The sequence below is a fragment of the Prinia subflava genome (genome assembly GCF_021018805.1).
Source record: "Prinia subflava isolate CZ2003 ecotype Zambia chromosome W unlocalized genomic scaffold, Cam_Psub_1.2 scaffold_32_NEW, whole genome shotgun sequence".
NCBI classification, from domain to species: Eukaryota; Metazoa; Chordata; class Aves; order Passeriformes; family Cisticolidae; genus Prinia; species Prinia subflava.
In genome coordinates, this window is record NW_026960609.1 from 243,999 (window position 1) to 316,087 (window position 72,089).

A 72,089-nucleotide genomic window follows, 5' to 3' on the forward strand; every position below is an offset into this window, starting at 1 on the left:
GAAATCCAGCAGAGGTTAAAACTTTAATCACTAGGTAGAGCGTGTGTTGGAGTATAGAGTCATTGGGGCCACACACTAGCACATCATCCATGTAGTGAAGGATGATGGCTTCTTTTCTCTGTGCGCGTATTAGAGACAGTAATGAGGCTACATATTGTTGGCATATGAAAGGACTCGATTTGAGACCCTGGGGAAGGACCCTCCAGTGATAACGCTTCATTGGGGCCTGTCTATTAACAGTGGGAACTGAGAAAGCAAACCATGGGACATCTTCGTGGTGCAATGGAATTTGGAAGAAACAGTCCTTGATGTCTAAGACAGCCAATTTCCAATCTCGAGGGAGCATTGTTGGAGTGGGCATCCCTGGTTGGAGAGGTCCCATGTCTTCTACTATTTTATTAATTTCTCGTAGATCATGGAGCAACCTCCACTTGTCCTTTCCCAGTGTCTTTATTACAAAGACTGGGGAATTCCAGGGGCTTGTTGTCTCCACAATATGTCCCTGAGCCAATTGCTCTTCCACAAGTTTTTCCAGCGCCTTGAGTTTTTCTTTACTCAAAGGCCACTGTGCTACCCATCTGGGGGTGTTTTCCAACCACTTTAACTTTTGGGTAGGGCACTCCACAGTGGCTATTTGCAAAAATCCTGGGGTGTTTTAGGAATGACCAGTTGGACTCCCCACTGGGACATGGTGTCCCTCCCCCACAGTGGGGCCTTATAATCTGCTACGAAAGGACGGACATTCACCACCTTTCCGTCAGGTCCCTCAATGTGCACCATGTTTTTCGAAATCCTTGCCATTGTGATTCCTCCTATGCCCTGAAGTTTGCCAGCCACAGGTTGTAATTCCCAGTTCGAAGGCCACATGCTTTGCGGCACTACGGTTATGTCCGCGCCTGTGTCGAGTATCCCCGCCACTAGGAGGCGCTCTGACCCACAAGTAATGTTGCATGCCATAGAGGGTTTAGGTTCTCCCACCACTTCTGTCCAGTAGACCTCTGGTGATTTACTGTCTGCTGTGATCTCTGCTGGAACCGGAATGGCTTGGGCAAGAATTTGCCCCTCTACCAGATAAAAGGGTGGGTGCATACAGCGAGCCAACATGAGGCCTATTATTTTTCCCTTAATGGTCATGGGAGCTATCTCAATTTCCAAGGGTGTGTGTGCTGTGTCCCCAATAACAAAATACTCACTGTCCAATCCCATGTGGTAAACCGTCAGGTCCTGTGAGATGTTAGACAGGTCAGCTGTTATAACCATCCACTCAGTAGATCTGAAATGAAAACCTTTGGTAGTTACAAGTCTAAAACGGCCTAGTGGCTGCCCAACCTTGTTAGTTGAGCATTTAACATTTACATTTTTCTGCACCCCCACACCCTGTGACCTGCCCTCCCCCTTTTTCTTTAAGAGAGAGGCTTTTGCCAATGTGAGTCCCGCTATATTTATATCTTTGCGCGTTGTAGTATTAACAGCTGGCACGCGCTGTAAATTCAGTTTTTTTGTTTGTGGGATTTCTTCTGCTTCTGGGTCTGAGGGCAGGTTCTGGCGAAGTGTCCTGGTTTCCTGCAGCGGAGGCAGATGATACGCTGCAGCTGGTCTGGTGGCATTGGTTGCCTGCTTGGGTTTGGTCCCGCAGGAGCTGTATGCTGTGGGTGTGTAGGTCCAGGATTTCTTTCAGATGCGCAGAACATTTCTGCCCCTCTGGAACAAGCTTCTATCATCTGGGACAGAGTAGGCGGAGGTTCTAGGGGAAGGCTAAGAATAATTCTACAGCAGGTCTCATTAGCATTCCTTTGAGCCATCTCTTTGATCAGCTCTGCCTGCACCACGGGATCTGGTACTTGTTGTTCCACCTGTGTCCTCAGACAATCAACAAACTGCAAGAAATTCTCTGTAGCAAATTGTTTAACATTGACATAACTTCCTTTCCCTTCCATTGTTGGTAGCTGATAAGACATTTCCTCTGCTACATTGCTAATCCTAAGTAAAATTGGTTTGGATAACACTCGAGTTTCTTTCTCTGGGCAAGTCCAGGCACCTTCACCACAGAGATGTTCAAGTGTAATGTCATGTCCCTCAGTGTCTTTAGCTGTATTAGGGTTTTGCTGAATCTCCTGTAAAATTGTTCTTAAAGCTCTTTTCCACATATTGTCCCACAGATCATACTCTGAGGGAGATAACAGACATCTGAATAAGTCCTTGATATCACTGGGAACCATTTCATTAGAATCAAATGTGGCTCTAAACATACTATTAAAAATTGCACTGTTTCTGCCAAACTCACGCTGGACTTTACAGAGTTCTTTCTTATCTTGGTAGGAAAGTGGCTGGTATTGCCTGGATCCTTGCTTTCTACCAACATATGTAACAGGAGCAACAGAGAAAATGTGTTCATCTGCATTTGCCAAGGGTCTGGAAACTGCTGCTGGTCCATCAGTGTCTGGGGACACTGGGGTTACAGCGTTTGCAGTCCCTTGGGGGTTGGGAAGAGGAGGCATTCTCTCTCCGTGCTGGCTCGGCAGCCCAGGCTGTCCCCCTCCCCCCGCCGTGAGGCAATCACACCCCCCACCGTGGCTGCAAGGGGAGGGGGGGCCCGTCCCCCTCTCTGCTGCCACGGCAGCTGGGAGGGAGGCAGGGGGAGGGGGGGTCGGGCGGGGCTGCCAGAGGGCAGAAGGGATTGGTCTGGGGATTGGCACAGGGATAGGGGGTGGGGGCAGGGGGTAGGGGGGAGAAGGGGTTGTGGGAAGAAGGTCAGAGCACATGGGAGCCGCCATTATTATCGGCCACGTGGAGAGTGACCCCGAGGGGATCTGCAGCATGGCAGGAGCCCTGGGGCAGCACTGCACCCCCAAAGGAGTCTGTCGGAGAGAAACTTGCTGTGTTAAAAGGGTGCCGGGAGAATGGTAAGCCAGGATATAAAGGAGGGTCAGAGAGAGGATTACATGGGGGAAGTTCATGCTGCTGGCTAGGTTTGTTTAACTCTAGAAGATGCTTACGAGCTTGCAAAAATATGGGAATAAATAAAGAAGCAGCGTGATCATTATTCTGTACTTTTTCTGTAATAACATTACCCACGTGGTCCCAGAAAAAAACAGTATCGATCTGTAACAAATCAGCTTCTGTGAATTCATTTTCTAGCCAGCGAACAAATTTTTTCTGCAGCCTTTTGGAAATTTTAACACTGATTGAAAGATCTTGAAGCTGTTTTAATACACTCTTTTGATGAACAGATAGCTGAATGCCCATAATTTGATATTTCTGAAAGCTATTTGTTCAAATCCACCCTCCGGATGCTACAGACAGCTGTATAACTCCTGTTTTTCCTATATCCAGAGAAAACAGGCAGGGAAAACTCCGGGGCTGCGGTCGCGTATGTGCGCCGTTTCTCCAGCCCCGGTGGCACCGGGGGGGTTCTGCAGCCTTGCTTGTCTGATGGGGTACGTGCCCAGGCCGGGGTTTCTCCGAAAAATACGGCTCCCTGGGCGGAGCGGCTCCAGGGGGCCGTCAGACCGAGGCTGTCGGAAACAAAAGAAAAAAAATAAAAAAATATCCTAGCCGCTGGGTCCTAGAGTCCACCCGCTTACTATACTCCCAAAGGTAAAAATCACTCCCTCCCAGTTTGGAGGTTATTCCCGGGGTAACAGCCAAACGGAGGCATTTACTTGATCTGTGGGAGTATAGTGCTTAATCAGGAGCAACCAAAGGTCCTGCCTTAAGCTCACTCGTGACTGGGCGAAAAATCACAAGCTACAAGCTTATCCCTACCCACTTATAGCAACAGAATGTGGCCAAAGTGGCTAGGGTAGTTGAACATCTCAAAAAGCTTCTGATACCCCGTAACTGGGTCCCCAGCTCCGCATGGGTTTTGAGAAATTAGTCAAACCCACTTGAGCGCCAACTGATAAATAAATCCTCCTTTAATTCCCTTAAGGGTCTAAGCTAGCTCAGTCCTTCTCAGGCCTTGGAGGAATATATCAGGAGACAGGAAAAAGGATTCAAAAGAGGCTCTCACCCTTAGCTGCAGTAAGATGTTTATTTCCAGATGGTGTCCGGGGAAAGAGAGGGTGTCCCCAGAGGGACAGGGTATTTTCTCAGGACTTCTGAGGGTGGGGCAAGCTGGCACACAGCCAACGGGGGTCAGAAAGGGAAGGAAGGGTCAGTCTACATGACACGAGCTCTAGGGGTCCCTGAGGGGGGAGAAACCATTCCCACAGGGGAATGTAACAGAGTGTTATAGCTACTAACTGGGTGCTTCTCCACGCCCGGGTCTTCCCTCTCACTCCGTTCAGTGGGGGTACTTCTTTAAATTGCCAATGCCGGGGCCAATATGCTTGTGGGATGATTGAACAATCAGATCCTGTGTCCCCCCAAAACTGAAGCCCTATGACGTGGGGGTCCCGGCTGCCATAAACACGGCATGTTCCCCAAATCATCAGGGACTCCTTCCATATTTTCATGGCCAGGGCCACCCAGGGGTCCCGCTCTGGGGCGACTCCTGCTGGCCCTGTGGTGCAGGCGCTGCTTGCGGCGGCAGTGGGTACGAAGGCACCGCTGGCGGTATTGTAAAATTCTGTAAATGTGTGGCTGTCGAGGGTGGAAAACCGGCTATCCCCTGTGGGGCATGGGGTATGAGGGTTCCCCGCCCAACTGGGGGTTGGCATAGATGGGCCGCCTTGCCTTCGCAGTGGGAGGAGGCTGGGTGCGGCCCACACGCCCCCTCCCTTTCCTGTTTCCCTGAGGCCGGGACTTGCAGTCTTTGACAAGGTGCCCCTTCTTCCCACAGCCCCAGCAGGGCCCTCTCGCACGTGCTTGGAGCGGGGGCTGGGGACAGCTCACTGCGATGTGGCCTGCCTGGCCACATTTGAAGCATGCCATTTGTTGGGGGTTAGATTTGTTCTTTTTCTTCTCACAGAATTTTTTCCCATAAGTTTCCAAGAAGCCTTTATGACTACTTAGAACAAAAGGGAGTACTTGGAGGACATGGCAGCACAAGGCTACACCTATTGTTTTTGAGTCCCTGGGAGTGTCCCTCAGAGGGGAGAGATGATGAGCTTTGGGAAAGGCAAAAAGACAGCTGGGGGAGGGCAACTCGCTCTCAGCACCGAGGAGGACAGTCAGGCTGCCCCTCGCTGCAGGAAGAGTTCACGGCCATCACTCTGCCTCTGCCTCGTCCTGGGAAATCTATCGTCATCTGCTCCTGTACCCAGGAATCCTGAGCTTGCCTTCTCCAGCCCTCCCCCCACCGCCGCTGCTTCTTCGGAGCTTTGAGGTTCCCCTGCTACTCTGTAGCCCTGCACTGACCAGCCCTGCCGGGACACCCCTGCTGCTCCAGCTACCAGCGCAGAGCTCCCCATCTCTTCCACCGGCCTGGGACTTTCCACCCTTCCAGCTCAGCCTCTCGGAGTCCTGCAGGGGCGCCGAGATCAAACTGCCCCGGGCTTTCTGTGAAAGCCCTCAAGGTTCTTGGTTCTGTTTATTATTGATGCTGTAGTTGTTGTTTGTTTGTTGTTTTGTCATATATACTAGTAAAGAACTGTTATTCCTATCCCCATACCTCTCTCTGAAAGCTCCTTTAATTTTTTTTAAAAATTAGAATAGTTTGGAGGGAGGGGATTTGAATTCTCCACCTCTAGAGAGGTCCTGCCCCCTTCCTAGCAGATATCTGTCTTTCAAACCAAGACACCATTGCACTGGTTAGGGTGCGGACGGCTGCTTGGATGGGTGTCAGGTGTTCCTCTTTTACGACATGTTTAATCATGTCGGCGAGGCTGGCTCTGGCCGGCAAGGAACGCAGAATGTCCTTGGTGGTGGAATTGCCCTGCAATCAGCCACCACGGGGCCCCTTGCCTCTGGAGGCAGGGTAGATGAGTCTACTGCTGCCTGGAGGCGATCCACAAACTGTGTGAAACTTTCACTCTCCGCCTGTTTTATGCTGGACCATGGGGATGGCCTGGCCACCACTCAGGATGCGGCTCGAATGGCTTCCCTCGCGGCCTGGGTGGTGGCCCTGACTTCCTCAGCCAGCAGGTGTGCGGCTTGCTGCTGAGGGGTTATCATCTCATCATGTTTGCCCATCAACCTGGACAAGCTGGAGCCGTGCAGTGGCTGTCCTGCCCCAGAAGTTTGGGTCAGTAAGTTTGTGCAACTATCTTTCCATTCTTGTTTGAAAACAATCATACCCGCGCCGTCAAAAATCATGCGGCCTATTTGTTTAATATCAAAGGGGAGCAAATCATAATTGCCAAAAAGGCCATCCATGAGTGTTGAGACCATGGCTGAATTAATTCCTTTCTCTGAGATTGCTTTAACAATTGCCTGTACATCTTTGGGGTTTACCGGCTTGTATGTTCTCTGCTGGTTCCCTTCTGGCCCGGTAACTCTCACAGGGAAAGCTCGCACTGTGGCCGCGGGAGCCCACTCAGCACAAGCTATCTTTATCTTTCCCCAGTCAGTGAAGTGGGCTGGCTCGTATTGTGAACCCTTTTTGGAATGGCTCAAAGCTTTATTCGTTTTCGCTTTAAACCGCATCGGCTTTTCCCTTTCCGTTTCTGAGTCCCAGCCATCTTCCGTCAGCTCTCCTGAGCTGCTGGAGCTGCTGCTGCTGGACTCAGAGTCGGAAGCTGAATGCCAGCACGCTTCCGGGCTCCTGTGCTGTTTTGTGCGGCTCTGGCCCCGCCCCTCTGTTCGGGGGTGGTGCTGCTCCCGCTCCCTGGGCTTGCCCTGCCTCCTGGGGGGGGAGGTCTCTCCCTTAAATGGAAGCAGCATTGAGCGCGGCTCCCGACTGGGCATGCGCTCTCTGCTGCCCTCCCGCGCAGGCCCGTTTGAGAAAGCCCGCAACTCCGGACAGAGCGCGCATTCGCCTGCCGCTCTCGGGCGCATATGTGCCCGTGGAGAGCCGTGGTGCCGCTTTGGGCATGCTCTCTCTCCCTTCTTGCCGCGCGTATGGGTCAGCAAAAGTCCGCGACTCCTGCCCGAGCATGCACTCTTATCCCTCTTCCCCGTCTTTTTCTCGTGCATGCGCATCAGCAAACACCCGCCGCTCCAGGCTCTCCCCGCCGAGGGTATCTAGGCCCCACCCCTCCCTTCGGCCAGCGCCATTTTCAAAGCCGTATGGCGGGGTTGCTACCCGCTTGTCCTCCCTAGCCGCGTTTTCGGCATCCCTGGCTTCACCCGCCAGTTCCTCCCAAAAAACCCGTGCCTGGGCACCGAAACGCTGGCTGGCGGCGAAGAGATGGATGGGGAACTTGCAGATTTTCGGGAAGGTTCCGCGGGTGAGGGGAGACCTGACGGGTTTGGCGGGGGGGCCCGGGGGTTTTCTGAGGGCATCGGGGGGTTTGGGCTTGGGCTCAGGGAGCTGGGAAACACGCCTGGCTCCCATGGATCTCCACCCTCGGACAAATCGCGTTCAGACGCTGTTGGCGTTGTGGCTCCTATCCCCAGCTTGGGGGTAGATAGCAGACATATGCGTGCGGCGCTCCAGAATTCCTGTTCCTCAAGCGCCTTGTGTAGGGCTTGCTCGACCTTTCCCCATGCTTTGAGGCTTTTGCCGCTGCCCAAAGATTTTGTATCTTCAGCTAGTGCGGCCGTGCATCTCCCCCACACCTCCGAATGGAGGATTTCTACTGGGCGCTCAATCACCTCAAGCTCTAATAATCTTGTGACAGCAAGTTGAAAATCCTTGAGCTTGCACTTAATTCCCCACTGTTTGTAAATCATACTTACGACCTTCGCCATGGCCTCCATTGGCTGGTCCGACCGTGTCCCGTCCGCCAGAGTCGGTTTCTTTTCCCGCCCTGGCCGCTGCTTCTGTCCAGGTGAAAACCCCGATTCCCGAGGGTTTTTTCCTCCCAGGTTTCGGCACCAGAATGTTGCCTTCCGATAGAAGGCAAGGCAACCTGGGTTCCAGAAAACAGCACGGACACTTGGCCTCTGCCAAGTTACTTGGTCCACAGATGCCCTGGTTTAGGACAAATTAGGGGAAAAACTCCACAACTCCCTCCCCCACCACCGGGTTCGGGAGGAATTTCCTCAGAGGAAAAGTGGAAAAAACTTGTTTATTAAGAAACAACAAAAAAACACTCCCCAACACAAGAAAAACAGTCCGAGATGACAACAAATGTTTTCACCAGTCCAAGAGAGGGTGAGCAGTCTCTGCTGGGGAGGGTGCCAAAGCTTCTCTCAGGTGCAGACTCCGGGGGGGGGGGTCCCTTGACGTTCCCGAATCAGGGCCCGAAGCAGGTCCGATGTCTTCAGGGAAGGGGAGGAAGGAAAGAAGGGGAAAAACAAAAGCAGAAAAATGGCAAAAAGCAAGCAAAAAAGCAGAAAGCAAGAGAGCAAAGCCAGCAAAACGAGCCTAGCTATCAGCAAGCAAGCCAAAAGCAAGCAGCCGGGGGAGGGGCTCAGCTATAGACAAAACAAACTGAGAACATGGGAACAGAAACACACGATTTGGGATACAAAGCATGAAAATGTCCTGTCACCCCAGGACAACAGACACACTGGCATCAGTATGATGGATGGTCCAAAATGGCTTTTATTCTTTTACCTCATGGTGTTAAATAGTCAAAGGGGGCTTTACTACGTCAGAGGGGGGCGGAGGGTCCTTATCTTTCCGTGACATCCGAGATCTTCCGGGCGCCTGTCCTTATCTACCACAATTACTGCAGTAGAGTAGCAGAATAATGGAGCAAGCTCTATACCACTGCACATGCAGATTAAGTTTGGAGGTTTCTCTCTATAAGCCAGGTGTAGATAGATGCTCTTAGTAGTATTTTTCTATCTCTAAACAAAGGGAAAAAAACTAAAAGTATTAAAGCCTTTTTTATCAAATACACTGAAACTGAGAAGCTGCCAGGCTGCCATTTAAAGCACTTCAATACACAGGGCCTAGGGGACCTGCTGTGCATGATCACTTACTTGATGCAACATCTGGTGATGAAGTGCTTTAAGGAAATACAGATCCAGATGTCTTCTGGTGGTTTAAAAGCAGAGCTGGTCAGAAGTAAAGCTAAAAGGTGTGAATAACAGCTAGGATGCCCTGGAGACCTGCAGGATTGTAGAACCTCAGTAAAAATCTCTGCCAGCCCCCTGAGCTGTGGTGGAAATTCTGTGGAAGCAGAAGGTGTGTTTTACTTGGACAGCAGCTCTCCTAAGGCTCAAAAAGCCCATCCACTCCTTGAATATGAGAACCTTTGCCTGTTTCTATTAGAGCTGGAATACAAAGATAACACTGGAGAAGTACATTAATTGAACAAAAATCTATATGCCTTAGACACTGCATAGATGAGGATTATACATACAAGAACTGAAAGAATGGCACTTGTACTATTACTCATCTTCTCTGGAAGTAATTAAAGTTATCAGTAATTCAGATGGATTATAAATTTAATTCAAAAACTTTTTTCTTTACTCATAGTTTAATTCATTACAGCAACTACCGCTCTAGACATAACCATTTGCAAGGTTTATCTTGATTCATTTTCTCAGGAGGGACACCCAAGTTACTGAAGACTGAGCTGAACCAAGAACCACCCTGTCAACACTCCATCTTTGTGCCACAAAAATTGACTAGAAGTACGTGACAATGGTACCGTGCCTCTCTTGGCTTTTTCATCATGAACTCTGATGCCTGTTCTGTTTAGTTGGGCCAACATCAATAACAGGACACTCACCATCTCAGAATTGATGTCAGACAAAAAGAAACACTGCTCACGAGCACAGTTACTGCAGGAGATTCTAGATAGCCAAAAGGAGAGCTGTCTCATCAGAGTTGCTGAGACACTAAATAGTTGGTTTCAGTGTAAATGATTCTCTGCTGCCATAATGATGAGAACTAAAACAAGGCAGAGGCTTTAATCTCAAAGCACAGCTGCTCAGCAGTAGCTGATGGACCTGCTCTCCCTCCATAAAAGATACTTTAGCTTTAAGAAAGGTGGCTTGCAATCTTTAATTTATTTTAGTGCTTTGAAATGAGCATGGTCTTGCATCAATGCCTAAAACTGAGATGCTAAATCTTCAATACCTCTACTTGAAAAGTAATGTAAAAATCACAGCAGGCACAGACAGGAGAATTAATTTTGTGGTTTTATTATAAAAGTAAAATAAAAATAAGCATTTAAAAAGCATGCATTTTCAAAAAGGAACAGATATAAAAAAACCTATTTACAAGTAGGAAAATGCTAAACTTGAAAAAATTTTGGAATAAGAGTCACCAAAGTTTAATTACATTATTTAAATATACAATATTCTTTTAGGATTCTCTTTTTTTCTCTGCCTTGTCACTGTTGTGATTAAAGTAATGATTTTTCTTTGCCAGCTATTTTATAAGCTGCTTGCATGCAACTGTGCTGCAAAAATTATGAAGAGAGCAGCTAGGAACTGTATCCTCTGCTTGTGTGCTTATTAACCTCTTTAGCAAGTTTGTATTATGCATTAACAACTTATTTTTCATCTGTAAAAGAAAGTCCTCACAGAGCAGGAAAGCTCAGTCAGTCTTTCATAGCATCCAGTCCTGTGTATTAATGCAGCAGTGGAGCCCTGGTTATTCTAAATGGCTTCTAAATGAGTACAATTAAGTGTACTTGAGGAAGGAAGCAGTGGCTAGGAGTCACATGCTGCAGTTGCCCTTTGTTCGGGTTCAGGTGGGATTCTTCCAGTGCACTTTTGGTTGTGAGTTCCTTTCCTTCTGGCCAGGATGACACTGATGTAATTTGAAATGTCCCACTTGTTCCTGTAACTGCATATTGCTAATTGAAGATCACTAGTCAGCTATATAATTGCTTTGCCCTGAACTTTCATGTCCATAGCCCAGGGCCATTTTGCCAAGTGTTAGTGAGGGCTTGCTGTTCAGAGAGTCTAAGTGAAACTCAGCTTGCGGAAGGAGGTCTCCACACCACTGTCACACATGCTTTCAGTGTCTTGAAATCTGCTATTGTAGAGCTCACCTGAGGGATAGAGAAAAGGGAAATAATTTGTGTGGCTTGAGCAAAGTTGCTTTAAGAAAAGTCTAAGGAATATAAACCAACAGAGTTAAGCTCTTCTATAGGAAAATAACTAACATGAGGTAGTATAATAGCAAAAGCTGTGCTGAATGTTTCCAGGCCACCAAAACATGTGATCAGCTTGCAGTTGGAGCTTGGATGGGATGAGAAGCCTGGTGCTCTGCTGACACTAATGCTGGCACTGCACTGAGGTCAGGACTATGCCCAACTGTGGTGGTCACAGGGCAAAAGGTTCTCTGGTTTTCAAAGTAACACTGTGCAAGTGTACAGCTCCAGGATGAGGCTCCTAAAACTTATAATTCATATTACTTCAACTTACAGATTTCCTTTTGAGACAAACACTTGAAGAGCTTTCATCTAGTAAGTGACTCAAATAGGAACAAGGCAGTAGCATCTATCACCTGTGCAGGATCCACAGAAGGAGTGCCTGACTGCAAGAGCTGAAACTGAAGGTACGATGTGGGATCAGTGTGACTAAAAACAGTGGTGGTGTTGTAAGAGTTCAGTCTTGTTTTTCTAAACAAACATCTTAAACAATGTGATGCCCTCCATTCATGTTGCAGAGGAGCAGAACTCGTCTTACCCTTCAAGATGAATCTAAAGGGGCAATATGGGTACAAGCACATTTTTGGGTGGGTGTGAAGGTTTATTCCATGACTGACCAAATAGTTTTCTATAGAGAATAAACTGGCAATGTTGGACTGGAATGGAGTGACTGGTGTTTCTTTTTTCTTACAGGGTGTAAGTTTACACATTAGGCTACAGGCAGCACTACCAGTGTTTGAACAGGAAAAAACAAAGGTTTTTGTTCCTAAACCTGGCCAGGCAATGACTGAACAGCCCTGATGACAAACTTCTCACAACCTCTCTTTTTCTCTTAGTAGAGTTCCCTGCTCAAAACCACGGAAGGACCTCCATCACTGAAGATTCTCAGAACTCAACTGGATATAACATGGGCAACCTCATGTCATACTCCACTGGCCCTGCTCTGAGCAGGTAGTTGGCCAGCAGGACTGCTTGAGGTTACACAGGACATGTAACGTAAGCCATCCCCAGTTTCTTTGCCTACAGAACACTGGGCCATTTTGGAGTGCTACACATGATGGAAGGAGAAATTTAATACTGAAGTGTTACTGGGAAGTTTAAGAGCCCAAAACATTTTTGTTTATCAAGCTATGAGGGGGGAAAAAAGTCAAAAGCTAATGGCACTTGTACACACCTAGGAGATAATTGCCTATATTCCCAGTACATCCAAGGTATTACCATTAGCAAATGGCAGGTGTCTGGTTTTAGCAAAGGGCAGCAGTATAATGAATACTGTGATGCAGGCATGCTGATTCGTGGTCCATTTGTCCTCTTTCCTACGCCTAGCAGATATCTATGATGAGAGGGGTCACACTGCAGTAAAATATTTCTGAAACCAGTAAGCAGGTGAAGCAGTGTATGCAAGAAGGTGAGCAATTTATCAGCAGTCCTAGACAGAGTGGGGAGGGAGAACTGAAAAAAAGTCTTAAATAAAGCTCTTCATATTTTGCTGTCAATTTTACCTGTCTCTCCATTTGCAAAGGTGAGCGGTGATGATGGAAGAGCTTTTGCTGTACTGTCCTCCAGGGAAGATGGTCTGTGTGAGATGAATAGTGCTTCCTGAATTATTTTTATGGCTTCTGTGTGATCCATTTGTCTCAAAGCAGTGATCAGCTCTTGAACTGTACCACCAGACACCTGAAAGAGCAAACATCAAATACTCAGCATCATTCAGGCTGGCTAAAACTGCAGGGCTGCACTGTCTCACTGTGCAGGAGGACAAGGTTCTCTAGGTGTATTAATGTTCTTTATAACCTGTTACAGCACATTACCTATTAATTATCTAGCAGAGTCTTCGATGGGGAAGGGCTCAACCTGAAGGCATTACTAAGAATGCCAAGACCCAGTTTTTGTGCTAGGGTGAACCAGTTTTTAGTTGGATCAGGCAATTCCAATAGTTTGTAAAGCTGCATGTTGGAATTCTCAGTCAGCTCTCTCAAATGTCCTGGGGAACAGAGAAATATGTTAGTTTATTATTTATACAAATCATGCACCAGTTCATTTTTAAGCAGAAACAAAGCCAAACTGAAGACTACTTGAGAGTCCAATCCCAGCATTTACAAATGGATTGCTGCAATACTGCAAATGTACTCCTTGTCCTTGAGACATCTTAAGGGAATCATGCTCATTGTGTGCAAGGGAGTGGGTAGGCACCTCTTCTTGCTCACCAGCTCAGTTACAAGCTGTTGCAGGGCAATGTACTCTGCCACTACAGATTCAGTACTCAATTATTAGAGGGTGTAAGAGTCGGTCCGAAAATCCCTCATTTCTGCCTCACGACTGTCAGAGGCCGAGACCCTAACCCATGGACCCTGAGCCACAGCACAGGCCAAGTTTTCCCTGCAGCTGCTGTCACTGGACCAAGATGCCCTCCTCAGGGACCCATGCATGAAACAATGGGGATGGTTACGGTTTTCTGGCCATGTTTGCAAAGAGATGTTCCTGTACTGACCGTACTTGGTAAGACCTGAGCTGCACCGCTCCCCCTATTGTGAAAGAACACCTGCGATGCCCACGAAACTGACCCCCCTTTCTGGCATTTTGCCTCTCGCTTTGAAAAGAACTATAACAACTCCACCAGAAGAGCAGGCTTTCGAGGCCTCCCCTTTGGACGACGGCTCCATTGACCTACGTGCCACGGAGACTGCGAAGGTGGTCTGTTGGCATCGGCGTCACGAGGACTCCCGTCTGTCAGTTGGTAGCTATACCCTTTCTTTACCCCCCTTTCTCTCCCTCTCTCTCTCCCTCTCTTCGTTCCCCTTCTTTTCTATCGCATAACTGTGTGTATCAATAAAGATACAATTGATTTCACTTGAATTAAGTTATCACTGCCTCTTTTTGCACTCTGAAATCAAAACGAACCATCACGACCATCCTTTGGCTCGTGACAGAGGGATATTGTCAAGTCTTTACAGGTGTTACCTTGTGTGAGTAAGTCCTCCAAAACCTCTGCTGATTCGTAGGGTTGGCCATTTAATATGTCGTACACCTAAGAGAATACATTAAAGTCAGTATTTAGGAGTATTAAGTGTCCATTAAGTTTTAGCAGTGTTATATAAAACCCTAAATCTGTAGTGGTGTGTTAATGAGTTCTTTATATTTTCTAAGTTTTTCTAAGCTCTTTGTAAGATGGTTTGTTCCTTGTACCCCCTGTTTTGCCTTCCTGATAGTTGCCGCTGGAACTCCTCCAGTAACTGTTAGGTGTCAATCCTTTTCCCCCTCCTCCCTGGAGCCTGCCTGTCATCTCAGAGCCCTGCCTCAGAGCTAGACAGTTCTGTGAGGGGCTTCGAGTGATAGGCTAGGTTTGGGGAAAATCCCCACCCCTCCCTTCTGTGTGGTCCTCGTTTGTGTCAGTCACCTTCCTAGCCTCTCCTGTATTGAACCCAATTGGTTGTACCCTCCTCACCACCCTCTGTACTGCCCCCCAATAAAAGGGGGTCTGAAAAAGCCAAAATTGGCTCGGTCTGAGCAAGTCCTTGGCTGGTGGGGAGGCTCCGCCTGACCCCTCAAATAAACCCCCTTGGATTTACTCAGCCAGCTCCTCCCTTCATTCTCCGCCATCGTCTGCCCCTTGCCACCTGTGCCTTGAAGTCTCGTCGGAACCAAAAACCCACTGGATCGGCTTGGCTTGCACTGCTCGTCAGCCGTACCTGCTGCTTGCCGTGGTGCCTGAGCTAGCCTAGGTAGGTCGGGACCGCGTTCTGAGAGGCGCTGCGACAGCTTGACGTCCATTGTGGGGCCCCTGGAGACATCGGAGGACCCCATGGAGAGGACCGGTGGACCGGGGCGCAGCGAGTCCGGATCCGCGCTTCATCCCTTGACTGCAAGCTACGTCAGTTATAGCAGCCCACCGCACGGGGGGGGTGTGCTCCCGACGGCTGAGAGGGGCAGCTTCTTCAGCCCGGAAGAAGTCCCCCTCAGGAGGAGATTTCCCTGAGACTGAGCTTTCCCCTCATCGCCAGAGTTTTGGTGAGCTCCTCCTGTTCCCTCCAAGGGACAGGAGCCTCGATCCTTTTTTTCCCCGAACCGGAAGCACGGTGGTCTCTGAATTCAAGCCTCCAAGGCTGCGCAGCCCTGGGGTTGTGTGTGGTAGCCCCCTCCCTGGCTTATCCCTCTCTGGCGCTTTTAGTTGTTTTGGTGGTTTCTCATGGTTTTAATTTGCTCAGTTGCTTTTGGCGTGGCAGCCTCGCGGCGGGGGCGGGGTGCACGCATGGTGACAGCAGGCAGAGCGTGCGGCGGGAGCAGCAATTTGTGCATGGCGTGGCAGCCCGTCGGCTTTTTGGTGCGCAGAAGCCCGCCGGCTTTTCAGAGCAGCGACAGCCCCCGTGGCCGGCGCAGAGGCAGCCCGTGGCCGGCACGGCGGCGGTCCCTGCACGCAGCGACAGACCCCTCGGCTTTTCGGCGTGGCGGCCAGCCATTCAAAGTTCGTATGGCTGATAGTCTCCGACGGCCCGGCGATTTCACGGTCGGCTTTGTTACCAGCCAAAGTTCCCGTGGCTCCCCGGGGGTCAGAGGCACATGCGGCTCCCCCCGGTTTGAAGAGAGCATGCATTTGGTTTTAAGTTCAGTTTTCCTGATTTGTGCTCAGTCTAGTGAGTGTGTGCTGCAGCTTATCATCGGAGCCACAATGGGTGCTAAGCTCTCCGCAGCACAAAAGGGAGTTTTTTATGGTTTAATTGATGTTTTGCATGCTGCCCAAGTTAAGCCCCCTTAAGGGCGATTTGAAAAGGTTTGTCTGCTAGGTATTTCTCCATTTCCTCCAAACGTCCCCTGCTTCCATTCACTGCGCTCAGTTTTGGCACGCTGTGGAAGACAAAATGCTGGAATTGGGAGAGGCAGAGGGCGAATCACTTCCCAAAGTTGCTTATCTAGCCCTGCAGTTTAAAACTGCTGCTTTGAAAAGGAGAGGGATGGAGAAATCACCGAGTTGTGGGCGACCTCCCCGGGTTCCCCCTCTACTCAGTCCCAAACCCTCTCGGTGAAGCAAGGGAATTCTAAAGGGGAGTGACAGGCAGCCAGCCTGTCAGTTCAGGCTCCCTGTAGGTTCCCCAACCCCCGCACCCGAGCACTCTTGGACAGACTGCTCGGGACTTCTCGGATTACCCTGGCCAGGCAACCCGAGAACCTTGCCCACCCCCACCTTTCCCAGTTAGAAAGGCCAGAGTTCGTTTTAGTGTTGCAGAGGCTGAGCCATCTCAAAATGGTGCCCACTCCCTCAGGACACAAAATGGCCGCAACCACGTGGCCCGATCGTCCTCTGTGTCCTTCCCTTCTCCTTCCCGTAATCCCTTTCACTCATCCAACTCTTTTCTGTCCCCAAGTCCTCCTACTTCCCACAATGACTTTTCCCCGCCTTCTCCAAAAACCCCACCCACTCACCCTGCCCACCAACACGCCCCTAGGGTGTCATTGACTACTGCCCAAAACACGCCCCCTCACGGAAGGTGGCCATCTTGGAGCTCCGGTTTCCACACCCCTCCCATTGGTTCCCACGCTCTGCCCTCCCTGTTCCCATGATGGAAACCAGGAAGATGAGGGGCAAGAGCCTGAAACCCAGGACCCAGACCCAATTTCAACACTTGCCCCAGTCACATTTAAACGAGGCAGGGGTGGGCAAGCCCCTCATCCCAATTGGCACTCCTTCTCCCAATCTATTATCAAGGACCTCTGTAAAGCCCACAAAGAATATGGTAGGGAAAGTCCCTACTTTCAGGGACTTCTCGCTGCTGATCTCGCAGGTGTGGTGGCAGTCCCAGCTGACATCAGTTCTTCTCCTGCCTCATGACATCCACAGAGTATAAACTCTGGGAACGGGCATGGAGGCAGCTGCTCAAGGACGCCCTCCCCGATTTGCTCTTGAACCCAGACACAGCAGTGGATGAACAGGGCTATGCCCTGACCCTAGAACATCTTTGTGGTGAGGGATAATGGGTCACTGCCCCAGCGCAGGCTGCCGCCATTCCTGTCCCAGCCCTTGAAATTCTGAAACAATTAGCAGGCAAGGCTTTTTTCAGTCTGCAGCCACATGGTCCCCTTCCACCTTACACACAGATTTGACAAGGGCCATTGGAATCTTTCGTAGACTTTGTAGAGAGGTTCACACGAGCCATTGAAATCCAAATCAAAACAGAACATGTCAGGGAGGGAATACTAGAGGAGATTGCCTTTATTAATGCAAATGATGCCTGCCGTGACACAATCCTCAGTCTTCCTCTAGACCCCCCTCGGACCTTGAGGAGTATGTTACAGGTCTGCCAAATGAAGGTTCCTTTCATGGCCCCTCCACCAAGACAACATCTGAGACAAATGCCCCAGAATCATCCCCTGAAGGCTGCAGCTACTGAGGCCATCACCACAGATTCATCTTCTGGGCCTGCCAACGTTCCATTGCCTCGCCGGACATCCTTTCGGCGTCCTCCAGACAAACCCTGCATGCTACAAGGACAGTCTGGACACTGGATGCCCGACTGTCCACTTAAGAAGGAGTTCCAGGACTTTGAAAATAAAAAACAGGGGGGACAGGGGGAACCTGAGGGAGGGAAACCTGGGCCGAACCCAAGGGTTCAAAAAAACTAGATGAGGAGCGCGAGTCCACCCTGTGCCAGGACATAAATAGGGTGAACCGGGCAGGGAACAATGGGGAGGGGAGACAGTCAATTGACACAACAGTGCCTTCTCATGTAGAGGGAACCATGACACAGTCCACTTCTATCGACAATCTACTGGACATGACAAAACCCTTTGAATGCGATCTAGCCAGACCAATTCTAACGACAACCTCTTCCTCTGAACCTTACAGGTTGCAGTTGACAAAGCCTTTGCTCCTGAATGACGATGATTGGCATTTTCTCGCTGCTGACCCTAGCGACCTGGAGAACTGGCTTCAGATCGAAGGTGAGTTCTTCATCATCAGGGATTGCAAATACACTCCGCAGGCGATCAAGGTTATCCCGGGAAAACTCAGAACTAATCCCAGAGGCCTTGTTCTCTGGCTGCGTTGCTCCCACCTGCCAACGTTCCTCCCAAGAGGTCAGATCGTGGCGCAGGCCATTCCTACCGTGGACCCCACAGAAAAAGATGTCCCCTCGGCCTGCCCAGTCCAGAAGATCACCACCGACAAACCGAAAATAATATGCAAATTTAGGGTGGGAGAGGAGACCCTGGACATTGAGGGTCTCCTGGATACCGGAGCATATGTGACGATCATGCCTGCAAGGTATTGGCCATCACATTGGCCCTTACAAAACGTGGCCGGAAACGTACAGGGTGTAGCAGGCATCCATTAGCTAAACAATCAAAGGAAGTGGTCCAAATTGAGAGGCCAAAAGGGCAATTGGCAAGCCTCTGCCCTTTCGTTTTAGATTATAAGGTACCTTTGCTTGGACGAGACCTCATGGCCCAGTGCGGGGTCACAATTAACATCCTAGACCCCTCACAGGATTTTTGGGTGGTGGTCACTGAGAAGCGCCCTACCCAGAAGCTGAATTGGCAAACAGACACACCAGTGTGAGTAGAACAGTGGCCGCTCACAAGAGAAAAATTAAAGGCGCTTCATAAGCTCATGGAAGAGCAGCTGAGAAAAGGTCACAATGAGGAGACCATTTCACCATGGAATTCTCCCGTTTTTGTCATCCATAAGGCTGACAAAAGCAAATGGCAGCTCCTTCACGACCTCAGGCAAATCAACGTTATTGAAGATATGGGGTCACTCCAGCCAGGGATGCCTTCCCTGACCATGTTCCCCCAAGATTGGAAACTGGCAGTCATTGACATCAAGGATTGCTTTTTCCAAATTCCCCTACATCCTGACGATGCCCCACGGTTTGCATTCTCGGTTCCCTCTATCAACCGAGAGGCCCCAAGAAAGCACTACCATTGGCGAGTTCTCCCGCAAGGGATGAAGAACAGCCCGGTGATTTGCCAATGGTATGTAGCTTCCTTGCTGTCCCCGGTCCGCGCAGCCGCAGAGAAGGTCATTATCCATCATTACATGGATGATGTCCTCATTTGCACCCCCAACGATGACCTGCTAACCCACGCGCTCGACCTCACAATCAGTGCATTGGTTGTTGCAGGATTCGAGCTGCAGGAGGACAAGGTTCAACGCATGCTGCCTTGGAGGTACCTAGGGCTGGAGATCGGTAAGCGGACCATTGTGCTGCAAAAATTGCCAATAAAGACCAAAATTAGTACCCTTGCAGATGTCCATCAGCTGTGTGAGGCATTGAACTGGGTGCGGCCCTGGCTGGGTCTGACCACCGAAGACCTGGCCCCCCTTTACGATTTATTGAAAGGGGGAGAGGAGCTATGTTCTCCTAGGGCGCTTACCCCAGAGGCACGGAAGGCCCTGGAAAAGGTCCAAGACACCATGTCTACCCCGCAGGCCAACCGGTGTGACCCAGACCTGCCTTTTAAGTTCATCATTACGGGTAGACTGCCACACCTCCATGAGGTGATTTTTCAATGGGACAGTGCACGAAAAATGCCAAGAACATCCAAAAAGGACCAAGGAGGAGGAGATCCTCTCTTAATTATAGAGTGGGTCTTCCTCAGCCACCAGAGGTCCAAAAGAATGACAAGGCCACAAGAGTTGGTGGCTGAGCTGATTCGGAAGACAAGGACCCGAATCAAAGAACTGGCCGGATGTGACTTCAAATGCATTCACATTCCAATTGGTTTACAATTGGGCCAAATTACAAAGCCCATGTTAGAACACCTGCTTCCAGAGAATGAAGCGCTGCAATTCGCTCTGGACTCTTTCACAGGCCAAATTTCAATTCATAGACCTGCTCTACAAAATTTTCAATTCGGAAGCCCAATTTACATTGATGCCGTCAAGCATTCGGAGCAGGAAACCCTTAGAAGCCCTGACAGTGTTCACTGACGTGTCCGGAAGACCCCATAAGTCAGTTTTCACTTGGAGGGATCCTCAGACTCAGCGGTGGGAGGCAGATATTGCTGAGGTGGAAGGATCACCTCAGGTCTCCGAGTTGGCCACTGTGGTCAGAGCCTTTGAAAGGTTCCCTGAACCATTCAATTTAGTAATTGTTGGGGGTTAGATTTGCCTCTTTTTCACTTACAGAATTTTTTCCCATAACTTGCTAAGAAACCTTAATGACAGTACTTAGGCAGAACAAAGGGAGTAGTTGAAGGACATGGCAGCACAAGGCTACACCTATTGTTTTTGAGTCTCTGGGAGTTTCCCTCAGAGGGGAGAGATAACACGAGCTTTGGGAAAGGTAAAAGACAGAGCTGGGGGGGGAAGTTGCTCACTTTTGCTCTCAGCATCGAGGAGGACAGTCAAGCTGCCCCTTGCTTCAGGAAGAGTTCATGGCCATCACTCTGCCTCGTCTTGGGAAATCTGCCGTCATCTGCTCCTGCACCCAGGAATCCTGAGCTCGCTTTCTCCGGCCCTGCCCCTACCGCCACTGCTTCTTTGGAGCTTTGAGATTTTCCTGCTACTCTGTAGCCCTGCACTGCCCAGCCCTGCCAGGACACCCCTGCTGCTCCAGCCACCAGCGCAGAGCTCCTCATCTCATCCACCAGCCTGGGACTTTCCACCCTTCCAGCTTGGCCTCTCGCAGTCCTGCAGGGACACCGAGATCAAACTGCCCTGGGCTTTTGGGAAAGAAAGCCCTCAAAGTTCCTGCTTCTGTTTATTATTAATGCTGTAGTTGTTGTTTGTTTGTTGTTTTGTCATACATACTAGTAAAGAACTGTTATTCCTATCCCCATACCTCTCTCTGAAAGCTCCTTTAATTTTCTGGGTTGGGATAATTTGGAGGGAGGGCATTTGAATTCTCCATCTCTAGGGAGGTCCCGCCCCCTTCCTAGCAGATACCTGTCTTTCAAACCAAGACAGTAACTGACTCCGCATATGTTGCAGGAGTTGTGTCCAGAGCAGAACAAGCCATCCTGCAAGCGGTGTCTAACGTGACACTCTTTGAGTTGCTCTCAAAACTTGTCAAGCTGGTCTCCTACCGAGAGCAACCGTTTTATGTGATGCATACGAGGTCCCGTACCGATTTTCCAGGGTTCATTGCTGAGGGAAACAGGAGGGCCGATGCTCTTGCTGCCCCCGCGGCAATGACCCCTCTGCTGAATATTTTTGAGCAGGCAAAACTCAGCCATCAAATTTTCCATCAAAATGCACCTGACTTGGTGTGACGATTCCGTATCTCCTATCAGCAAGCCAAGGCCATCGTGGCCGCATGTCCCTCATGTCAACAACACGCCCTTCCCACTTTACATACAGGCGTAGACCCCAGAGGATTGAACAGTGGTGAGCTGTGGCAAATGGATGTTACCCACATTCCAGCATTTGGTAGACAAAAATACGTTCACGTGTCTGTGGACACCTTTTCCAGTGCAGTCTTTGCCTCTGACCACACAGGGGAAAAAGCCCAGGATGCTATCAAGCATCTAGTACAGCCTTTCTCCTTCGTGGGCATCCCAAAGGCCTTGAAAACCGACAATGGCCCTGCGTACCGCTCCAAGGAGCTCCGCAGCTTCCTGCGACAATGGGGAGTGGAGCACAAAACAGGCATGCCCCATTCCCCAATGGGCCAAGCAGTGGTAGAAAGGACCCACCGTGAGATCAAGCGAGTCCTTGCTCAACAACAACCATTTTTAAAGGTGGAACCACCCTCGATCCGATTAGCCAGGGCATTATATACAATCAATTTTTTGAACTGCTCCTTTGAGGTTTTGAACCCACCAATCATATGTCATTTTGGAGCAAATGGACAGCTGCAGATCAAGGAGAGGCCACCAGTTCTGGTAAAGGTCCCTGAGACCAGACAGACAGAAGGGCCTCATGAGTTGGTCACGTGGGGACATGGGTACTCTTGCGTGTCCACCCCCACTGGCCTGAAATGGATCCCATCCAAGTGGGTGAGGCCCTACGCCCTGAAGGTCTCAGGGAAAAATGACAACGTTCCGCAGGTCGCAAAGGCAGCGTTACGAAGAAAACCTAAAGACAAGAGTACGTGGGAAGAACTCCCCTTTCCCCCTAGTCCCTGTCCAGGTGATTGTGTTTTATTTTAAGTCTTTTCCAGTTACACTGCATTGAGCCCAGACCCGAGCCTCAATCCAAAAGAGCACCATGTGGATACCACTGTTCCTGGTTGCTTGCTTTGTCCTGCAAACGCGAGGGTGGATCGTGCCACAGCCGAAGGCCAATGTGTAGGCTACGCTTGCCAGAGCGATGGGCCAAGACCACATTTGTTTGTCCTCGGCATCAGCAGCCGATCCATTGACAACCTGTCTTGTGGGGATCCCTTTTAAGCTTGAGGAATTCCCCCCTCCTCTGTTGAAAATTATGGCTGCCGTTAACAGACTGAAACCACCCCATAGAGTCGCCCAGTCCTCCATTACCCACAAAGTAGGTATACCCGTCCATAACCCCTTAGTTTTGTGGAGAGATTATGTTGCCACCCTGCCTCAGTTGTCCAAAGCCCCTGTTGAGTTGGAGATCCTTGGTTCCTCCAGTTCCATGTGGTGTGTTCAGTTTATTTTTGATCCACCCAAAGGCCAGGAGAAGCTGCTCCACCCAGTTCTCCAGATAAAGGAAGTATATAAAGCCGGAACGTGGTGTGACAGGATCGCCCATGTAATGATGGCCTCTACTCTAAATTATAAGCCCCTGGCCCTTCCCAAAGGTAGTTTCCTTATTTGTGGCAACCGAGCGTGGGCAGGCATCCCCCCTTGCCTGACAGGAGGTCCATGCACCCTTGGCCGTTTGAGCCTGTTTACACCAAATAAAACCCAAATTATGAAATGCAGAAAGAAAAATTCTACTGTTATTTTGGCCTCCAAAAAGATCCAAAAGAGAGATCTGGCTGATTTGGACCCAGACTGTGACTCGGAAATTGTTCATTGGTCTAGACCTAAAGGTGCCGCCATCACAGTCTTTTTTCCATGGGTCTCAGCAGCAAAAGCACTCGGAGAATTGGGCCATCTAGAGTGCTGGGTGGCTAAACAGGCAAACTTTACTTCCAACGCCCTGGCTGACCTCCTAGCAGAAGAGGAGATAACAAGGCAGGCGACACTTCAAAACAGAGCCACGATTGATTATCTACTCCTCCTCCATGGCCATCACTGCAAGGAGTTTGAAGGACTCTGTTGTTTTAATCTAACCTCAAAAGCAGAAAACATCTGTAAGACTATTAATCAGATGCAGGACCTGGTACACGAAATCAAACAGGAAAACAACGATTGGTTCAGTGGACTTTTCAAAGGTTAGGGGCTCTCAGGCTGGGCAAGTTCTATTCTAAAACCTTGTTTGTTGGTTGTGTTTATCCTTGTTATTGTTTTAATTGCCTTTGGAATTATTAAGAGGATGATCAGTAAGTTGATTTTGGGTGCTACCTCTCCCCCTTCCGTTAATCTAGTTACCGTTCCAAGTGCACCGGAAGAGTACGAAATGCAGGAGATTGAAGATGCAGAGGAGCAGCCCTACCCTCCTTACCCTCCTTATGAGGACACTTCAGAATGGGTTGCTGAATCAGATCCACAATTCGAATATCCTCCACCACCCTTCTAATTCTCATCATTTTAAAAAGAAAAGGGGGAGATGTAGTGGTGTGTTGAGTTCTTTATATTTTCTAAGTTTTTCTAAGTTCTTTGTAAGATGGTTTGTTCCTTGTACCCCCTGTTTTCCTTCCTGATAGTTGCCGCTGGAACTCCTCCAGTAACTGTTAGGTGTCAATCCTTTTCCCCTTCCTCCCTGGAGCCTGCCTGTCATCTCAGAGCCCTGCTTCAGAGCTGGAAAGTTCTGTGAGGGGCTTTGAGTGATAGGCTAGGTTTGGGGAAAATCCCCACCCCTCCCTTCTGTGTGGTCCTCGTTTGTGTCAGTCACCTTCCTAGCCTCTCCTGTATTGAACCCAATTGGTTGTACCCTCCTCACCACCCTCTGTACTGCCCCTCAATAAAAGGGGGTCTGAAAAAGCCAAAATTGGCTCGGTCTGAGCAAGTCCTTGGCTGGTGGGGAGGCTCCGCCTGACCCCTCAAATAAACCCCCTTGGATTTACTCAGCCAGCTCATCCCTTCATTCTCCACCGTCATCTGCCCCTTGCCACCTGTGCCCTCGACGTTTCGTCGCAACCAAGACCCACTGGATCGGCTTGGCTTGCACTGCTCACCAGTCGTACCTGCTGCTTGCCGTGGTGCCTGAGCTAGCCTGGGCAGGGCGGGACCACGTTCTGAGAGGCACAGCGACATAATTCCATCTGTAAATCAGCATTTTTTTCCTCTCCCGGGCTCAGTATGACTAAGAACACTAGAAAACCTGTGCTAAACTTAGGGAGAAATCTTGAGAAGTTAATTTCCTTTTATTCTAAGCTGTGTCATCTGGCAACTATTTTCAAGACACAGAGGAAGTCTTGGAGTAAATAAATGGCAGTAGCCGTGGCTATAAGCAAGGACCTGCTGCCTGTCTGCAACTAGTCATTTAAAACAAAGCCTGGGTTAGATTTTCACCTAAGGCTGGTACCACTCCCCAGCTCCAGATGATTAAAGATGCTGACTGCTTATCCTTTATACTCACACCAAGCCAAATCCACAATAATCTGCTTAATCACTGTTTGGGTAGAACACAGGAGTGCATTTTCCCACCACACACAGGCTGCAATTATGAAAAACACTCAGCAAAGAAACCTACTGGAGAATGGGCCTTCAAACACAAACTACCCATCCAGCTAAACACTTTCCCACACTGCAGACTAGTGCAGCTACTTCAAGAACTACCTGATCACTTTTGTTCAGCAGCATTAGTCAGTTCAATGGAGCTTTCTTCCTGTGCTGTTTCATCAGGGAGTTTTATGGCTGAATTAGCTTAATTTTTGAGGGCAAATTAGTTGAATTAATTGAAATTAATTAATTAAATAACTCGCCAGCTGTACCTGCTGCTTGCCGTGGTGCCTGATCTAGCCTAGGCAGGTCAGGACCGCGTTCTGGGAGGCCCTGCAACAAGTATCTCCAATTTTTAACAGTTCTTTGCACTAACAGGGTTAATTTACCAAATTCCACTTGTGATCCAAGAAACAATTCAGAACCTGTTTAATTTTAGACACCCAAAATGATAAGTAACTGAGCTGTCTCATGAATTTCAGTGCCTCCAAGGCTCTAGAAAACAACAAAGCTTCCAAAGTGGGAAGGCAAATGAGATGATAAAATGTTTAGAATAAAGAAATGCTTGGTTAAATTGAGTAACAGTAGAATAAAGGCAACAGAGTCAGGTCTTATATGCCTAGGTGACTAAATGCTCTTTACATTTTAAAAATCAGCATAAACATCTGTCCTGCTCTCAAAGTAGAACTCTTTTCCCTCTTTGTCCAAAACTGCTGCCTTACCGGAGCCAGCACCACCACCTGTCCCTCCATACATGCCACCACCTTCGGTGCCACTGCCTCCACCATAGCCATCGGAGAAGTTGGGCATGAGCTTCTGTCGTTTCCTTTGCACTTCTTCTTTATCTGGGATAGAAGGAAAAGAGAGAATAGGGAGTCAGTCCCGCTGGTGGCCAGGCACAGTGCAGGGTGTGCATACAGAAAGTGTCACTACAGTTACTATTTCATCAAGGAAAATGCAAAGTGTGGTAGAAGAGTCAATTTTCCTCAAGTTCCAAATAGCAGAAAATCTTTGTATGTATCAGAGCAGAGAGAATTCCTCTGAGAAACAAGCCAGTGCCAAGTCCCCAGTCAGACCAGCAGCATCACTTCAGCCTGTTTGGTGTCTTCAGCTGCATCACTGCCTTGTGCTCAGCCTCAGGGGACACATGCAGAGATGTCTTGGGGGGCTCAGAGCTTCCTTCAAAAGCATCTCGTGTACTTAGAGCCCTGGAGATCAGTGGTCCCAAAATACTTGCATCTCTAAGCCAAGTCATGAATCAGCACAAGTGCTCCAAACCCCAAATTTGTTGAAGAAAATTTGGCTTTGGGGAGTATAAGCACAGGCTCTTCTTCCAAGCAAATCTACTTCAGAAATGGAGCCTTATCAGAGGATCACAAGGCACTTTTGAGTTTCAACAGTGCAGAGTACCTGCAGTGCCCTTTGAACTTTTTTTTACGGGATGGCAAGAAATGGTGAAAACTGTGCTTGCTTGAAATGATTTACTTAAAATACCGTAACAGCCACTAGAACAAAGACAACTTATTTTCAGGCAGGGACATATTACTGTCAAACCATGCTGAGTAGCAAGAGAAAAAAAAAGCCTAAACTTATTTTATAGTGTAAGTACAAAATAAGACTTAGTCCCCCTGGAAAGCAAAACACAGAGATTTAAAAGGACTATCCCAGTGACTGGGGAAAGTGAAAATGTCATGACAAGAGCTACAAAAATAGGGATACAAATATTACATGGGTTAAAATCCAGTAGAAACATTGAGAAAAGAACAAAATATAATTTGTTTATTAAGCCATCTAGTAGTTTTTACCAGCATTACTACAAAAAGAAATTTCATGCACAGACAGTCAGTGCCTCAGATGAGACAGCTGAATACATGAGACAGTACACTGACAAAACCACATGCATTGTTTCCAGGTACACATGATGTGTAAGTATGTATGCATGCACATATCAGGCATACTCACACTGACGAGGAGAGAAAACTCTAGAGAGCAATCTAGTCAGAGAAACAAAAAAATCCACATACATGTATCTAAATTTGGGAGAACATTTGCAACAGGGGAAAAATATAGTTCCTAAATGGTAATTTCATGATGAGGCTGTATAGGGGATCTGAAAATGCACATAATGTTGAATTAATTTTACTTGATTAAGAGGCACATAAAAGAGGTTTGCTTCAAATCTGTCAACTTTGCTCTGCAGCTGAACACTTCACTTCCCTTAACACTTGTGCAAGAGATTCCTGAAATCATTACCAAGAAGAAATCCTCCGGCAACTCTGAAAGCTTTTGTGAATTCATGCTTTCCGCTATTTTATTCTAACAGTTGTGAAGTAGACTCACTTGGACCACCACCACTCCCTCCTCAGCTGTCCTGAGTCTCTCACCACTAATGCACATTTATTTTAGAGACTTTGACAGGGAATTGATTTCAACATGGCTCTACCTTAGGCACAGACAGCATTAAAGATTAGAATTCAGTAGTGTAACCTGCAGGCAGGTAAACTGCTAAGCAGAAAGATAATCCTAATACAATGAAACACCAATTATGACTTGGGCCTCAAGGCATTTCCATATCAGCAACATTATTGGTGTATAAAACCATGACCGCCAATGCCATTCCCATCAAACATTTCAAATGCAAACCTCAAAGGGCACAGATCTGCTGATTAGACTTCTTTTCACTAATAATTTAGGAAGCAGGTCCAATACCGACTATCCTACTTCTGCTAAGGAACTAAAATTTTAAAGAAGAGACTGAAACAGCACTTTCCCTGCTCTCACAAGAAATGTCTTGGGCTTACTTAACTAGTACAGGCAATTGGAAAATTTAGAAATATCAGTGACATTAGCATGATAGTAAAAGGTGAGAACTGCAAAAAAAAAAAAAAAAAAAAAAAAGAACCAAACCACAAAATACCTTTTCCACCAGGCACCAAACAGGTTTTGGTTTAGGGTTTCATCTGAAAGTACTAACAGTAAAATCTCTTCAGGTATTATTTGGCAGAAACTCAGAGGAAGAGTGCCACCGACTGTATGGATAGGCATGTGTGCATATAGGGAATCTGCAAGGAACAAGCCTCACTTGGAAAATACATACGGATTTACTGCCTACCAGTCCTACAACACCACCTACAAAACCCATTATAAACCTACCACACTGCATATTGACTCTGCCCAAAACAAGGGTAAATATATTTTCTAAAAGTAACAGCTAAAACCAAAAGTTCTTCACCCAACCAGTTCTATCTTATTAAAAACATTCCTAGGAACCCTACAGTTTCCATTCCCAATCTATAAAAAAGGTTTAATGAGTTACCTTTGATTTCCGGATAGTAGAGAAAAGGCTTTGGTTCGCTTGTTTCTAGATCAGATTTCCTACGCAGTTGTACAAATACAGATGCTGGCTTTGTGATATTGACATCTTGGTACTTGGGTGTTTTGAACACAATAGGAAACTGTGAAGGAAACAAAGATAAGCATATCTATCAGAGCATGGCTTTTGACAACTTGCGCTATTTTGAAGGCTTTTGTTTAGGGCTTGGGAGGCCAAAGTTCAGAGCAAAGGGCTGTTACAACAATAAACTTCCATTTTAGTTTTCAGTTTCACTTCTGAGGTTGACTCCTAAATTGTTTTGGGAAAGACAGAACTGTCATGCTAAGTGCCACCACATCCCATATGTCAGTGCTTCACTTTGTCCCCTCATCCTTTAGCATCTCTTCTGTGGCTTTCTCAGTGTGTTCACAGGAGCTCGCAGAGCTGTTTATATATCCTATCCCAATTTACAGGGGGTGCATGTTAAAGCAATGGGGCTTTCTCCTAATTTCCTTGCACTGTATGCCTAGTTATCTAACAGATGTCTTTACAGAACTGTTTTTATTATTATTAGGAAGCAACAAACCAAAGAGGAGGTCAGTCCAGGATACAGATACTTTTACATAATTTATGAACTATAATATAATCCTAGCTTACAGAGATGGGAGAATCATTAACAAAGGACAAATGCTCTGTTACTTACCTGTCTATGTACATCCGTAGGAGAAAAATCTCCAAAGCCTTCCCACGTACCACCATTCTCATCCTCTTCATAGAAACGTATTTGAATATCTGCAAATAATTAAAGAAACACTTTGGGATTTTTATGCACTTGTTTAACCTTTGGCTATGGTTATTTCAGATAAAAATCAACATGGTTGCTTTTTGGCTGGATGAAAATACTACACAATACATCAATTACCTTTATCTGTTTTATGAAAACAGCAGAAATAACCCATTTTCGACATCAAGTTTACATCAGCCTAATCCTAATAACTTCACTGAAGTTGCTATTTACTGAGCTGTAAAAAGAGAACTAGGTTCACATCACCTTCCTATTCTAGGGTTATAAAACATCCCAGAGGAGCCTTATTTGGAACAAACATGTATGAAGGGGAGAACTTGAAGAGCGAAATGTAGAAACCATCCTCTCTCCTCCAACAGTTTCAGTTCAAAAAACTGTAGCAAAACCTGAAGTGCCACAGTTCAAGTTCTGCTTGCTGCTGGCAGAGCGCCAGGGTGGAGCTGCAGCTCAGAGATGTTGGGGGATGAGCGAGCAGTGTGTCAGCAGGGATCCTTCATCCTCCAAATGGCACAGGCCAGAAACATGGCATTTGACTTCTGCTCCTCTAAACAATTTTTAATTCTCTTTGTATTCGTTTATTTATGGGTTTAGAAAAAGCATCCCACTAGTAAATTCCTTTCACAGCACTCCCAGTGAGAAAAAGCTAGAAAAAGCCTATTGTTTCTTAGGGCGACTGATGCAGGACAGGCTTCTGCAGCAGACAGACTGCTTCCCCTGGTCCCCCACCTGCTAGTCTCAAGACTGTAAACCACCAGTTCCAGTCTTGCTGTCCTGCATGCTCAAGTTCCTTCAGGCAGGAGGTTTCCCAAGGCAGTGAGGTCGGGGGAAACCCCAGTCTGGCTGAGGGGAAACCTCACCTTAGGGCTTCCACTGAGTAAGACATTTATTTATTTTGTGCGCAAGTTATGTTTTATCTCAGTCCTCCTGATGGCAGAGGGTAGATGCACTATTAAAGGAAAATAGTTCTTTCAAAGTCCCTAAAAGCCCCCAAAGCTTTTTCCCTTCCCTAAGTGGTAGGAGGGCATTTACAAGAAAGAGAGATGGAAAAGGACAGCCTGCACCAACAGAAAATGTCACTGTGGTTTTAACAACATGTGCAGGGACTGATTCGAAACAAATGAGAACAGGGCACCCCCTCTACCAAGTCATCTACACCAGGGTGTCTCAAGTACTACTTGTAGCTGAAAAATACAAAGAATCTTCCTCACTCACATCTTTTTTCTTTTTACTTAGCCCAAATATAACCAACCAAATTTAACCATTATCTTCCAATCTTCCAATAAAAACCACAAAGTATCCTAATCCACACTGGCAAATTTTCACACATTCAAAGCCATGAGTAGAGATTGAAAATGAACCTGTGAGAAGTATCTGTTTACACTGAGTAACCACTACCATAAGCATATACATAAAAACAAAGTTATTAGCAGCAGTGCTGAACACATTAAGCTCCCATCCATGGTTAACAGAGAATACTCATACTTACTCTTTACAATCAGGAACTTAACAATAAATCAGAAACTTTAGAGTAATTCAGAGCAGGTGTTTGTTAATAGAGTCAAACATCACCCAGTACCCACCACCCCCCAAAATTCCAGAAGATGGGCAAGGGCAGAAACTTGAGAAGAACAAAGATGATCACATCGTCTCTGTGGAGGCAAGAGAAGCTGAATTTGCTTTGCAATAGGCTATTTTGATTTATTAAATCTCTGTACTGCTGCCTTGACTTCCAGAGAGGCTGAGTGCTTACAAATCCTGCTGTACTGTCAGAGTGGGATAACACTAAGGACAGCACAGCAGGCTTTATTTGTACTCCAGATGAACACCCTGGTGTGCCCTACAATACTCGTGACTCTTACCTTTCTGAACCTTGTCACAGAGCAGGTAAATCTCTTCCCCTCCTGTCACACACCCTGCTGTTCTGTCCATTCTTACAATTTTTAGGTTGGAGGCATTGGGAGCTTCTATTGAAAAGGAAGATGAAAAAAACCCCTGCTTACTTATGTAACAGATTTAGACTTTAAAAAACCAACCAAGCACAATACACAGAAATGCAATAAAAAGACAAGCTTCCAACACAACGTACCTGAATTTGTCTGTTTTTTTAAACATGAATAAATCAAGGCCTTTTCATATGAAAGACAATCTCATATCTTCTAAGCTTTGACTGAACTGTCAGCTACAAGATAAGGTCCCAGTCGTTGCAGCACAATTACTGCACTAGCAAGGTAACCCAGCTGTGAACTTAAGCCAGCACCCTGCACTAGTACTCATTTTATTACAACAGGGCTGTACAAGAGAATGTAATTTTTTCCTCCCTGCTTCTGATAGAGTGACACTTGAGAGCTGTTTCCTGTTTCTCACTATCTACAGTGTTTTGCTTTACACTGCGGCTTACTTGGAGGCATGCCAGTTTTTTGCCAGTGTACTGGACAGTGATAAAAAAGCCCACCTTCACACATCCTTGTAGAGGCATCAATAGACAATTACTGGTCCTCAAGCCAGAACTATCATCTGATAAGTGAAAGCAGCTGTGACAGGCAAGTTATGCCTGTTCTGTGAAGGCTTGAATGCTGCCTTTGAATACTTGAAGTATTCAAAAAAAACCCCAAACAAAACCCACGAAAAATCTTCTGAAATTAGCAATCAAGAATTCACCTTGGAAGACCAGAAACTAGTAACTGATATCTGTGTAGCAACTTAAAACACCAGAAACATGCATACAAGACATCCCCTTTGTTTTTCTCCTTAGTTTAGGACAAAATTTTTTACCTCATTACATTTCCCAATTAACAGCAAGGCACAGACTATAGTAGAACAGTTGCATTTAATACTTTTTGATCTAGACTTTGTCCTTAAAAAGCAATAATATAGACATGACTGGTGCACAAAGGAAAAAAAAAAGGTACTTTTTCTGAGTCATTACAGAATGACTGTCAAGAACATGGGAATCCACAGCCTCAGGAAGGAAAATTCAGGCAGCAGAGAGGGTTCAAGTAAGATGAGTCAGTACAATTTAACAGCACAGGGGAAAACAAAGTGAAAAAAATTCTCTTAGAAAAAAGACAAATAGAGGAATGCTCTAAAAAAATAGTGACAGATATGAAGGAAATGGATTGAGAACTCTGCTTGTATTATCTTTTAAAATATGGACAAGCAAATGGTCTGCAAAACTGAAAGGTGTCAAATTCTCAACAAAGATAGAAGCAAAGTAATTTTTTTTCCCTCACATCTCGTGCAAAAAATGCTTTGTCACAGAAAGCAACTGAAAACTCTGCAAAATTCAAGCCTTTCTTATGGATATAACATGAACTTACAAAATCCTCCTAATGAAAGTGGCAGGATTAAACATGCTAACAGCAAAATAAAATCTTCCTCTATGGCTCACATCACCATCTATTAAAACCAGAATGATACTGTAGGTACTTGGACAGACATGGAGCTAATTATCCATGGGCTACTTACTTGTTATTCATCAAATACCAGGCAGGCAGGGCTAGATGAGTGTATGTACAGCAACATCTACCTGTCATTTCTGTGTGTACAAAAGCCTGCCCCTTATTAAAACAGTAATTAAAGTCAAATATACTTACTGCTGTCATATATTGCATCTGATATAACGGGATCAAGTTTCCGTGTGAAGCTGCCATTGCTGTCAGGAAGAAAGGCTGTGAACATGAGCCGCACCACGCTGAGATCCATTTCCTTGGTCTGCTGTACGGCTGCCTGGCGGATGATTTCTCGCTCCCGTTCTGGAATTGACAGACAGAGGAATTAACACAAAGGGTAGGGCATCCTTAACAAAAGAGAGAGAACAAACAAATATCCAAAGGCATAGATAGTGAGGAAACGTCTTCTTTTACATTTAGCATCCATTGAGTTTTCCCTTTCTAAGCAGAGTGCAGCAGCTATTCAAATTATACTGCGTTCATCTTGCAGGTTGTGCATCAGATTTTATTTAAGTTATATAATTAAAAGACAGACAGAAAATTACTATTTTCTGCTCTCAGTTTATAAAGTTTTGAAATGGATGAAGGCCACCCCTAAGGACACCAGAATTCCTAGTGTTAAGAGTGATAAAAAGACAGCTGACCCCTCTATACGGTACTGTGGGCCTGACATTGGTCTGAATTTAGGCTTCAGGCTCTGCCACTGTCTGTGTCAAAGGCAAGCGAGCAACTTTCTCATGTTAGCCTGAGAAATCTTAAAGAGGAATTCAAACAAACCTTGGGAAGTGAGAAACTATCTGCAGGTGGTGTTTTTCCAACATGTTTACTGGAAAGAAATATTTACAAAAGAGTGTAGACGCTGAATAACCAATCATGTTCTTTGTACCGAACTACTCTATAAAAGTAGAATTGAGAAGAATAACGTTTGCTCTCATCTTTACCATCATGGAGAGTCATGTTGTTATTTCTGTGCCGTCCGAAAAACATAGCAACATCTGGTGACCCGACGTTTTCGAAGAAGTTCAGCGCAGCCGGGACTGATTCATGCAGCAAAGCTTGAAAATTCTACCTGCCTCCTCAGAGAGGTAAGCGAAGTATCTCCACGTTTTTTCTAAAGAAGCTGGTCCTGCTGACCATGGAAAAAGATCAATCCTGCCAAAAGACAGCAGGTCGGACGGCACCCAGCACAGCTGGACTTTAATTTCTAGAAAAGACAGCCAGGCAGAGGTTCCAGAAAAACCTGGGGAACCCCTCTCCTGAGAGAGGACAGCTTGTGCCTTTCCTGACAAGAGCAGCTGGAATTCTTCGCTGCCGACAGCTTGCCCAGCGCTCCCCCGACCTCTTTTGGTTCTGTCTGGCCGAGATCAAAGCGAGCGTCTGTAAGCCTCTCCCGGCCGGCAGAGACGGCGCTTCCTTGGCTTTTCCTTCTCCTTTCTTCATACCACGGATGGCTACGCAGCGGTTCCTGCGTTACCACCCACTGCGACTGGCCTGTACCGTGACTTTAAAAGATGCCAGCCCGTCCAAGATACATCTGGTCAGATTCTGACCCAGAGTGTGACACAACGATCCTTTCCTCGTCGGCGTGGCCCAGCATCTGGCCTGCGGACGGGACCGGGATCGAAAACCTTTGATCCCTCTGTATCCTTCTGTGTGTTCAGGGTGAAAAGTTCACTTTATGAGTGTTTTATGCTTTTAACGTTACCTGTGCTTGTTTTTATGATTGCCTGTGTGAGTTTAGGGCTTGTCTTTCTTTGTGTCTCTGTGTTTTAACTTTGTTCTTTCCCTTGTGCGGGGGTGGGGGGTGCGGTGAGACAGGCATGGCAGCACGGATGCGATCTCCCTGCCTTCTCTCTCTCTCGCTCGGTTTTTCTCCCGCCCTGCTCCAGGGCGCTGCAGCGGCTGCAAAATCTCTCTCTCTCTCGTTTTTCCGTACTCGGTTTTCCCCCCTCCCCACAGGCACGCGGGTCGGGCGGGCGCGCAGATCCCTTCCCCGCGCGGTGCCGCTGAGACGGGCGGCTTGGAGCAGCTTTGCCTCTTCGTTCCCCCCCCCCTTCCCCCCAGGGCGGTGAGGGGGGCCACCGGCTCTCTGCTTGAGACAGGCGGCGGCAGGGCGGCGGCGGGCTGAGCTCCGCCGAGCACCGCTCCGTTGTCCCCTCCCCGTTTCCCCCCCGGCGGAGGTTTTCTCCCGCCGTGTGCAGTGGCGATGAGAGCAGGGGCCAGCGGCCACTGCCCCGCCGGCACACACTTCATCGCTGTTTTCATTTCCTTCCCGCGTGAATTTGCACAGCAAGTCGTCATAGGAACCGAGGAGCGGTCTCCTCGCTCCTTTTCCCCCTTCCCCCCGCCATGAGCGGCGGGGTTCGCTCCCCCACTCCTTCCCTGCGGGCCGAGCGGCGACTGCGAATAGGGCACGAGGAACTTGTCGTTCCTCTAGACAGCGGATAATGCTGTAGGAGTTGCTTCGCTTGAATTTTTTTTTTTTTACATAGAAATGGGGGCCACGTTTGTTTGGATTTCCCCCAGCTCTGCGGAGTGGCCCTGGGGCCATTGAGCCCCCAAAGCCCCACTCAGGGCAGGGCCAAATAGCTTCACCGCCTTTAAGGCAGGCAGAAGCTTTTTCCTTTACAGAAAAATGGGGGCCACGTTTGTTTGGATTTCCCCCAGCTCCGCGGGGTGGCCCTGGGGCTCTTGAGCCCCCAAAGCCCCACTCAGGGAGGGCCAAACAGCTTCGCCGCTTTTGAGGTGAGCAGAAGCTTTTCCTTTTAGAGGGACAGTTGATTTTTCTTTGGGTTTTTCCCTCCCCCCCTCCCTCAAAACATTTCTTCTCAAGGCGTCTCTGTGAACAGAATTGGAGCCTTAAATGCCTGTTCATAATAGAAGAAAAATGACAAGAAATACAAAAAACAAATAAGCAACCTTTGTTGCCTTTAGCAGATAACACAAGTATTATTAATAATTCTACAGTATAACCATCAGTTATGAGTTTTAAGTGTTATCTCAGTTTTTAAGATATTTGATGTGAATTCATTGATATGATAAAGTTATCACAGTTCTACAGCCGGCTGCTACTGCTGCTGCTTCTGCTTCTTCTTCTCATGTACTTTGCTATTTGTCTATAATTGCCTGTAAGACACGTGTCACCCAAGAATTTTTTCTTGTTTTCTAGCTGCCCATGCTAGTTTTGCATTCATGATTTTCTAAATATTTTCAGATTTCCAGACAAGGTTATCTGAGTTTGTAAGAATGCCTCCTCTGTCCTGACGGTTTGCGATGCAGTTCCAATCCTGGTCACAGACCATCTCAAGAGCCTGCTGAGCTCAGAGCATCTCTACCCTGACAAATTTAGGAGGTGTCAATTACCATTTTAGTTTCTTATTATAAGATTTTTAAGAAGTTTGTTTTTAAAATTGGTGTAAGGGATTCCTCTGCAGTTAGAGCTGGGCACTGGCCATGCCTTGGCTCTCTCTGGATGGGAATTGCCTATTTGCCCAGATGTTTTAGCAAGAAATTACATGAGTTATTTGACTCAACAATTTGACCTTTAAATATAATAGCTGAATTGATCTTTGAGGTGAACCTGGAATTCCTGCCCGGGAAGGATGAACAGGTTGTCACTGGAAAAGAAGCACTTCAGCTTTTGCAGTTCCTGGGCTGATCTAAATTATTATCAAAAAGATAACATGCAACACTATAACATTTATGTTATGAACCTGTAGAAAAAGTAATTATGAAACCTGGACGTTGAATTTAGACAATGGAGCCTGACAAGTTTGTTAACTTAAGGAGAAGATGTGCCTGTGTTTTATCATTAGCAGGTTCAGCAGTCGTTTTACCCATCACCTTTGAGGACTGAAAAGGGACATTGCAATAGCCTTAGTGGCTGTCACATAGACTGCAAAGATGACCATGCGGTTGCAAGTTATGGAGACAACAGAAGTCCTGTGTCAGCAGCATGGTCCTGTTTTCATCGATCATCCTCGAGTCACTCCCTGCTCCAGGCTTCAAGAAGACATCCAGTGATGCTAAGGATCAACATCTTGTCTCAATGGACTTTTTCTTTTCATGTGTTTTAATTTTATAGTAGATGTTGTTTCATTTAAGTTTCCTACATAGATGTAGTTGTATTTTAGGTAATATTTCACGTGCCTTCGGTGTATGTTTTGTAGTTATTAAGGGCTGTTGTTTCACTTTGTGGTTTTTGCCTTTCTGGTCTTTGGGATCATGTAGATTTTTTTTGGAGTCAGATATCTTTTTATTGATATTTTTATTAATTTTATTATTCTTTTTTTTTCTTTCTAGGTGACATCCTACAGATATCATGGGCCAATTGAGTGAACGATGGTCCAATACTGCACATCCTGCAATGGGTCTCTGCCCTTTCAAACATCGCATGCATTTTTGCATTAAAAAAAAAAAAAAAAAAAAAAAAAAAAAAAGGTCAACTCAGGTTGTCCAAATAATTGGAAAATTAAATCAGTTTGCGGTTGCAGGTGTAATGCAAGGACCACTGTCCTTTGCTAAAAGGCAGAAAAAGCCCTTGTTATCTGAAAGGATGATTCCTAGAGTGATGGATCTTGACAAATTAGACTGCCATTTTTGAGCAGGCTAATGATGTTTTGTTTTTTTCTCTATTAGAATTAGTAAATAGCTAAGCTTGACGCTGGTGCATGGACATGGTTATGAAGGGTCAACACCAAATGCCACAGAACTTCCCTGACCATTTAAGTTGGTGCCCAATGAAAGTTCTGTTTAGTAATTGGTTGATTACTAATGGGACTTCTGGTGTCATGTTTGTCTTTTTTTCTCTTGCAAGGGCCCTGCAGGAGAGGACACAGACACAGACGCCGCCCTCAGCAAAAACTAAAAGGGGGAGATGTGGGCCTGACATTGGTCTGAATTTAGGCTTCAGGCTCTGCCACTGTCTGTGTGAAAGGCAAGCGAGCAACTTTCTCATGTTAGCCTGAGAAATCTTAAAGAGGAATTCAAACAAACCTTGGGAAGTGAGAAACTATCTGCAGGTGGTGTTTTTCCAACATGTTTACTGGAAAGAAATATTTACAAAAGAGTGTAGACGCTGAATAACCAATCATGTTCTTTGTACCGAACTACTCTATAAAAGTAGAATTGAGAAGAATAAAGTTTGCTCTCATCTTTACCATCATGGAGAGTCATGTTGTTATTTCTGTGCCGTCCGAAAACCATAGCAACACAGTACTTGAGAGCAATGCAGACCACAGGTTTTACAGCAGTATGGGTGAAATGCAGCTGAATGAAAGTGTTCTCAAAAGGAGGTCCCTAAGTTAATTAAGGATATCATGTCTTGCTGCAATAATGCAAAATTACTCTAAGAGCTTATTAAACAGCATAAGAACAACGGAATACAGGTGCAGAGGTTGGTACAAGTAGCTGTGGAAGGAAATTTCTCCATTCTCATGTATGTGTTGACAGCAGACTCCTTTCACATTCCCTAAAACATGGTAACAATGCAATACCTCCTAAAAGCACATAGACATTGGCTGTTGTCCTACAAAAGGTCTTTTCCTAGCTAGGAATCTGTTTTCAGAAGCTCAGCCTGTTTTTAATAAAAGACCAAGTAAAACCAGGCCATCATTTCCACATACCAGTTAGCTGCCTGTCTCCACATCCTTCTGCCTGCAGATAGCTGAGTTCCGGATGCACCAGGAGTTCCGGGTTGTATCCCTTCTTGCAAGCATCTATCATGCGTGTTTCCAGAGTTTCAAACACTTTCTTCTTCGTGACGTGAAGTATTCCAAGATTTGCAAACCTGCCAAATTTTGATGGGGGGAAGTATTTTCTTAATGTCTAAGGCCAGACCTGCAGCAGGCAGCCTTTCTCTTACCAGAGGCAGCTACACAACCCAAGACTACAGAAGGACTCTACAGGCTTACTTAAGGCCCTATTAGCATTTGAGGGAGAATTTTCCATCAAGAAAAATTCAATCAATATCACAAAATATGTAAAATGTGCACCGTTATATGACAGTGATCATATGGGTACACTTGCCTATGGCATAAGTAGTAATCTGTCAGGTTTCAGACTTCCACTGGGAAAGCAACTTACAAAACGGAAAATCTGATAGTCACACTTTGCTGCATCTTGGCAATGACATTAATATGTCATTCTATACGTCTGTTAAGCAGAGCAACTGCTCAGAGTATGCTCCATCTGTTGAAAATGGTTTGGAGAGCAAACTAAGAAGCTGAAAACAGTGCAATATTTTCCAAAGAAAATGTTTTAAACAAGGTTCTGGTCATTCTGCAAGACACTTTGGGTATCTATTTGAATGAAAATTTCCATCATACAAGGAGCGCTTTTGTAAAAATCTGCTGCCACATTTAAAAATCAATTAGATTTGGAAGTATGAAAACAAGACAATAACTCAGTTTTCATGTGGGTCAAGTGAGGACAGGAAAGCTGGTTCTAAACATCTGATGAAAAACAAGACAGGCTAGAAAATGAGCCAAACTTTTCAAGATGAAAAGGAGCATTTGAAATAAAGCTATTTAAATTGTTGTGCGTGGTAAAGTCAGTGCACTGGGCTTGGACATCAAAAGTTACCGTTTAAAAGAATCTCTCTCTCCCAACCTCCTCAGCTTTTTAAACTTCATCATCTTCACCCACAAAGACATTCTTGAGATCACAGAACTCACAGCCAGCATGAAACCTGATCTAAGCCCAAAAACATGGTTGGGAGCTTCAGCTCCCTTTACTGATATAAACAATTATTCTTTCAAATTAAACAACAACAGGCCAACTACAATTTCACTGCAAACTTTCTACTTTAAACTTTGAAAATTTGACTTTTTCAGTACTTTCATGTTTATACCTGTCCTGTATTAATTTCAAATTTACTAATCCTATTTTCTTGATGCTTTTCATTACATTTCTATTGACAGGTTTCAATAAAAGTAAAATATTGATCAAAGAGGTAACAAAATGGTTAACTCTAATTTTAGTCCCTTCTCTGATCAAAACTACTTGCTTTTAAAGAATGGACTTACAATACAAATTCGGACTGCACACCAAGAAATTAAAACTGGAAAAATTCTAAGTAAAAATTAGTTATTGAAATTTATTTAGCTTGCTTAGGGCAAATTCTACAAGGGTGAACAAAAACCCCATTAAATTTTCTATTTAGGATACAAAAAAGCCTGAGATCAGAGCGTGGAGATAAGTGCTCCACAGAGCTGCCTCTTAGGAGTATTTCTCTATTGCTTTTTACAGTCTTGATGCTTCCCCCACAGCTCAGGTTTCCAGAGGAGTTCCCAGACTTACCCTACAAACATGTCCTTAGGTCCTGCGTTAACCGTGCACACTCCGTCTTCGCAGAATTGACCCACCAAGCTGTGAGCGTGTAAGTGGACATATTTCCCATTAGTTACTAACTGGACAATTACTTTTGCAGGTCCAACATAATTGCAGATCTGTAAATAAATATTAAAAAATGTGGGATAGTTTGTTTACTGTTTTTAAAATGGAAAAAGTAATGATTCCAGATGAGTATTTTCTGTCAGTTAAGTACAATCAAGTTTACATAGGAGAAACGTGTGTGCATTTCTTCATGAAATACAAATGGCAAACTAACTGTACCAGATCATCACTTTCTTTTGCAATTAAACTTGACATGCAAATGGCAGAAGTACTGTCCAAAAAAGCTAAAGGAAAGCGTCATCTATTTCTTAAAACATGAATCTCAGTTTTACATTCTGGCCATTTAATCTACATTGCTCTCCTTAAGTTTTAATCAGTACACTGAATACACAATAAACATTGTTACCCATTAAAAGAGAAAATGTATGTATAAAACTAAAAACCCTGCATTGTTTTCCCAAATTTGGAAAGACTTTAAAAATTATTTTTAAACATTATGATTGTTATAAAATATTTTGGCCACATTACAATGACTCTTCAGGTAGAGATTTTACAGTGAATAAATTCTATATGAATAGGCATTTTGTTAGTTCAATGTACTTCATCAACACATACTACCCAGTCCAGTAAATATCTCCCTTAAGTGTACACAAGGATATGTAATAAATTCCCACCTCAGATTTTGCTGGACTAGAACTATGATAAATTGTGTGCTTTCTTTCCTATACCCAACTCTGCAAGCCTACAAAGCTTTTTTTTCCCCCTTGCCACAGTTTCTAATCACCATACATTTTTAACAGCTTTTAATAAAAAGCAATGCCTTGAAAACACATCTAAAATTACTAATAACATACCATACTGGTAAGTTATTTGCTTTACATATATTATTTAGAACTTTCTTTCCTCACTCCAAGGCAGTAATACTCCAAGACAGTTATGGATTATGCACCACTTTCAAATTATGCTGAACATAAAATTACCCCACTTTTTTAAAAAGCAAACATTACCTTCCCTTCCAATTCACTTAATTAACCCTTTTATCAATGTTGGGCTTTTCCCCCTCCTCCTCTAATTTTTCTTCTAATTTGCCTAGGGCCAAGTTCTTTGTATTACAGCAGCTTACAGATCTAATCAACCAAGGTATTAAAGGATCACGATAAACATTAAAGTGATGAATCAGTGATGAACTGAATATTTAAGGTTATATTGTTGATAAAATGCTGATAGCAAGGGATTGCCTTGATTTCACCACATTACTGAATCCTGCTAGCTTCCTTCACTTCAGTTGACCCCTCTCTTGAACCCATTCCATCACAGCTGAAACACTTTGCATATGTACAATGCATGCCCTCCCTGCCTTCCTATTCACTGCTGAAAGCAAAAAAAAATCCTAACTATAAAAAAGTTGTTCCAGGAGAAGCAGGTGTGCAAAAGCCCTCTCTTTACCCACTCCTGCTAGTTAACTGTATAATACTGCAGTAATGTGTATTTTAAAAGTGACAGTTTCTGAAATACAAGACATAAGGTGCTCATGCTTCCCTCCTTTTTCCACACTGAAATCTGAACTGAAACAGTACAGAGACGCAGGATAATCACTGCTAGAGTATTTCTGTCTCTTACCAGCAGGGAGAAAATTCCTATGTACCTTTTGCAAAGTCATCTGAAAATAAAAACAACTGCATTTGATGCTACAGTATGTCATCAGCACTGCTACAATTAACGTTTCAAAAAGGTAGCTTTAAAAAAATTCTTTTCATTTTACCCCTCACTCAATAAGCCTTTCCCTACTACAAAGCTCCCAGCACATCTGTAGTGCTATAGTCACGATGAATAACATCAGTGTTCTAGTATCACATCAGAAAAGTTCAAGACAATCCTTCATCAGCTGTAGAAACCACAGTGAAACTGGAGGCAGGACTGCTGCATGTCAAGGACTTTCCAGCCTCGGAAAGCAGAACACAGAACTGCAGTGGTAACCAGATTGAAATCTGCCCGTTACTCAGCTCAGCATGATCTTTGCAGTCTCTCTCTCTGTCCTGGTTTAGGGCAAATTTGGGAGGAAACCTCTGAATAGGGTCCCTCTGGAAAGCAAACCCAAAAGGCCTCTCCCCCCAGCCGGTCTGGGAAAAGAACTTCATCAGAGAAAAGTGGAAAAAAACTATTTATTTAACAAATAGAATTCCCACAAGCATAAAGAATGAATAATATGAAACAATAAAACCTCTCTCTGCTCTGAAGAGAGATGGCAAACTTGAAAAAAATCCTTGCCGTGGGTGGCTCAGCTCACTCAGTTCTTTATCAGTCCCAGTCCCTCTGGAGGTCCAGGCCCGGTGGGCCGCAGGTGCGATCCCTCGGTGCTCCTCTGGGGTTTTCAGTCCGGGGCAGATTCAAAGAGTCCCAAGAAAAAGGAAAAAAAAACAGTCCAGGGAACGTCTCTGCCCTAGCTAGCTAAAACTGACTAAAAAGCAAAAAAAGATCTCTGTCACAGCCGCTGGTCTGTGCTTCAGACGAACACAGTCTGGAGAGGAATGTGCAGGAGGAGAGCTGTTTTCAAAACAAACTTGGGGCTTCTTCGTTCCTTGCTTTGCTCTCAGAGCCAGTGTTAAAGGCACAGAACTCAATATACAGCACAGACAGAACAGACGATCGGGGATACAAGCATCATCAAGTCACCCTAGGACACTCTCTCAGGGGAAAAAAAAAAAAGGGCTCTTAAAACGTAATACATTATGTAGGTCATAAAGCAAGAAAGGACTATTTTTGTCATCCAGTCTGATGTCCTATGCTGCAAAGGGGACAGAATGTTTCTGAACCATCTTCTAACCTTTATTTCTTATAGACAGACTTTCCTACTTGATTTTGAGTCATTCCAGGTAACTTGGTGCCCAGGAAAATAGTCTGAGTGGTTAAATATCCTTATGTACCATAAACTAAGTCTGAAATAACTTTTCAATGTCCTTGAATCATGCCACAATTTCAGAATAAATTTAAATTAATTCTGGCACTAAGGTATAGAAGTAACTATCAGCTTTTGAACAGGAACTTAAGAAACACTGTCAAAGGCCTGAAAAAGTACAAGGTATGTTACAATGCTGAATAGGGATTATTGTTTTGACACAAAAACAGACTCAGCATGAGGGGGAGATAGCATGTGGATGCTGTACAGCTCAAAATCAGAGCTGTGATCCAAAAAATAGCTACTGAACTTCAAATTAAAGGTGCAGGGAAAGAAGAAAAGGAGTTCCTGGGCAGAGTAGAGCTGTAATACTTGATTACACCCTGTACCTGAAGCAGCACTCAATTGATCTGATAAAGTTAAAAGGCTGCAGGCTTACATTTATCTGCTCTTTCTGTTTGAGAGATTTGTCTGAAAGATTAAAAGGACCCCATGAACTCGAAATTGAGTCAATTTCAAAACAAGAGTAGAAAGATTTTTTCAGTTATTTAATGTCCTCCTGCAAACCAGACCCCAGCCAATTTTTATAGGTTCCAAAACTTTACAAAAACTTTATAAGAACATTTTCATACTTCAAAGATTTTTTTTTTCAGTTATTCTTACAAGCAAGAAATGAAAACAATTGGTCAACAACAGGAGCAAATGATGGAAAAGACCATTTCAAACCTACAATGCCAGCATTACAAAAGCACCTATTTCTCTTTCCAATCCCTTTGTTAGAGCAACTGCAGCCCCAGCCCTGCCTATCCTTCACAGTGTGACTACTGCTGTCCTCAATACACATGTACACTAAGTGTTCCAAAGATGAGGCACCTCTCACTCTTTATAAACAGCCTGTTTTTACAGAGCAATATCTCTCTTATGTTCAGTTGCTAATTAAAGACAAAATATTTCCGATGAGGTATGAATTGTGTAGGCAACTGAATACTTACTTAATAGACTTAAGAAAAAGCAATATTAAGTAATTTAAACCAATGGGAGCTGAAGATCTGATCCTCTGACTGTGAGGTCACTCTAATGACAAAAATATGGAGCTTGGTGCTCTGCTTTACAAGCCCAACTAAAGAGATTCAGTGCCTCCTATTCAGCCAAATCAGTCTTACCAGTAAAAAGCTCAAATCTCACTGAATTTATCTTTGGCTGACTTTGATTCAGTTCAGATTTTTAAGAGGGATAAAGATTTATACCAAAAGTCTGATTATTCTTGTCTCATGTTTATTTCTTAATTCAGTTGTTTGCTGATTACAAGTTAAAAAATCACCTATCTATATTACTTTACATTTAATTCCTATTGGGGGAAGGGGGAGCAAATAAATATGCTCCTTTTGTCACCAAGGCTCACCAGCAAAGTAACTTGACTAATTTTCCATAAGTTCTCCTCCTGAACTCAAAGTAAATGTGCTGAAATCCCTGATTTCAAGAACAACTCATCTCCAAACCAAGGTATAATTTGGGATAGCCCCAGGACATGACTGGCTGGGCAGTTCTGTTGGTGTGCCTGGGTTCAGGGCTGCCTAACTGGTGTGCATCTTTGATTCCCAAGCCAAAGTGCTCCATGCCCAAACTCTTGTGCAGAGAGATGGTGCTCTTTAGCTTGGGCACGCCTCTGAACTCCGGGCTGGAGCTCATTTACATCCAGCTCACAAAGAACACTGAACTAGAGACTGCAGCCACCCATGTAGATTTGCCCCCAAGGAGATGAAAATTGAGGACATTTCCTTCACTCCACTGTTTTCAGCAAGTTCTTGTCACACCTAAAACTGGATCAAGCACTTCAGTGTAAAACATGGATCTGCCCACACTAACAGCAGTGTGTAAGATCAGGACACACATGATAAATGTGTAAGGCCAGTGGAAATTTTCTGTGAGTTTTCTCACATTTTTTCAGATATATAAAACCCAAGCAAATTATAAATAAAAAATTTAGATATTTAAGTATGCTGGTGATAATATTAGACTTTGCTGTTTTATCCTCTTTTTTTATACTACTGACTGATTTTTCCCCTGGACAAAAAAGTAATGATGAATACGCAGTTCAGCAGCTTTGATTTCAACTGTTCTAGACAGTAAATTTTTCCAGTGTTGTGTTACACTAAGTGGATGAAAATGAAATTTAAATGAAGAATTTTAGGTTGCAATCATGAAACATAACTTCATTGCAACATATTTATCTTCTCTTACAACTTTTACAACTTCTCTCCATAATGACATGCAAAGTCATATGGAATCCTCTGAATATGCAAGATGTTTTCTACATATTAGGATTACTGTTAGCAAAGATAGGGCTAAACAAAGGAACATAATTCCACAAGTCATTAAGATAATCCAATTTTTGATATTATAGAAAAATATACACTTATCTAGACTCCATTAGTCAGGACTGTTCCATTAAACAAGAGATTTTACATCAATTCCACCTTGCTGGCCAGTGCAGATTTGTTTCAAGTGTAGACTGGCATTGCAGAACTGCTACATTAACTCCTGACCTACACCATCTACTAATACACTACACAGGAAGAGGTTAAACATGTAATTAAATACCGAAACATCTTGCTTAGAGACATAGCAAAGTCTTCAACGCTCCAGCCTTTATGTGAGAGATATGTCTTGATGTGTTCCAGCTTAGTTACAAGTTAGTGACAGTGCAGGGAGGGGAAAAAAAGGGTGAAATCCAACAGTCCACATTATGCAAGAGGCCACATCCCATAAATGTGTTTTCTTTTGGCCTCCAATCCATAATCCTATGAAAAAAGAATAGGGAGGCTGCAATGGTTTTTTGTGGACTGAGGATGTGTATTTTTCAGCTACTAGTAAATTTTGAGAGAATTGGCCAAGCACAAAGCAGATCCCAATGTGAGCTGCACTGACCATACCATGGCCAAGGGTTTAAAGATCTGTCACAAAACCTCAGTTTTTTACAGTACAGTCAAAGCTCATGCTACTGTCCTTTCACTGCACTGTGATCAACTAAGGTAGGTTTTATAGTGAAAACACTGGCACAAGAGTAAAAAAAAATATAAAAAAAACAAAAACAAACCAAAAACAGACAAAAAAATCAACAAAACACACACACAAAAAACCAACACCCAACCAACCAACCAAAAAAAACCCCAACACAACAAAAATTTGCAATTTTCAATTGTGCTCCCCTCAGTTACAACAAAGTGAGCACATTCTGACAAAACACAGACAAGACTTACAGGAAAAGGTGTGAAACACTTCTGTCTTTACTGGTACCACTTGAATCAAGAACAGGCACTAACAAGCAGTGGCCTTGAGGAATTTACTTGTGTTCCCTTACCAGCCTCTCCCAGCAGGTGTTGCCATGTGGGGATTTGTACCAGAAAAAAAAAACCCAGATGCACACAGTAGGAGGGAAGGGAAGGTATGTATGTGTGTAAGCTCTAGATAAAATTAAAAAGTGATGATCAATGAAATTAGAAGGTCTGATGGAAAGCCAAAGAACATTCTGCTTTCTAGTTTACTCAAGGAGAAATTCCATTTCCTGTATAACTCCTTGTCATGCTATTACATGACCTACCACACCTTTATAAAGTATCACTTTTATTATTATCATTACAGATCAGATTGGAATCCAAAGATCTGGCTCAATTGAAGTAAATTATTTTATATCTGAACATACCAGTGAAATTTCATTCATTGGTTCATCATTACTGTCAAAATAGGAAAGAGAAAAGCAAGTAGATAATTTGCCTGGGCTAGTAATTTTTCCTAAGAGTTTTGCAAGGCTATATGAAATCAGCTTTCCCAGCTTCTTCTCAATTCACAGGACTAACAGCCTAGGCTACCTCAGCCAGTACTGATTATTTTCCATTATGTTATGCTTATACTGATTCATTAGGAGATGCAACTGTTCAGACTCCAGCCTTTCCCAAGAACTGAGGGCAAACTACACACACACTGAGGAGAAGGACCAGGAGTGACACACAACAAGGCAGAGGTTTATTGCTTGCCACTCTTCCCTCCCCTTTTTTCCCCATAAAGGAGTAAGAGAGCACCAGAATTAGAATACATTAAGAAATAACACCAATTACAATACATTAACCCTGCTCCTCATGAGAATTTGCAGTGCAACAGTTCAAAGATATAATGCAGTAACAAGACCAAAGCTTGCACTTAAGTTAAAAAGACTACTGAAAAGACACAGTGTAGCTTTTCCAGACTTCCATAGAAAAAAATTTCAGTAAGAACCATAGACAAAGACAGTTCTCCAGTCCCAGAATGATTAATCACTTTTCTAATCTTCATACTGTGCCTCAACAGAACATTTCTTTGATTAATGTGCTTGAATTTTTTTCCAGGGGGGGAAAAACCCACAAAATATGTTCAATGAGCACCTGAACATAACACTGTTCCTATTAAAATGAGAAGTTCTAAGTTGACTTTAAAGGAATTAAGTTCCTAAGAATGGAGTACCGTAGAGATATTGAATAAGGAGTAACATGAACAGAAAAAAAAGGAAAACTTGGTAAATAGCATTAGAGTGAAGTGGAATAACTAAGCAGACTCATGCTTTGCAATGGAAATGGAGCAACTGAGCAGCTCAAGCCTTGCTAAAACTGCACCTTAAGGAAGAGCTCCATTAGTCTGCACAATGGTAGTGAGGTAGTAGGTGCAGATAAGTTACTGCTCAACTGCTGGCAGATAAAAACAGTGCCAAAACAAACCCACACATCTTAGGACACCTTTAATTTCAAAATCAATTTGAACATTGGGATTGAAATGTAGCCTGTCTTGAGCAACTTCATACAAATCTATGTTGCTATACAATAAGGTCCTGTACACATATATACGATGACACTTGCACTGACTTCACAAAACTAATGCCTTAAGTCCTTATTTTGACCTGAGGGTATGATTTTTTGTTCTTTTCACTAGAAGCACCAGGAAGTCCACCGTGTGAAGGTCCTTCACACACGTATCGGAAACGAAATCCCCTCTGTGGAATAAAGAAGAAACTTGAGAGCTGTACAGAAACAAAACAAAAGAGAAATAGTACACACAAAGATGAACATGCACACCTACAAACAAGACTCACCCAAATGGAAAAGTTACAATTGTTCATCCATGGACTGCTTTTGTGCTCACCATACACAATGCCACAGTTCATGTTATTCACCCCATTATAGCATTAGGATTGAACCATGAGAGATCAGTGCTCTACCCTTCAGAACACAGAACATGGGCGCAGAGAGTAAATAAGAAATGGCAAAGAGTGAATCTGGAATCTTGCATTACCCTGGAACAACAGGGGTTCATTTGTGAAAGTAATACGATCAATGCTCGAGATATATGTCTTAATGATGAACAGGGTGTTTGTCACTTTGAAATTCATCCGAATACTAGTCAAAAGACTGTACTTGTATATATTGGTCAAGGAATGCTGAGTGCTGGTTAACAATGCATCACTTAACTGTAGCCCTGGAGAACCTGTTCTATTCTCACTTTAACACACAGCAGCAATCTCATCTTTTTCTTCCAGTTAAGTGAAGATATTTTGAAACAGAGAACTATTTATACTTTTAAAATAGGATAAAAATTCACATGTAGAGAATGGAAGAGAAGATACTCTCTCCCAAGATTGCTGCTAGGTAGACAAAATTGAAACAAATAATAAGGAAGTCCAAAGCACCATAAAGAAAATACAGGGATGAAACAGAAACACTTCCTCCTTCTTGAAAAAACATATGAAAGCTGTATCTCCGAGTGAAATCCAGAAACAGCACGAAAGCTCAGGGGACTCTGGCTGGTTTTCATCTCAGCTACATAAATAGACATCTGAACATACTTTAGAGAACTGCAGGATATTGAAAACCAGTCCAGCGCACAGCTCTCTATCAACTCCATTGATGAACATCCCCTTTATTTTACATGGCAATCTATAAAGCACAAAGATGTGACTCTTAAGCAAAGGTGTCTGGTAACTCTACTTAACAATATATTTCATGTGGTCCCCAATTTTGCTTTCAGATCTACTCTCCAGTCCTGCAATTTCTGGCAAAATCCCCATCTTATATAGGGCTCCCAGTGTTCAAATAGCACCAGTTAGTGTTGTAGCCTTTTCCAAGAATCATTCAGCTTCTTTCTAGTAGTAGACAATTCTGAATTTGAAGTCTGTATTAGCTGAAAGTGAACAACGTGCCTTAAAATTACTCCATAAGCAGTAGCTTCAATACCTATCTCACTAAAGCTTTTTCAGGCTAAGAACTTTTTTATCAAGCAAACATAAACTTTTATGACTTTTATTCAGATCTGACCAATTGCCTTCCTAAGGTGAACCGAGTGACCCAGGGTACTGTGCGTGAAGCACCCAGCTATGATGAGCTTGAACTCAAGTTGATCTGCAAAAGGCAGATCAATCTCTGCAGTCAGGACAGATCACTCTGCTGATGGATCACCCTCATCACTCTGCCATAAACCATAAACCCCTGCCCAGCTTGCCACATGGGTACTCCACAAAAGGAGCCACTTGCTGAGAAGTCACACATGGAAACAATGGTTTCTCCTTATGGACTGTGCACTGCAGGCCCCACCATGAAAAGACATGGCTTGATTTGGGATGAACTTAAAGCCACGAGGAAGATGCAGCATATTCTTCCAAGAATTCACAGTACACTGCTGTTTCACTTAGCGCTGTGATGAAGAGTCCTGGTCCTGGCAGGATGCTCAAGCACAAAAATGTCTCTGGTGTGTGATTGAAAGCAATGTTCTCCACTGCCTCCTGCCAGGAAGACTGGATTGCAGTATGCTTCTGCAGAAGACCAAGAGGAGGATGGGACAGCTTTTAGCCACTGTCTTCCCCTGTTTACTGAACAGCTCTATAGGGAAGGATTTTATGGAATTCACTGGGACAGACAGGAAAGGCACCTCCATACTGTAACAGCTTCAGGAGGAATCCTTGTAATTGCTGGTGCCATCTTTACCCAGCAATTACTTTGTACATCAGTTGCATGAAAATTAACCAGTGCATTGAAATGACTTTGCTGTCAAAGGAGCATAGGTCAGTATTTGCTACATAACAGTAAAAAGTTTCATTTGAGTACTTATCTTCATTTTTCTTTGATTATTCAAAACAGGCAACCATAACAAAAAGAATCTTTAAGGACAAGTGCATTTCTTTACAACAACAAAACACAAGTCAGAAGTTCCTGTAACTTGGGAATTAAGTGTTTTCATTTTTAGCTACTTCTGTTTCAAAAACTATGAAACAAATCCTAAAAATCTTCCATGTTTGATCTAGTAGTTTGTTTCCAAATACTGGGGTATTTTAACAGTCACTTCTAAGATGAAGAGTCTATACTTACCAAGGCACATTTTTAAAACCCTGAGGGGTTTTTGTATCATTACACATCCAGAGAGAGATAAAGATGAAAACAGAACAAAATAGGAAATGCTTTAACTACAAAAGTAAAACTGCTCATGTTCAAGTGCCACATTTTTTTCTGAGAGCTCAGACTTTTCTGTGCTGTTTTTTAAGTTTATTCAAAGCTGAATGTAGTAATATAGCTACCTTAGACATTTTCAAAATGTAGTCTTGTTCTTACCTGTTTTGGCTGTTCTATGATTTGAAGATATGGTCCACCTGCGAAAGAAAAAGAAAGAAAGAAAGAAAGAAAGAAAGAAAGAAAGAAAGAAAGAAAGAAAGAAAGAAAGAAAGAAAGAAAGAAAGAAAGAAAGAAAGAAAGAAAGAAAGAGAAAGAGAAAGAAAGAGAAGAAAATTATATTTCTATTACTATAATTAATATATAAGTTGCAGGGGTAAGATTATGTCCTTGAATGACTTGAGATAAAAATTTTGAAAGCATCTGACACTCTTCAGAACTTAAATTTCAATAAATTATTTAATCACTTGGCAGTCTGTCATTCCCAACTAAAGACCAGTGGAATAAGAAGAGGAAGATTAAGTCAAAAAAAGTTAATTTTAGCTCAGAGAGCCTAAATGAGCAACTCAGTTAAAACTTGCAATGGTGAATAAGAACAGGATCCTTCCCTTGCCACTGACAGCAGTCTGGCTTCTTAAGCTAAGACTAACTTTTGTATTTAAACCCCTTGGGCTCTAGAGATTATACTCACCAGCTTTTGGCCATAGGGCTTCCTACAGAATAGGTGCTTTTGAAAGTCAAGAGACAGCCAATGGGAAGCTCTGAGGCATGGGAATACAGGAGGAATTCAAGCTGTCACAACAGGCCCCAACAGTCAGAACTGCTTTTAAAAAAATCCTGGAATTGAGAAGACTAAACAATTTACATTCTTTTAATAATTTCAGATACACTTTTAAATATAGTGTTCTGCTGGGCCTCTAAAAACACTGAATGCATTCCATTTGACTACAAATGCAGACTCTATATTGAGATCCATCTTGAGCATGGTGCCAATACATAGGATTGTGTTTTACTAAAATTCTATTTGTGTCTTTTAAAGAAGGCTTCATTAAACAACTTTCAGTCTCATACAATGGCTAACTTCATACTATAAATCTCATGCAAAATTGACCAGTTTATATAGCTTTTCAGTAGGCCCTAAATCCAGTGAGAATTCAGTGCCACCAGAGTTAAGCATTCATCACCTGATCAAAGCTTAGCTCCAACTCTGATCATTTAGATTATTTACATCAAGAAGGAAAGCTCTCTGGGTAGATGGCTGTGAAATACCTCTTAAAATGCAAGCCACTCATGAGTCTCAAAATGATCGTTCCAAGAGCTATAATTTCTTCTCCCTCTCTTCCTAAGTAGTCAAGATGATTTGTATTTCAATGCTAAAAGATCAGTTGCTTTCAAAGTAGACCCCAAATGACAGCTTCACTGGGCATACTTACATAATATTTTTCCAGCCATATTCCTGTCGGAATTCTGTATCATCACTTCTACTCTGTTAAATGTATTAATGCTAAGGAATCAAGGACAGGTGTTAACTGAACAAGCTTCTCTCAACATGGAAGTTTTAATAAATACACAATAGATGAAATTAGTATTCTGCTGCTGCAGTTAGCTGACTCAGCAACTGAACCAACTTCATGTCAAAGTTATATTGCAAATGTCAGTCACAACAATTTCACATTTAAAGAAAAATTATTTCCCAAGTCCATCAATGGTACTTTTCCTCGAAAGTAAACAGTGCTACTTGAACTCATGAAAAATGATTACCTCAAGACAACATACACATCATCTTGCATTACAAAGCAGAAAAAACAGTTTGGACTTCAGGAACTTTAAAAGATGTAGAGTAAGGCTTAGCTTTGGCCTTCTGTCTCAGTTTTTGACTGTAACAGAGTCAAGATAAGCTGAGTTGGGTTTAAGCAATACATCAGCACTTAAATTTAAGACCTCTCTTCACAGACCTCTAATCCTCCTCATGCTTTAGGCACCTGAAAATTTATACCTTAACAATCCAGAAGCCATGTATTTTCTGGGCATTAGCAGAAATAATACACCTAAAATACAACAGTGTGCAGCAGTTCAACTTTCAACCAAACCTCCAGGGCATGATCTGCCAAGTAATTGTTCTTTGGCTCTTTTCCTCTTAGGCATTCATTTTCAAGACATACATGTTGGGTTAGCACAAAATGCTATTGCTTTCTCTCAAACATTAGCCAGAAAAGGAAGTGTTCTTATTCAATGGCTAAATGGCTGCAGAAGTCCTCCAGGACACATCAGACCCAAGTTCTGGCTTTTCCTCACCATAAGGAAATTCAAATTCCTAAGAGAGGGATGGATATACACTGAAAAACAAAAGGAATATGCTTTATACCACTGAAATGGTTTCACCTTGCATAGCACTTGTGAAAACTCAGGAAAACTGAAAACTTAGGAGTGTGGTTATTCTGATCTCTTGGAAAAAAAAGCTTATAAAAAGCATGCAAATATGTTGATTAAAAAATCAAAATGTTCTATATGTCAGCACTAGAAAAGTGAAAAAAGATGCAGTGTAAATGTACAAAGCTAAATTAGATGTCTGTTATTGTTAACCCCTTTATACAAGTAATATAGCAATGTACTTAAAACAGTTTTTTGAGGTCTTATTTTAACCTTTGGGTTCCATGACTGAAGATTTTCTTTTTTTTTTTTTTTACAGTGACTAAGTAATTCTCTGGTATAGCATCTGAACCAGATCAAAATAACAGTACAGAGAAGGCATTCTAATGCAAAGCACTTAATAATATCTAGAATGTTACTTAAAAATAAACCAGCAATCTTCAAGAAAACATCCAGGCATAAATGGCATATTATTTTGATTAAAAAAGGATTTTACTTAGTGAAAGGTCTCATATAGTTATTTTTACTGAACTCTGAATACTTCCCAGAGGCACATTACACAGCCTAACATTGGATATGTGTGGTTCCTTCTTTCTCTCAACCTTTCCCACGGGGAAAAGAAAATACATTTAGTGTTTTGCACATGGAAGTTTTTAATATTTTGTTAGTATTTGTAGGTGTGTCTTTGTCTAAGCAGACAAAGAGCAGGAACCTGAAGATGAACACCTTGTAAGAGGAACTAATAATGACAACATTTGAGATGATCCTTCGTTCCAGCCTGGAAGGTGCTTGCTTTAAAAGTTCTTGTTTAAGGAGCAACCCCTTTTTAAATGCTAAACAGCCACAAGAAGGACTTAATGCATAGGTTATGTTCTACTTTTGCCCTACAGAGAGGCTGAAGGACACAGTCATGGAGCTGCTTCTACACAGGCATGGTTCTCATGGTTGCCAAGAGCCAGGTTTTGACAGGAGCACTCCTCGCCCTTTGCCTGGCATTGCTACAGCTGAGAGGCCAAGAACTGCAACTCCAACATGCAGTCCTCCAGCCTGGTGCAGACTGCCACATCCTGGCCATGCTTCAGGGATTTTTTTTCTGTCTTCTCGCCTCAGTTGCCACAGACCTACTTGCATCCCACTCCAGTCTGAGTCACAGTCCCACTTCCCCACATCTTCTTCAACTGCCAAGTTTCTTCATTTTCCTTCCTGCCTGAGTCAGAGCCCTCCTGCCCCTTGACACTCCCACCACTTGCATTCTTTCTTCCTTTTGACAGGACTCACCCTACACACATACTTCCAAAGGAGCATCCATCTTAGTCTCCCCCTTGATTCCTTCTTCCCACCATAGCAAAGTCAAAGAAAAACGGGTCTCTGAGGTTGGTGTGATATCCCTGCAAGCCTGGCAACTCTGTTTGACTGGTGGGGTCCTGTATTTAACAGCTTTCAGAGTACCTAAAACCATTTAATTTAACCTGCAACAACCTGTGGACAAGTCTTCTCTCTCACAAGCTCTCTGTTGGTGGGCCTCCCAGAACAGGCATCTCACCCTTGTAATTGCTGTTTTCTCTGTGGACATGGATGGAAGCGCTCATAGCCTGTAGATTTTGATTGTTAAATCCCACATCAACTCTCTCATGTCCATCCTGGCAACGGTACATTGCTGCTAAAAGCTCAGACTGGAGACCTAGTGCCTTATCCTTCCTGAAGGCCTGTTGTAGCATTTGCATGTCCTACCCCTCAGGGATTCCCCTGCACAGGAATACGCTCTTGAAGCCCAGCTCTTCAGTGTTCAAAGCATGACATTTAAAGCAAATAGCACATGAGACTGCTTAACTTCTTCCCTTGGTTCACTCTTCCAAACACAAGCACAAAAGATCTAGAAAGAACACAAGAAACTATATGCAAGTCTGCCCAAGTTCCTGAGGAATAGGGCCACTACTGTGGAACAGGGAAAATGAACACTCATCTCATTTTTGGTGGTGGTCTGGTTTCCTTGAACCTCTAACATTATCTCTTTCTGAAAAATATGAAAAAAATATTTAAGTGCCTTCTTTTTCCCTCTATAAACTTCTCATTTTTCACAGCAAGTGTCACACAGGGTTGGACAGAGGAGGTTAAAGAAAAAGCAGAAAATTAATTTTCGCAGCCTCCAGGAAACACTGTTCAACTCCAGATGGCTCTGCTTCAACTTCAAAGTTTTAAAAACATACTACCTTAATGCTGTGAAATACAAAGTTATGTTTCGTGTCAGGGAAATGAAGAAAATCTGTGTAACTGTAGTTGTGGAACACGGCCATGGGATAGTTATAAAGATGAGTTCTAATAAACAAATGAGGAAAGCATGGAAGGAAGTTTTTGAATAAATCTTTTGCTTGCAATTACCTATTATAAGTCTCAAGCTATTCTGTAATAAGTGTCTTTATAATTATAACCTTAGAAACTTGCCTTGTATTAAAGAATTTTTAACTGTAGTTTTAGATTGTGAAAAGGCTTTTAGACAAAAGAAGGAATTAAGAAGGGGCCCAGGCCTTGCACAGAAGGTGGGAAAACATCCTGGACACGAAAACAAGATTTCAGCTCACTGATTTATGGCTTCTGAAGAGGGAAACTGGACATCACTATCGGAGATTGATGGACCTGGAAAATAGAAACTGGACCCCCACATCTGGAAGCCGGACCCCACCATCTGGAAAACATATCCTGGATGTACATCCTGAAATATTGAAATATTGAAATAGATCACAATAGCCTATAGAATTGTACAGGACAAAATATGAATTTATGACTGTTAAGTATTGAATTGTGATGTATTAAAACTAGAAATGGAAACTGCTGAGAAAGCTTATGAATATGTATGAATATAGCCAATAAAATACCAGCAAGTCCAGCAATCGGTGTGCAGTCGGAAGGGAAAACCCCTACCACTGTACCCAGCGCACTGTCTTTGCTCACACTTTACCAAGCTAATTAATTGATTATTAAATTGAATTGCTGCTTGATATATTGGCCGTGTCAAGCGTCTCATTTCTAACAATGCCAAGAGATAGTTAGACCAGAGCCTCTCAAAGCCAAAACAACTATCCAGTTCCCAAACCCACCTCTAACTGGGGCACATTACATGGTTGTAGATGACCTTGGATCACCATGAGGGAGTACAAACATCCAAAATTACAAAAAACAGAGCTCTGCCTATTTCCTCTCCAATGTGAGGCATCACTTTGTTTCTGCACTACACATTAGACATCCCACTGATGTGCACTCTGCCTAAATACATGCTGTGGATAATGCTCCATCCATCCCCAATGCCACTAAGGATCAGTACCCAACCTACCTAATCAAAGGCAGGATACTTCCAAGCAAGTCAAAGAAGAGGCTGACTTTATGAAGTATTGCCTTTTCTGCTGGTAAAACTTGAACCATGTAACTACTACAGCTTTAGAGCCAAAGTAACAAAAATGCCCAATTGTTATATAAAACTGACATACAAGAGAGCAAAAGAAGCACTCGAAGACATTTGAGCCCTGACAATGATGTTGAGAAAATCCATGTCCCAGAATCTCAAAGATTTTGTACTATTACTGTAAATATTATCGTAACAGCAGAACATCTATCACCAGAAAGTCCCCAAATTCCCCAGCTACTTGTTGATTCAGCCATGCTGGCATGACATGGCAATCCACAGTTATACATTAAACCTGTCTGCCAATGTAATAGGTCTGACACTGTGCATTTATGGATGCACAGACTGAAAGATATATGCACTACAGCCAGATCATGAGGAACAATTAATGTCTTTGGTTTTTTCTGCCTTAATCATCTATCTGTCCTTGAGAAAAATCCTTTTACCTTTTATTTCACTCTCTCCATATCTCAGCTGGAAGTACTTCTGGAAAATCCCACATGACTTTTTATACTGACTTTGCTGAGGGGAAAGAAATCATTAGTCCCTGCTTGAAAATCAGTAAAGTAGAATTTTAAAATTATTATATTATAACTGAAGAGCCAGTCCATAGTAACAACATAGCATATTTTCAAGAAGGGGAGGAAGTAAGCATTATTGGGATACTGTTCAAGAAACAAACCAACTGTGGCATCATCAGATGCTGTTGAAATGACGAACTTTTTCTGAAATTTTTTGATCAACTTTTTGTTTGCAACAACCTGAAATCCATGATCCTTTATTGAATCCCATTTTGTGCACAAGGACTTGCCACCTATAATGCAGCAGTAGACAACAGCAGTGGCACTTATAAAAAAAAGGCCTTTTTCGAAGCAATTTTGCAAATTAAGGACAGAGCTAGACTTAGCCCAATAAGAGTTTTCTGTGGCTGCAGAACTCAGTAAATCCTAGACTCTCTGACATGGTTTTGAAAACAGCTGTTTTCTACTTTAGATGAGACATAGTTATCTGAAAATTAATGTATCTGAATAATTTGTATGGAATGAGTCTGGCATGAAGAATACAGAGTAAGCTTAAAAGGTACATGTAAAAGAGCTCATTACAGAGAAATTTCAATAACCTTATTTGTTCAACAGAAACTGGGAGAAAAAAACCCCTTTGTCCACAATGCACAAGCCCTTTAATACTAAGATGAATATTACTGAATAATTTTATCTGCCTTAATAAAAATACACTGTAAACAAATGATTGGAACATTAATTTGCTGGATGTTTTTCCATATTTGTCAAGAGCTTTGCTCATGAGAACATTTCATCTTGGAACAAAATTATCTGTAATGTGTTTCTTGATCCTTTCTTGCTACTACTCTTTTAAGAAAACAAGGAAACACTAAGCCTGCTTTAATTTTTATTCTATAAGCATCATTTATTGTTACTTTAGGGTGGAATCTTACCTACGAAGGAAAATGTTAAATGCTTATTTCATTTTACCCTTAACACCTTCACCACTGTGAAGTGTATCAAATATTGCAATCAGAAGGGGTTTGCACTTTCAACCAAAGAAAGTAATTTGCAATACATAAGATACCAGCTACATCCTGATACAACAAACAGATAACAAGAGAAAGCTGTCACGGTAAAAGACTTGAACAGCTATATCGGAGCTATACTTTGAGAAAAAAATCCTAAGTTTAAATAAAATTTTATTTCCTTATTCCTTTTGTATCAGCTGTTCTAATAAACTAAGCAGGAGAAAAGAGTTTTCCAAATTCATGCAAGAAGTAATATTTATAAAGAACTTTAATAAGCAAAACCAGACCAAGGTTGATCAAGCAGCTGATACTGACTGTGCCTAAAGATTTGTATTGTTCTTACTATTCTGAAAGCATACTGTAAGAACTGCTTATCAGACCTTTGCAGAATACTATTTGCTTATTTTCACTGGTTTGTAAAATTTGTCTGAGCTTTCAAAATAGTGGTATTGTTCAGGAAATTGCCAGGTTCTTCTAATACCACACTGCCACTTCACAGGAAACAGAGAAGTCACCAAGAAGGAAAAACACATCTGAATGGTACAGGAAGTTAATATTCTCTGCATTTTATTACTGAAAAATAAGCACCTTAAGAACTACTACAAAAAACGCAACAGCATTCAAAAGGAAAAGAAGCACATGTTGCAGTCTGCAAACTGGCAATAGAAACGTTCTCAGGGTTGCTGTTCCTTGAGATTCTCCTCAGGGTTGCTGTTCCCCGAGGTAATAAGGTTTTCAGGACTCTCTCTCTCAGGGTTGCTGTTCCCTGAGGCTCTCCTCGGGGTTGCTGTTCCTCAAGGTAATAAGGCTTCTGAGCTTCTCTTGCCCAAAAGGTCTCACGCCGGAGCTAGAGAAGACAAGCTGAGTCTGCTAGTGCATGTTTCCAAGGTTGTTTATTCTTCATTATCTCTCAGTTCTTTCTCAGCTCTACAAGGCATCCCCAGCAGAGCAGGACATGAGGCAGACTGGGGCTGATCAGAGGGTCCCGGACCCTTTGTAGCATTTCTCTGGTCCAACCACCGTCCACAACGAACTTGTTATTTACAAAATCTTACCAATACTTACTACCTATGTTAACATGTCATTACTACTCTAAACCAATCCTTGTAATACAACTCAGCAGAAAATGGGGGATGAGAACAAGAACAAGGAGGACGGGACCACTCCCCAATTCCTCCATCTTGCCTCTTCAAGCCCATATACTAAAAATCCTAGATTCTTCATTTACACTCTGTGATAAACTAGCTACTACTTATTTTGAATTCTCTCAGCTTGTGATTCTTCGTACAATGTGGGCATTCACTCCCATGGCCAGGGATCAGAGGCAGTGTCCTGATGGGCTCTGTGTGAGGCTGGCTGAGCCCCTTGTACAGATCCCAGACCCCCCTGTCCAGTCTCCAAACCCTCCAGGGTGGCCAGAGACATGTCCTGGACTCTGACAACATGTAATTCACTGAAGGTTCAAATTCAGAAAAAAGCCTCAACAAAGTAATTTATAAAATTGGGTCAATCAAAGCTCTTTGGTCACTGTCCTGGTTTCACCTGGGAAACTGCTGAAACTTTCAGTTTCTGTACAAGCCACAAGAAAATCCAATTTGCCTCACTGCTGAAAGTTTCATGAGGCAAAGAAAGGTGCAGAAAGCTGTAATAAAAAAATCTTGTTGATAACTTTGCAATCTACTATTATGACACACAAGTCAGTAAACAAAAAAAGACTGAAAAGAACTCAAAAGAAAACAAACAGGAAGAATCAGCAGGACAACAGCATCATCAAACAGTAAGGGTTCCTACCTGTTCGTAGTGGTAAGTCTGAAGTGATATAATTTGTACTATTAAATAAAGCATTCATTCCCATGAACTGATCCACCACAAACATCTATATTTAAAGAAAACACTCTTCATTATTACATACATACATAGTTGCATAAAATATCTATCAGCAAAGAACTTCAAAGTTCTCTGCAAACACTGAGACTACAAATACCTTGTGGAATTACATAAACATTTTATAGCTGTTTTATTTTTGCTGGCAACAGCACTCCAAGCACAGCTGACAGCACCAACCCAAGTTTCACCAGAATCATGAGACCGCATCAACCTCAACACAGTTTCTAAACACCCATTTTGTTTACATGCACTAATAACTATAAATTCTAAAGAGCTTATACAGTAAATTCTGAAAATCTGGCCCTAGATGTCTTGCCTTGCTAAGAACCTGTGAGTTTTTATTTCCACTTCTCTGATTAAACCCCACCAGACTACATTCCTTATGTAAATATATTTACAAGCTTTAATACAAGAAAACAGTACATCCAGGTTAAAGTTTAATTTTTTTTTTAAACACTGACATGTCTTAACTTACTCTAATTGTTGTCAGGTACAAATCTATCTTCTTCCAAAGTGGAGCAAGCATAAAGGAGAAAATAGTTGCTTTATGAAAAGTAAGGTAAGTAGAAAAGACCTGTTCTTCACTTAAACTTTTCACCCAAGCACCATTCTCACAGTTCAAGTAATTTATGAAATGATCTAAGATGATCAGGAAGAGCTCCTGAAGAGCTAGGCCTTTGGATCTGCGTGAGTGAAGGAACATTTTAGTCATCAGTGTCAATGCAAACATCACAAAAATGTACACAGAAAGGCCTTTTAGGACATAAGGGGCTTTATTTTCAGAAAGACTCCAATGTCTACCACAGAAGAAATTTCAGAACAAGTGTCACAGGCATGCAGGGCATAAAAATATTTTTTTTCAACTGCTTAATTCATCAGGCCAAGATTTCCTTCTCATTTCAGCCATTTAACCAGTGGCAAGGCACTTGACAGGTCACATAAAAACCAGCTTAGGGGAAAAAGCCCTGATTTCTGCCAATGCAGAATGATTTTCTATGTCTATATTAAATCTAGGAAATGACAGGACAATATGAGGGAAGGCCTAAACAGACAGCTAGGAGAGGATACAGGGATACTGAAAACACAGAAATTCACTTACTTGGGGATCAGATACTCCCATAATATAGGAATCTTCTGCTGCCATTTTAAGTCCTGAAAAAGAAAAACATGATTAGAACTCCTATTTCTTTTTCCAATGTAGAGCAACAGAGAAGCCTGGAAAACATTCAGAGTTAAAAGCCCAATCTCTGACACTTTTTATTTTACTCATAACATTAATGATTTTTAAAATACTTCTAAAATTCCTCAGTATCTGGAAGGGACAATGTAAGGACAAGATAGGCTACAGCTAGGATTTTCCATTGTCCATTGTCAAGAAATTAAAAATTACAGTCCAGAAGACAAAATTTCTTAAAATCAGGAATTGTTTCCATCTTTGCTCTGACTATTCTGCCATTAGACTTTAGGCAAAATCATTACCATAGAAATAGTAGAACTCTTAATTTTTATGCAATAAAAAGAACATAATGAGCCTTCGTGAATGAACCCTAACTGATAAATAACCCTCCTTATTCCCCTCAAGGGTCTAAGCTAGCTCAGTCCTTCTCAGGCCTAGGAGGATTATATCAAGAGAGACAGGAAAAGGATTCAAAAGAGGCTCTCACCCTTTCTTTGCTGCAGCGATCTTTATTCCAGGTTGGTGTCCCAGGAGAGAGAGCGATCCCTGGGGACAGGGGTCTTTTCTCAGGATTTCTGAGGGAGGGGCAAGCTGGCACACAGCCAATGGGGTCAGAAGGGGAAGGAAGGGTAAGACTACATGACAGGGGTTCCAGGGGTCCCTGAGGGAGAATAAACCATTTCCCCAGGGGGATGTAACATCTCCTCCTTTTTTTGTTTAAAAAGATACAGAGAGAAATTCTCAAATTCTGTTTGACACGGAGTGTGGGTTTTCCCACCACTTATGGTTGGTAGGGAGACCAGATCGCTTTAGATTTGCCAACTCTATATGGTTGACTTCTGAGGTAGAAGATATGAGGCCATTAATAGCCTTGAAAATCAAACAGCGTAGGATCCCGAATGCTATGGTTACAAGGAAAAGGATAACAAAAAGTAACAAAATTGTTTTAACTACAGAACTCCACCACCCAGTGAATCCCCAGCCCTTGAACAGTTCCTTGATCCAATCTTCAGATTCTTGCTTCACTTGTCCGATCATGTTGTTCATGCTTCGGAGGGCAGCATGGATGTTTGGAGCCTTTGAGGACAGATTCATGCAACAGAGTCCTTCAAATTCCTGGCATTCATGTCCATGCAATAGCAAAAGATAATCGATAGCAGCACGGTTCTGGATCGTGGCCTGTCTGGTAATCTCCTCGTCTTATAGGAGGGAGCTGATGGCGATGGATGTTAAATTAGCTTGCTTGACCACCCAGCACTCTAGGTGGCCCAATTCACCTAGAGCTTTGGCTGCTGCTACCCACGGAAGAAACAGTGATACAGCAACTCTTTTTGACTTTGCCCAATGAAAAATGTCTGAATTACAATTTGGGCCCAAATTGTCAGCACTCCTCTTTTGAATTTTGTCTGCCGATTTGTTTTTGTGAGTCCATTCGCAAATTAAAGTTTGGTTGGGTGTCAACACGGACAATCGCCCTATGGTACATGGCCCTCCGAAAAGCCGGGATGGAATTCCTGCCCATGCCCGATCCCCACAAACCAAGAACAATCCTCTAGGGAGGCTTCTGGGTTTGGAGTGAGATGGGTTGTCTGGTGCAATGTGGCTTATATTATGACACCACCTCTTTGCAGTAAACTCTCCCCGGAACTGCCTTATAAGGTGGTACTCGTCAGTGTTAGGGGGTTTTGGGATGATAGAGAACTGGATGCAGTATGTGGCGGGGGAGGAACCCAATAGTTCTAACTCCTGGGGTTCATGAGCTACCCTGGGCAAACCCTGCACCCATTCTGCTAAGGGGTTCATGGCGAACACACCTTGCTTTTGATGATCTTTGTGTGGTTGTGGGGTGTGTGCCTCTGGAATTTCGTTGGACCTGTATTTGTCCAAGCCTGCTGGAAATTCTCCAGCCTGCAAAGGAATTCCTACCAGACAGGTGGACATAGGGTTCTTAGCTGCTGCAATGGACAAACATATGTTTTCCTGCTGAAGTGTCTGTGCCAGGGTTACCCAGACGTTCTGACGTGGTTGAGGGATGATCCATGCAGCTGCCAGACTGTTCAGCATTAGCAGGATGACAACTTGGATGGGGTTCATCATAGGGTTGAGTGGGAGGTAGGTTTTCTCTAGAAGGGAAAAATAAACATTTTTAAAACATGTTAAAAGGTTCCTGTTTCTGCCAGAAGGAATCCACCTCTAGTAAGGTTCTTTCTCTTCCATCCGGCGGCGTCTTCTCTTCGAAGCATCAGTCACTTGCTTCTCATCCCCTTCTGCTGGAGCTGGATTTTTGGGGACAAAAGGTTTCACCCATTTCTGGGGAATCCACCGAGGGCCTGAGGGAGTAGCCACACATGCATAGCCACGACCCCAGGTCACAAGCTCATATGGACCTCTGGTTTCCCAAGTTTCAGGATCCCTAATCAAAACCGGTGGACGCTGAGACAATTTAAACTGATTACCACTATTAAAATGACGTACCACAGGTGGACTCATGTTTTCAAATGAACAGTTCAGAAAATTGATGGTGAACATGGCTTTGCAGAGCTTCTGCTGTGGAGTCATCCATGAAGCCGAGCAGTTCTGCCTAGCCAGAACCTGTTTGAGCGTCTGGTGTGCACGCTCGATCACAGCTTGACCTGTGGGGGAGTGAGGGATGCCAGTTTTATGCTCCACTCCCCACTGCTGGACAAATTCTAGGAACTCCTTGGACACATACGCTGGGCCGTTATCAGTTTTGATTGTTTTTGGAATTCCCAACACTGCAAAGGCTTGCGCTAGGTGCTGCTTGGCATGTATGGATTTTTCTCCTGCGTGGGCAGAGGCATACACTGCACCTGAATATGTGTCAATGCTCACATGAACATATTTGAGGCGACCAAAACTAGGAATGTGTGTGATGTCTGTTTGCCATACCTCACAGCTGCCCAGGCCCCTGGGGTTAACCCCCATGCCCATCGATGGCATGGCCTGGAGCTGGCAGTTCGGACAGGTACCTACAATGGCTCGAGCCTGGCTCCATGTTAGCTGGAATTGTCGGATCAGGGCTGGCACATTTTGATGGTAATGTTGGTGACTCAGTTTTGCCTGTTGGAAGACATCAGGGAGATGTGCCTTTTCAACTGGTGCAGCAAGGGAGTCTGCCTGGCGATTCCCCTCTGCGATCTCACCTGGCAAATCAGTGTGTGACCTCACATGCATCACGTAAAACGGGTGCTGTCGATGAAAAACCAAATAGATTAGCTTTGAAAGCAACCTGAAGAGATGTTCATTCTCTATTTCTTTGAGCACAGCCTGCTCCGCTCTGGACACTACTCCCGCCACATAAGCAGAGTCAGTTACCAAATTGATTGTTTCTGAGAACTTCTCAAAAGCTCTTACCACTGCCGCCAGTTCAGCCACTTGGGGGGATCCCTCCACAAACTCAACATCAGGTTCCCAATGCTGAGTCCGTGGGTTCCTCCAAGTCATCACTGACTTGTTGGAAGCCCCCGATGCGTCTGTGAAGACTGTGAGAGCTTTGAGTGGTCTCCGACTCCTTTTCTCACGAGGAATGAGGTGGACTTCCTCACTGAACAACTTGTGGGACGGGGCATGGACTGATATTTGTCCCTTGTAGCTGTCCAGAGATAACTGGAGACTGGCATTACTCTGCAGCAAATGCTCAAACATCTCTTTGGTCAATCTCTCAGGAGAGTTCTTTCCCTCCTCTGAAAGTCTGATCGGGAGGTGAATACATGCAAAGTCACAACCTGCCAATTCACACAATCTTACCCTGGCCTTCCGAATCAGCTGCGCTATCAGCTCCTGTGGCTCTGTGATGGTCTTGGATCTTTGGTGGGAGAGGAAAACCCACTCTATTATCAAGAGTGAATCTCTCTCTTCCTCGATCCATTGAAAGATCAAACCATGCAGATGTGGCAGTTTTCCTAGAACAATGAACTGGAAAGGCGCCTTTGGCTCACACCGGTGAGCCTGTCTCTCTGACAAGGCTTTTTGTACCTTTTCGATTGCTGTCTTCGCCTCTGGGGTCAGCTCCTTGGGAGACGTCAGCTCCTTCTCCCCCTTCAATAAATTGAAGAGGGGTTCTAGATCTTGATTTGTGGGGCCTAGCCAGGGTCTTACCCAATTCAAAGACCCACACAGGGAGTGGAGATCTGCTAGGGTTTTTGGATTGCAACCAATTTCTAAGCTCTGAGGAACAACAGTCCTTGCAGTGATTTGCAAGCCCAGGTATTTCCAAGGTGGCATCCTTTGAACCTTGTCCTCCTGTAATTGAAATCCAGCAGAGGTTAAAACTTTAATCACTAGGTCAAGCGTGTGTTGGAGTATAGAGTCATTGGGGCCACACACTAGCACATCATCCATGTAGTGAAGGATGATGGCTTCTTTTCTCTGTGCGCGTATTAGAGACAGTAATGAGGCTACATATTGTTGGCATATGAAAGGACTCGATTTGAGACCCTGGGGAAGGACCCTCCAGTGATAACGCTTCATTGGGGCCTGTCTATTGACAGTGGGAACTGAGAAAGCAAACCTTGGGGCATCTTCAGGGTGCAATGGAATTTGGAAAAAACAGTCTTTGATGTCTAAGACAGCCAATTTCCAATCTCGGGGGAGCATTGTTGGAGTGGGCATTCCTGGTTCCAGAGGTCCCATGTCTTCTACTATTTTAATAATTTCTCTTAGATCATGGAGCAACCTCCACTTGTCCTTTCCTGGTTTCTTTATTACAAAGATCGGGAAATTCCAGGGGCTTGTTGTCTCCACAATATGTCCCTGAGCTAATTGCTCTTCCACGAGTTTTTCCAGCGCCTTGAGCTTTTCTTTACTCAAAGGCCACTGTGCTACCCATCTGGGGGTGTTTTCCAACCACTTTAACTTCTGGGTAGGGCGCTCCACAGTGGCTACTTGCAAAAATCCTGGGGTGTTTTAGGAATGACCAATTGGACTCCCCACTGAGACATGGTGTCCCTCCCCCACAGTGGGGCCTTATAATCTGCTACGAAAGGACGGACATTCGCCACCTTTCTGTCAGGTCCCTCAATTTGCACCACATTTTTTGAAATCCTTGCCATTGTGATTCCTCCTATGCCCTGAAGTTTACCAGCCACCGGTTGTAATTCCCAGTTCGAAGGCCGCATGCTTTGTGGCAGAATAGTGATGTCCGCGCCCGTGTCAAGGACTCCTACCACTAGGAGGCGCTGCGACCCATACGTAATGTTGCACGCCATAGAGGGTTTAGGTTCCCCCACCACCTCTGTCCAGTAGACCTCTGGTGATTTACCGTCTGCTGTGATCTCTGCTGGAACCGGTATGGCTTGGGCAAGAATTTGCCCCGCTACCAGATAAAAGGGTGGGTGCATACAATGAGCCAACAACATGAGGCCTATTATTTTTCCCTTAATGGTCATGGGAGCTATCTCAATTTCCAAGGGTGTGTGTGCCGTGTCCCCAATAACAAAATACTCACTGTCCAGTCCCATGTGGTAAACCGTCAGGTCCTGTGAGATGTTAGACAGGTCAACTGTTATAACCATCCACTCAGTAGATCTGAAATGAAAACCTTTAGTAGTTACAAGTCTAAAACGGCCAAGTGGTTGCCAAACTTTGTTAGTTGAGCATTCAGCATTTACATTTTTCTGCACCCCCACACCCCGTGACCTGCCCTCCCCCCCCTTTTTCTTTAAGAGAGAAGCTTTTGCCAACGTGAGTCCCGCTATATTTATATCTTTGCGCGTTGTAGTGTCAACAGCGGGCACGCGCTGTAAATTCAGTTTTTTTGTTTGTGGGATTTCTTCTGCTTCTGGGTCTGAGGGCAGGTTCTGGCGAAGTGTCCTGGTTTCCTGCAGCGGAGGCAGATGATGCGCTGCAGCTGGTCTGGTGGCATCGGTTGCCTGCTTGGGTGTGGTCCTGCAGGGGCTGTATGCTGTGGGTGTGTAGGTCCAGGATGTCTTTCAGATGTGCAGAACATTTCTGCCCTTCTGGAACAAGATTCTATCATCTGGGACAGAGTAGGTGGAGGGTCCAAGGGGAGACTGAGAATAATTCTACGACAGGTCTCATTAGCATTTCTTTGAGCCATCTCTTTGATCAGCTCTGCCTGCACCACGGGATCTGGTACTTGGTGTTCCACCTGTGTCCTCAGACAATCAACAAACTGTAAGAAATTCTCCGTAGCAAATTGTTTAACATTGACATAACTTCCTTTCCCTTCCCTTGATGGTAGCTGATAAAACATTTTCTCTGCAACATTGCTAATCCTAAGTAAAATTGGTTTGGATAACACTCGAGTTTGTTTTTCGGGGCAAGCCCAGGCACCTTCACCACACAGATGTTCAAATGTAATATCATTATTCTCAGTGTCCTTAGCCATATTAGGGTTTTGCTGAATCTCCTGTAAAATTGTTCTTAAAGCTCTTTTCCACATATTGTCCCACGGATCATACTCTGAGGGAGATAACAGACATCTGAATAAGTCCTTAATATCACTAGGAACCATTTCATTAGAATCAAATGTGGCTCTAAACATCCCTTTAAAGATGGGAGTGTCCCTCCCAAACTCACGCTGTACTTTGCACAGCTCTTTCTTATCTTGGTAGGAGATCGGCTGGTATTGCCTGGAACCTTGCCTTCTACCAACATATGTAACAGGAGCAACAGAGAAAATGTGTTCATCTGCATTTGCCAAGGGTCTGGGAACTGCTGCTGGTATCCCTGTGCCTGGGGACACTGAAGTTACAGCGTTTGCAGTCCCTTGGAGGTTGGGAAGGGGGGGCATGCTCTCTCCGTGCTGGCTGGGCAACCCAGGCTGTCCCCCTCCCCCCGCCGTGTGGCAATCATACCCCCCGCCATGGCTGTGCGGGGAGGGGGGGCCGGCCCTCTCCGTGCTGCCGGGGCAGCCGGGAGGGAGGCAGGGGGAGGAGGGGTGGGGTGGGGCTGCCGGAGGCCAGCAGGGGTTGGCACAGGGATAGAGGGCAGGGGCGGGGGTGGGGGCAGAGGGAGGGGGTAGGGGGGAGAAGGGGTTGTGGAGGAAGCTCGGAGCACATGGCAGCCGCCATTGTTATCTGCCACGTGGAGAGGGACCCCCAGGGGCTCTGCAGCCTGGCAGGAGCCCCGGACCGCCGCTGCCCTCCCACCGAGATCAGTCGGAGAGAAACTGTCTCTGTTGGAAGGATCCCGGGACAAAGGTAAACCCGGATATAAAGGTGGATCAGAGAGAGGAGGACTTGGGGGAAGTTTTTTCTCCTGGGTAGGTTTGCTTAATTCTAGAAGATGTTTACGAGCTTGCAAAAATATTGGGATAAATACAGAAGCGGCGTGATCATTATTTTGGCCTTTATCTGTGATCACAGTACCCACGTGGTCCCAAAAGGAAACAGTATCCATCTGTAACAATTCAGCTTCAGTAAATTCATGTTCTAACCAGCGAACAAATTTTTTTTGCAGCCTTTTGGAAATTTTAACGTTAATTAAAAGGTCTTGAAGTTGTTTTAATACACTCTTTTGAGGAGCAGATAGCTGTATGCCCATGATTCGGTATTACTGAAAGCTATTTGCTCAAATCCAGCCTCCAGTTGCTTCAGTCAGCTGTATGTGACTCCTGTGTCTCCTATAACCAGAGAGAACAGGCGGGGAAAACTCAGGGGCTGCGGTCGCATATTCGCGCCATTTCTCCAGCCCCGGTGGCACCGGGGGGGTCCCCGCAGCCTTTCTTGGCTGATGGGATACCTGGCCGGGGCCGGGGTTTCCCCAAAAAGCAGGGCTTCCTATGCGGAGCCGCTCCACGGGCCGGCGGGCCGCGGCAATCGGAAACGAAAGAAAAAAAAAAGAAAAAAAAATCCTAGCCGCTGGGTCCTAAAGTCACCCGCTGCTACTTGCAAAGGTAAAATTACGCCCTCCCAGTTTGCGGTACCAATCAAACGGAGGTCTTTACCTGGTCCGTGGTAGCATATGCTGAGTCAGGAGCAACTGAAGGTCCTGTCTTTAGTTCACTCGTGACTGGGCAAAATCACAAGCTACGAGCTTATCCCTACCCACCTATAGCAACAAAAGGTGGCCAAAGTGGCTAGGGTAATTGAACTTCCCAAAAAGCTTCTAAGACCCTGAAAGGTCTCCAGCTCCGCATGGGTTTCTATATTTAAACCCAGGTTGGGGGCCAATTGATAAATAACCCTCCTTATTCCCCTCAAGGGTCTAAGCTAGCTCAGTCCTTCTCAGGCCTAGGAGGATTATATCAAGAGAGACAGGAAAAGGATTCAAAAGAGGCTCTCACCCTTTCTTTGCTGCAGCGATCTTTATTCCAGGTTGGTGTCCCAGGAGAGAGAGCGATCCCGGGGGACAGGGGTCTTTTCTCAGGATTTCTGAGGGAGGGGCAAGCTGGCACACAGCCAATGGGGTCAGAAGGGGAAGGAAGGGTCAGACTACATGACAGAGGTTCCAGGGGTCCCTGAGGGAGAATAAACCATTTCCCCAGGGGGATGTAACACCTAACGGTTTTCTTATGAAGCATTACTAAATGCAAATAAACATGCCCAAGAAAGAAGAGACAGTATAAAAAAATTAAATAAAACCAGGAATCAATTATTGACTAATTTTGGACACCTTTATTTGCAGGGGTCCACAAGTGCTTAGCACACACAACTCTGTGCTGAAAATGACAATTATGGATGCACAGCATCCATCACAACTCTTTCTCCTAGGTCTACAAGTAAATGCTGGACACTGGAAAAGTTCAGCTTGGCTTGGTTTTACTGGGACTAGTAGTGGGCCAGTAGCAGAACCTGTGAATTTCCTGAAGAATTTATGAGTTCTAATAGAAGATATTAGTATTAGTGTTATTTCCTTTCGTGTAGATGTTACCAAAAGAACTACAATTTCACCTATGCTGAGCCCACTAAATAAGGCTCTCCAAGGGAGTATCTGAAAATAACAGTAGGACTATTCCAAGAGACTCATGTCTGCATTCAACAGACACTAAATAAGGTTAATAACTAATAGAAGACAGAAACAGGTCACTGGCCCTCCTATTCCACCACAGTGAACATGAGCAATGTTTTCCAGCAAAGAGAACTGTGAAAACCTACTGCACTATCAAAGAGAGGTGCAAGAGATAAGTCAGTCATTTAAGAAAAACTCAGTCACCACGTACCTTCTACAGGAACTAGAAAGGCAATTATCAAATAGAAAATTGGAATACTTGGGTACTTCACCTTGATGGAGGCTCAGCTCTGCTTGTTAACAATCTCTAAAGACAAGACAGTCACCCATTCCCCACAAAGTAGAAAATGTAAATAAAAATAAAATGGAGAAATAGGAGACAATATACAGATGACTTCAATGAAAAAGATGTTTATGTGGATACAACTGTTTTTTTAACCTAGAAAATAAAAGTACCCACCTGACTGTAAATCAATTTTAGAAATATTTACTGGGAAATATTTATTTGTAGTATTTGTGCAAATATCAAATAACTGGTCATAAGATTTCAGGCAAAAATAATAACAGATATAACAAGCAATGTCACCAATGCTGTACTTCATCACCTAATACAACAGGATTTCAGCAAGATAAAAAACCACCAGTCAATCACATTATCTCACAGGCACATTCCAGAAAGCATTATCTTCATCAGCCATTTGCCATTGTTATTATTGACCGTTATGGAAAAAGTCAACATACAAGGCATGGTAAAACCTTCAAGATACAACAAAATTTACTAAGATGTTTTTATTTGACTTTTGTTCTGTAGAAAAAATACAAATAACATTATCACCAACTGACAAGTTACTTAAATCACTGAAATAACTTGTAACATTTTTTGTCAAACACTGCTTATTGAAAGGTATAGATATTACAGAAAACAATCTGAAGACCTCAACAGCCAGCTTTTTTTACAAAGTGTCAGAAAATATCCACCCTCTTGTTACACCCTGATTAGGTAACTGTGAGAGCAAATGGCAGGTTTATTCTGCATAAACAGAATAAAAACTAGTCCTAAAAGTCTTGTTTAATAATGTCTCATATTTAAACACTTAGAATTTCATGAGTCACGCATGCAAAATTGTGTTCCAAAATCCTGAAGTTTCCAGATGACATGGTAAACATGCTTGTTCAGAAAAATAAAATATTCTGAGGAGCTAACATGAATGGCATCTGCCCACTTGCCTGTTTGCTCAATGTATACTTTGCTAAACTTTCAAACAAATCATCTCACTCACAGCTTCTTCCGTAAGCCACAGGATAAATGTAATAGTAGGTTCTATTTTCTTTGCCCTATTTTAGTTCCTCAGACTGCATCCCTCTCCCTCCAGCAGAACTCTAGGGGTGAAAGGCAGTGCCCTCACACCTGCCACACTCCTGGTCATATCTACACTTGTACAATACATGACTTTCCAACAAAGTGGAAGAATAGCACAGAGGCTGAAAACTTTTCATTTAAAGTATTTTGATGTAAAAATTGGAACCCATATAGAAAAAAACCCCTATGTCCATCTGAGTCAGTCCTTCAGTTTCACCTTTTGAAAACCACAGTTTCTGGCTTTTTGGCTGATGCAGTGAACATCATGACACCAAAACAGCAGCCTTTAAAAATGTTCCCCCTGCAGTGCTATGTTCAGCTCTAGGATCCTTGGCACAAGGAGCACATGGACCAGTTGGAGTAAGTCCAGAGGATGCCATGAAGATGCTCAGAGGGCTGGAACACTTCTCTGCAGACAGGCTGGGAGAGCTGGGGCTGTTCAGCCTGGAGAAGAAAAGGCTGCAGGGAAACCTTAAAGCACCTTCCAGTACCTGAAGAGGGCCTCCAGGAAAGCTGGAGAGGGACTTTTCACAAGGATGTGCAGGGACAGGATGAGGGGGAATGACTTTAAACTGACAGAGGTTGGGTTTAGATCAGATATAAGGAAGAAATCCTTCATGTGAGTGTTGGAAATGAGACGTTTGACATGACCAATATATCAAGCAGCAAGTCAATTTAATAATCAATTAATTAGCATGGTAAAGTGTGAGCAAAGACAGCGTGCTGGGTACAGTGGAAGGATTTTCCCTTCTGACTGCACACCGATTGCTGGACTTCTGGTATTTTATTGGCTATATTCATACATATTCATAAGCTTTTCTCAGCAGTTTCTATTTCCAATTTTTAATGTCACTATTCAATACCTAACAATAGTAAATCTATGACGGTGGTGTTTGGTTTCTATTCAGTTTCTATGATCTATTTTGATCTATTTCAGATTTCAATATTCCAGGATGTACATCCAGGATGTGTATGCCAGGTGGTGGGGTCCAGCTTCCAAATGTGGAGTCCAGCTTCTATTTTCCAGGTCTATCAATCTTTCAGTAGTGATGTCCAGTTTCCCTTTTTCAAGAAACATAAATCAGCGAGCTGAAATCCTTCTTCTATGTCCAGGATGTTTTCCACCATTCTGTGAGAAAGCCTTTTTACAGTCTAAAACTAAAGTTTAAAATTCTTTAATACAAAGCAAGCTTCTAAAGTTATAATTCAAAGACTCTTATTACAGAATAGCTTGAGATTTATAATAGGTAATTGCAAGCAAAGTTTGTTCAAAAACCTTCTTCCATGCTTTCCTCGGTTGTTTATTAGAACTCATCTTTATAACTGTCCCATGGCCGTGTTCTACAATTACACAGATTTTTTTTTATTTCCCTGACACGAAACATAACTTTGTATTTCA

At 43.9% G+C, this 72,089-nt stretch overlaps 1 pseudogene; it reads right to left on the reverse strand.

Annotated features, from left to right (window-relative positions):
- Nucleotides 1-10,178: 10,178 nt before the first annotated feature.
- LOC134565042 (nuclear factor NF-kappa-B p105 subunit-like) lies at nt 10,179-50,367 on the reverse strand (annotated as a pseudogene).
- Between the last annotated feature and the right edge of the window lie 21,722 nt (nt 50,368-72,089).